The sequence below is a fragment of the Lepeophtheirus salmonis genome, chromosome 14 (genome assembly GCF_016086655.4).
Source record: "Lepeophtheirus salmonis chromosome 14, UVic_Lsal_1.4, whole genome shotgun sequence".
In the NCBI taxonomy this organism is placed as follows: Eukaryota; Metazoa; Arthropoda; class Copepoda; order Siphonostomatoida; family Caligidae; genus Lepeophtheirus; species Lepeophtheirus salmonis.
In genome coordinates this window covers 22,462,215-22,534,303 of record NC_052144.2, presented here as the reverse complement: position 1 = coordinate 22,534,303, position 72,089 = coordinate 22,462,215, and the positions used below count along the sequence as shown (strand labels likewise).

Genomic DNA, 72,089 nt, shown 5'->3' with positions numbered 1-72,089 from the left:
ATGAACAAATTTCCAACAAATATTGATGCAACTTTATCAAATGGCTTTAAGAATAATAAAAGAAATAAATCAATGTAATATTTATTAAAAATCAACATAATTATCTTTTTCTTATTGATTAGGGACGCATAAAGTAGAATAATTAGAGGAAAATATCTTATTATTTTCATTGTAATAAGTATATTATTGTCTACACTATGGATATACAAATGTATAATGAGATTGGAACATATTTTTAATACATTTTAGGTTCAGATAAATAATAAAACTAGACAAAAGTTTATATTTATGGTAGACTAAGTAGACTTTTAAATCCAACATCAACAATGTTGACGTCACTTCAAATTATATTCTATCTCGTAGCATTGTCGTACGTAGAAATATCATCATATTATACTATTGAAATGTTTATTTTTTAAAGAATTCCTTATTCCACCGGAAACTCAAATCTGTAGCTGATAACGTTTTTTTAACATGTACTATTACCATGTTTCTGTAGCATATAATACTGAAGATAAACTGAAAATAAACTTTTAATAAATTGTAGTAATTATTAGAAATAACTATAAATGTTTTACGTTTCTCTATATTATACTTGATGAAAGTGATACAACAATATTACAGAGTATAAGCAATTGCATAGTATTAATTATATTATTATAAACATAAAAAATGAGTCTCTAAACCTCAATTGCTTACTTTATCTTATTACGTCATTAATATTTAATCAAAGACTTTGATTTAATCATGCGGATGCAAATAAAGGAGACCTTGATGTAAATGCAATAAATGGATGGAAAATAAACATTTTGCTATGTTTATTCAATTACATTTATTTCATAGTATAATGTCTATGTGTTGATCAAAAACAAATATGCTAAATTATAATTAATAATTTAGATTAAAATGATAAGCCCTCACAATGATTTAAAAAAGAAGAGATAATATTTTTTGTATGTTCTCAATTTATTTCATTAGTATTTCTCAAATGCCATCACTTCGTCAGTGGTTTTATAAGCTTGAAGTCTTGCAATTGCTGATTTTTTTATTTTCAATGCCAAATCATAAAAGGATACTCCAAGAAGTATTCCAACGTATCCTCCAATCTCGGCAGCTGCATCCAAAAAAAGGTATAAGTAGTGCTCAGTATTCACTTGGACTCTTGAAGGGAGATAAACAGTGTACATTGATATATTTTTGAAAGAAATTTTTTGAGAAGTTATGGAGGCTACATTGACCATTTGGAAATTACACGGACTGTCACAATCTTTTTCCTATTTAACAGAAATTTATATTAGTTTATAACTAAATATATATTAAATGTATTTGATGATCTGGATATAAAAATCAGTCAAAGATAAAAATGAAAAATGCGTTGTATTTTTATTCTCCAAAATACCAAATTTTTAGTTGTTTTTGTAGATCCTTGGATTTTTAAAATGGTTTATACTTTATATACATATATTATTTAATTTATAGCACATGTTTATTAAATCTATCATTGAAGAATTTTTCTGTAATAAATAAATCACTCCTTAAAAATTTGATTAGAAAATAGATTATTAGTGTTATCGCCTTCAGTATAAATAAATGAATGATGTCATAGGAAAACCGACATCTTGTGAAAAAATATGAAAAATACTGACCATACTATTTCCTCAGGCTAACGGTCACGTTTCACTACTTGTTTTAAAGTTTTAGGTTTTTCCATTTGATTTTTAAGCATAAAAAATACACATCCCCTTACATGAGGTTAAATTATTGAGCTCAGTAGAACTCAATGATTGTATTTTATGACTGAATAAGAACGTGTTTCCCGTAGAATAGATGCGCCTTTCCGATTTACCACAATAAGAAAACTTTTTAAATTGAACGCGGTAACAATGAGTTCTAAATTCTAATACTATCTAGAGGAGCACAAACTCCAACAGGGAATTCTAGAGACATGAAAGACTCCACTCTTTTTGCACATTTTTCCTTCCGCCGGATCCTAAAACAGGATTTACCCACCGATGATACTTGAAAAAACTACTAACAGCCCCATACAACCTCAGCCCCAGTTGTACCTTGAATGATAGGTTTTTTTTTTGGGTACGGTTGTGTTCCAAAATCGGATGCAACCCACCGCGAATACTTGAAGAAACTACTAAGAGGCCCTTACATATGATATAAATTATTTTGGTAAGAAATTGTCATGTGCTAGATTAATGAAATTGTGGGTTTTGGTCCCAATCGGGGTATATGGGGGGGTAGGGGGCTCTAAGTAGTTTCTTCAAATATTAGTTGTTAGGCGAGTAGAAATTTCAAAATCCCTCCTACAAACTATTGCGAGGCATTATGAAAGTGGGAAATCTTTAGAAAATTTGATTTCCCGAGTATTATTCAAATATTTATTAAAATATATATTTCTTTCTGGAGAAAAAAGTAAAAATCACAAGGTAACAGAGGCATATTCAATGCATCTCTTCAGTTTTGTTCACAAGATAAACTCCATATCAACATAAATAACAAATTAAGATCTAGTTGTAAGTTGTTGTTTTTTTACATGAGCGTTTCATGTTTAGAAAAAATAATATCCACTTATTTTTAATATATAATTGATTTTCTTCGCTTTAATTATTGTTTTTTATTAAAAAAGGATAAAAAATATTAAGATAATGGAGTATATCCCCTATCTAAAGAAAATTGAAAAATATTCAAAGTTACTAATAGTAATAGTTGTTAACCGTTTTATATTCATAATCGTAGATAACTATTTTTTTATTTTTCATACCTACAAGGGTATAGGAAGAAAATAATATGTAATTCCCCATTTTTATAGTACGAGACCCAGTTTGCAAGCAGCAAATCTTACATTTTGTGTTAGATTCTTTGTAATCTTACAAAGACATCTTTTACTACGGGACATGCATGCTAAAAACAAGCGTTTGTATTTTACAAGAACTACGTACTATTCATTTTCTTATTACTCAGTAATAAGAAAATCAATGGTACGTAGTTATATTACTAACTACTAATAACTGAGTTATTAGTAGTTACTAAAACAATTTATATTTATAGTACTTAATGATAAATGTATACATATTCTATTAATTAATTATTGTTATTATCTAGGCACTATTTATATACCACAATTTTGTCCGGATTAATTTAATATTAATTTTATTGTTGTAAAATTCCTAGTTACTATATTTACAATATGCAAATACTATTTGTTTAGAATCAAGCAAACAATATTATATTGATTCTTGCACGAACACGTTATATTAAAGATAGCCAATGAAAAATAGTTTATTTATGTTAAAAATTTCAACTAAAACGATTTACTATAAACTATAATAGGTAAATTTCTATCATAAAACCTCCTTGTATATAATATTGTTTGTTACTTCTGTCCAATTGATGTAAATATAATCAAACCCGCATTTCTTTGGTCAATCTTAAAAATGCAACATATAATTGACCACGTGAAAATACTGATTTTGGTAAATATAAAGTAATTTTCAAAATTTTGACTCTGTGATTTATTTATTGTCATTGCCATTGCTAACTTGCAATGTTCCTTCTTCAACCATAAATATGATGATAAATACAAAGATTAACTCGTACATCGACTTCCTTATTCCCTTTTTTCATTCCTATTTAATATACGTTCTTCCTTTTTCTGTTACTAAGATATACATCACACACACATTTTCTGAGGATGGTTTTTGTGGACAAAGAAGGAGTAATAGATATAAAAGAGCAATTCCAAAAAATTAGGCACCATTTATAATTCTTGTAGTATCAGTTACATAAAAGCTCATCAATTAAATTAGTATAAATATGATTATTACTCAATAATATTTATTGAGTTACACATAATAAATCTATTAGTTTAACATTGTAATAGCATATGTTAGTTATTTTTTCCAATCTCTCTTTTTTCATATAGGACAAGTAAAGACTTTTAGAGTTTAGGTATCCGTTGTTATTGATAAAGCCTTCATTTATTTTGTGTGGATTTTTAATGTTATACCGTGATTTGATCATCTTCTAATCTCTGATAATGTAGTATAGACCGTATATCACAAACTCCAACTTATCAATGGAATTGACATAAATCTGATTTTGACGAGTGATTTTTGCATTATATACAATACATCAAGGGCACAGAACGACTCTTATTGATAAGATCGTTTTCTTGAGTGGGAGACCAAACAGAGTTTACTTTCAATAATTTCAAAAAAAGAGCTGTGGATCGAGGATTAGAACTCTGACTGGGTCTTTCTATCGTTTTATGGAACTCCATATTTCTTATATGTAGAAGTATACGATGATTCCGTAGAAGATTTGTAGAAATTTATGTATGGGGACAATGATTAACACAGATCTTAAATGAAGAAAAACTTAAACAAGCAACGATCCTGCCATTAAAGGAGATGAGATCCACCGAGTGAAGCACTTGTTCCAAGGATCTCGCCTTAAGATTCGGTATCCCTTGAAGAGAGTATCAAAAGGCGTTTGAATGGGATATTCGTAGGAACGGGAAGTAAAGATGGACCCCCCCCACTCCTCACCTCCCTCTTTCTGCTGACTGCTGTGTAATGGAATTCAGTGTCGTACCTACTAGGGTCTATAATTTTAATGAGTAAAAAAGAAGTTGTAACTTGTAATTCCCCCTTAATTTTGTCCCAGCATTCAAAACATAGAAGTATCAGTGGGGTGAAGAAAATATTATTCAGTTTATTCTTTATTTGCCTTGTCAAATTTGCCAAGAATTAATTATAATTATAACTCACTATTCAGAATTGGAGACTTGGACATGTGTTGTAGTTAACTCTTATTAAATTGGGAAATTTCAGATTTGACTAGGGCTCAATATGAAAGACTAGTAACTCGACTAGAATTCGTCGTCAGATCGACAAGGCTCAGATTTTAATAAGACTCAAGGCTTGAAACTCAATTCACGCACTTAAAAACTTGCGACTTGACTTGGAATTTGCTTTAGAGACTTCACTCGAGCTTATCTCTCAATAATTGAAATTCTACTAGTAATCGTAAAAATTACTTGTGAACAACTCCATTTACGATATACTCGTAACATTAAATTTCTTTTTGAAAAAAAATAATAGTGTCCATATTTCATCATAGTTAATAAATTTTATACAAAGTTTAACAGTGAAGACACAAGATAAATAAATTATATTAGAAGGTGAAATTAATCAACCTCTATTATTTATATTTTGTCAAATTTCTTTTAAATGGTTGAGCTTCATTTACTTTTGCACATCATTGGATAAATAAAAAAATGGTATTAGTTTATAACATTCTTGGCATTTTGTGACTTTTATCATGGATCTTGCTATATATATCCTGATATGTAAAATACGATTCCTTTACATCTTGCCATCTTTATCAATGCCATTCATGTCATTATTGGACAGCGCTTGATTCACTATTTGAACAAATTCAAATTCATGAGGATCTTTTTAAATGCAATTCTACATTATCCAAGATTAGAAGGTGACCAAATGACAGTATAACAATAAAAATCTACACAAAATAAATGAAAGCTTAATCAATAACAACGGATACCTAAACTCTAAAAATATTTACTTGTCCCAGATGAAGATATTACTCGTTGGAGAAAATAACTAACATATACTATTATAACATTATACTATTAGATTTATTATGTGTAACTCTATGAATATTATAAGTAATAATCATATTTATACTAATTTAATTGATGATTTTCGATTTAACTGATACTACAAGTATTATACCCGGTGTCTAATTTTTTGGAATTGCTTTATTCTTTTTATTAATCCTTTTTTGTCCGCAAAAACTTATACATAAAAACCATCCTCAGAAAGTTTGCAAACATAATTATAATATTGTTTAATTGATTTTAAGTGAATAATAATTGTATTAGCATATTTTAAAAATAATAACTAAGAATTATACGATAATAAAATTAATATTAAATTAATCCGAAGAAAAATGGGATTTATGAACAGTGAATGGATAATGGCGATAATTAATTAAAAGAATAGGTACACATTTAGCATTAAGTAACATAGATATAAATTATATTAGTAACTAATAATGGGAAAATGAATAGCACTTAGTTCTTGTAAAACTAGCACAAACACGCTATCTTAAAGATAGCCAATTAAAAAGATGTTATTTATATTTAGTTTGTTTATGTTAAAATTCTTAAATAAAAGGATCTACTAAGTATAAATTATAATTATATAAAAGGTAAATTTCCATTGTAAAACCTCCGAGTATACAATTTTTTTTGTTGTTTTTTGTCCATTGTTGTAAATATTGGGGGGGTATCCTATATATGTTTTCCGCAAGTCATACTGTCTCTTTCTATCTTGAAATTGGAGACAGCGAGAGAGGAAAGATGAAATTAAATTATTGCAACCTTTTAATAATAAGGAAATATCGAAGCGAAGGAACACGAAGTGAATAATATTGGACGGATGAAGAGAAGGATCTCGACTTTTTCGAGTTATTTGGATAATTAGCACTTCGAAATTAAATAGGAGGTATCATTGTGTCGAAGAAGTTGTGAATTTAGCTCTTATAGAGTATTTGAAGGAGGGTAGAGGGGAGTTCCCTCGGAGTCCATCCGTTGACTGAGGGATGAGACCGGAGGGAGCATATCTTACTATGTTGTGCATAAAGCGTTAAAATAAAGTAGAGTATCGAGGCAGTTAGCTTGTAAAAGTTTAGTGTACCCGCGTTGCCATTTTTTCTAATAAGATTTCGCTTTTGAATCAACGTTCTTACGCCACAATTCCATACGTCATGTATATAATTGTGACGTAAGAAACATGACGTATGATGTATTTTATTAATCTCATTCAAATATAATTCAAATTATCATCTATTCAATTCTACTTACTTCATTCTTTAATAATTACGTACATTTAATTTTATAATAGTTTTATTACTTATAAGGAAGGACTTCAGGTAAGAGGAAACAAATTGACTAAGTACAATTTTACGAAATTCTGTCAATTGATTTTACAAACTAAATATGAATCCTATTAAGAACTATTATTAGGGGCATATTAACTTTAATTATTTGAAACCCATTTTTAATATATTTTAAAAATCCAAATAGTTTGGCTTCCTTTTCTCTTTATAATTTTTTTTGTTGTTGTTCAATTTACACTAATTTCCACTAAAGGAACGTGTTGACTCTAATCTAGTATGAAGCTTAGTTTTGTTCGGTTTTACTCCATTTGATAAAATATTTTTGCATGTTATTTTTGATATATCTAAATTCTATAATTGTAGCTAATGTATAATATTCATGTTCAGATACCACCTAATATTTTACTTAATTATAATTACATATGTCATATCAAGTGAAATATATTATTAATAATTTGGTAATTAGGTATTACAACAATGAGAAGTTATGGCCATAAAACTAAAATATACTAGAATTTGAAATTTAAATACAATTTTAATTATACACTTTTTAAAGTCTATGATCATTCTTCCTTCCTGAATACCTGAGCAAGTGGACTTTTTTGTTCTCCAAGAATGAGAGGTTTAGAGGAAGGAAATATCTCTTTGGGTATACGGGAGCAGATGTCAGGAATGTCGACTAGAGGGATTTATTGAAACACTTGAATTCAGTATTGGCCAGTGGTAAGATGGGCAAGAGATTGTTAAAGGCTCACATTACATTTATCCCAAAAATTGATAATCCGAAGAGTGCGTCCGACTTCAGACCTATCTCCATCCTACCACATATTGTACGTGTATTACAGAGGATCATTGATTCTAGACTACAGACAATTAAGATCTCTGAAGAGCAGGTGGGGTTCCGAAAAATGGACGGATGCTCTTTCAATAACATGCTTCTAAAAGGTATCTTTGTGAATAGCAAGAAGAAGGGTAAACCCCTTTCTTTGGCGTGGCTTGATATGCGTAAAGCATTCGACTATGTTAGCCATCAATCACTAATTAGGGCTCTCATAATGTACTAGGTCCCTTTACAATTGGTTAATTATATTAGAATGATCTATCTAAATGCTAGCAGTTAGTTAGATGCTAAATTTCGCAGAGGAATACTGCAGGGAGACCCAATATCAGGGACTTTATTCACTTTAGTAAGGAGTAATATCGCCGGACATTACTACATAATTAGCTTTTGCTCTAAATCTTTACGATGTCATGTTAGGAAACTACAATAAGTCAAGAATGGTTGCCTGAATTGTCTTATCAGTTAAATTTGACTGCAAGGATTAACTTTTCTTTTTTTAGATAAATATGAAATAAATTAAAGTGGGATTCTAAAAGCTGTTCTTACTAAGATTGGAAGAAGATATGGATTTAAATCTAACATTATTTTATGATTTACTTTATTATTAATAATTATTAAAATCTCATCGGTAGAAATATATCTATCCTGTGCACAATTGTATAAGCAACTTGCACATAAGGAAAAAAGGTGATGATCTTTTTGATTAAACTCCACGTCTGGCTTGTATTTGCAACCTCAAGTTATGACATATTGAACTGAATTCCGATGTTAGAACAAGAAGATATTATTTGGATCAATCTATTATTTCAATATTCTGTATTTATAATTCATTGTTATTATTAGTTATATGATTCTAATTGTTTAATTTTGTATATTTAACTTAAATGTATGATGGTTTATTTTTTAGTATGTAGATTATATTTAATTTAAGCCTTCTATTTTAAATTTGGAACTTCAAATATATTCCGAAATACTCTTATTTTGTCGTTTTTTTAGTTATTTTTCTGAGAATATGGTTCACAATAAATTACTATTTCATGGAGTGTGACGTTTCCAAATCTACTGTAACGGATAAAAATCGTCTAAGATATGTATTATATCTTCATAAACATTTTGCTAATAAATACTTTCATTACACCCTCAAAAATCATAATAAAGCAGGCAACTGATAAATACTGATGTGATTATCACATGAGTATTTTAAACAATGATACCATGTGTCTTTCACCCCCCTGTCTCCTCGCACGCGTTTTTCTCTACAATATTATCAACTATAGTAATGACTTACGACTTCAAAAAATGACCCTTGCTTCTGCACTGAGCGTGGATATGAATTTTATTACAGTGGTATAGTGGTATGTTCTAGAAATTGGGAGCAGCTTTTTCTAGTTAGCAATCTAAACAGGCTTTTTTACCGTATTTTAATAAATATTAAGTATTAGAGTACACCTTATTTGACTATGGGAAAAATTGTGGAACCCTTAGTCCTCATTAAGGAGCTCGGTGGCACCAAAATATGAGGTAGGCTTCTACTACTACGAAAACTTCTTCACCGTTAAGGAACTTTTCCAAAAAATACCTGACGACAAGAGTAGGCCCATCTATGAGCCCAAGAAGCTTTTTGAGCAGCCTCTCTTGCCTATGACCTCGCCTTCATAAAGTCAAACTCAAGTCTTTAAAAGCGAGCATCACTCAGCTCTAGGAAAGATTGCATCTTGTCTATCACTAAAACGTTTCATGAGAGCCTGAACATCCCTTAGTTGCCCACAAGCTGGAAGAGATTCTTAATAAGAACCCAGTATTTGTGAATAAGAGTAAAATTGGTTTAGTGCTCTCTGGGAGAATGTGTATAGTGTGAAAGAGACTCCCAACATGATCCCAACATCATCGCGAGCTTCAACTGCGCTCCCATATCATCCGTGGACTGTGAAAGAGCTCTAAGTATTTTCAAGGACCTTCCCACTAATAAGAGGAACAGGCTAACGGAGGACCAATTGAGAGATCACATTATTATTGAGTGGAATAATGTCTTGGTGGAATAATAAAAAAAAATTGATAGAAATATTTAAGATCAAAATACTGGATTTATTTGCATTTTTGGCGTTTTTCTGCTTATTTATTTGCATTTCGATTTTTTTTCTGCATTTTTATCGCATATTTAGTTCCATTTTTAGTTCTATTTTTATGCATTATTTGGACATCTCTAGTTTTAAATCGTAATACAATCTTATTTTCATATTGTAGATATAAAATAGAAGGAATACTATATTTTTCTCAAATTATCTTACTTTTCACGTCCCAAATCTATAGTATATATTTTTTTTTTTCAAATCTATCGAATCATATGATTTTCAGTACATATTACTTTGATATAATTCAAATATCAATGTTAGTCTTTGTCATCAAGTAGTATTTTATACTTATAGTCTTTTTTATTCGTAAAGGCATTTGATGTAGTTTAATCAAGATTTATAAGTTTTATGTAGTAAAAATATCAACTTTGACTCCCCAAGATGACATTTCCTTAAATTAAGATGTAATTTATGACGTCAGTAAAAACGTTCTATATGAATAAAGTGCTTTCATTGAAGTTACGCATTGCATAATATTTATGAGTACACGCACTAGATATCACCTTATAATCAGATGTTCTGTCTTCAAGAATTAAATAATAACGATAACAGATATGAAAAACAAAAAATCCAATTAGAAAAGAAACAGCCTCTTTCTTTCTTGACGATATAACAAACTATAAGCATAAACTATAAAGTGTAACCCCGCATTTCTTTGCTCAAGAATACTGAGTACGCTAAGGAGTTATAAGTTAAAGTCCTTCTTGAACTCTTATAAGAATTGAGGATCGACATCAAAGTAATTTTTGTATATTGCATTGCTCGATACGAAGTAGGATTTGCGTTTATTTACTTTATCTCTTAGCTGTACACATCTAATTTAATGAAAAGTCATGATACCTAAGCTGTTCACCTCCAAAACACTTTTCAAAGTTAATTTTCAGTTTCTTTTTTTAACATAGCGGATGATATTATTATTTTCATCTACAGGATTTTGGGAATTTAAAAAAAAACATATACCGAAAATCAACATGTTAATAATAAAGCTAAACGTTAGATAGATGTGTTTTTGATAGAAGGTGAAGGTTTATATCTTTAATTTGTCTTTTCCATTTCGACATCATAATTACTTAACTTTACATAAAACTTAACTTTTATTTTAAGTTATAATTAAAACATGAACTTTATTCGATAAAATGTGATTTTTTAGGACTAAGATTGCAAACATCAACAATGCTGATGCCCCATGAAAAGGTTCAATTATTATGATTTATAGAGCTACCTGATTCGTCACTCGATTCCAGGCTATCCAAAAAGTAGTATTGATTTTATTGGCATCATTTGAACAAATATTATCGTTTGGAAAAATCCAAGGAACCGAGCAACCAGCTTCATCTTCCATTAATTTCCATAAAGCCTCATACATACATTTATCATAGCCATAGTTGGAGCAAATGAACATACTTGAATCAAATAAACTCCAATAGCGTGACTTTTCTTGTATAGAAACTTCATCATAAAATACATTGGTACTCAAATTTTTACCCAAGTTGACGAAATATCCCATTCTTCCACTGAGATCCAAGAAAGTTCCTTTTTTGTGGTAATAAATTTTGACATCCTTTTTACTAAAAAAAATATCAACAGTTTTTTACCAATTAATAACAGTAGGCTTAATTAATTATTATGACTAAGTAACCTACAAGACAAATTTTATATGACTGATGCCAATTTCTTTATATTCTCCTTTTGGATGAATAGTAAAACATTTTCCAAATTTACGATGCCGTTGCTCCATAACACTTTCTCCATATAAATCCATGTTAACAATATTCTCTCCATTTCTCGATGACTTAAATAACTTTAACGTTACTTTTTGGATCAAATCCTCTACCTATTGATTGAATATTTTTTATCAGATAACAGATAACTAGAGTTGACATTTTTGTAAGGAAAAAAAAAGAGTACGAGGAGAAGGCAGGAGCGAGATTATAGTACTACTGAATTAAACCCCTTGTTATTATCAGTTCTCATCATATGATTTGAGGGGGGGGGGAGAAAATGAATTACGGCTATAAAGAGGAGAACCTTCAACAATGATAATATCATTAGTGGAAGGAAAATATTATAGTTATATTTATATTCATATATATTCATTTTATTTGCACCAAATATAGGAGATAATACTTACTACCAGAGGGTGAAGTTAACACTACGACGACCTATTAAATAATGAGCAAAATACTCGAAAAAACCGTTTTTCCTTTTTTTAATTTTTATAAGTAGTTTTTCATTACAAAAATGTTGACATATTATGTACTTACCTTAAAAGTTACAAGTTCAAATAGCTCTTGAGGGGTGACTCCAGTTTGATTACTTGTCCACTTGAGATTATATTTGTTGTTATACCTAATGACATATAATATGAATGATAGTTATGATTTGAATAGTATTGATGATTTACTTTGAAGTAGTCGGAATTCCATGTTCTATGAGAACATCCTTCTTGTAACCCAAAGAATTACAAACCGTGATAGCAGGAAGATCTGTTTCATATTGCATTAGTAATTCTTGCGACATGTATGTCTGACGTAAAGTATAGCGCTTTACGACAATTACAGATTCAATAAGGAGTAGAATGACTAAAATTACTATAAAAACATTGTAAACGATCTTTGTTGTCTTGGAGGAATTATTCTGTTTTTCATCATTGTTTTCAAATTGATACATCTTTATAGTACTTGTAAATATACGATACTAGAGGGATTAAATTGTAATACTGAGCCCTAGTCTTTCAAATACCAAACTATCAATATTTAATTATCTAAATCCTAACATATTTTATTATTCATATCATTGATAAAATATAATTATTTTATTAATTATATATTTATGAATGTATCTCTTTATGGGATATACCTACAGGGCGAGGAAACAAAAGTCTCTCCATCTCCGTTATATTTTACTAGAGAGGTTGCGTTAAAATCATTTTAAAAATTCCGATATTCCGGTTTTTTTGTTTATGTTCAGTAAGTTCACTTAAACAGGAAAATGTCCGAACAAAAACAAAAAAGAAAACATTTTTCAGAATAATAAATTATAAAGAAAAATTAGCTAATTTATTATTTTTAATTAAATATATATCTTTTTTTAATAATTTATATCCCATAAATGTTAAATAAAGGTAGAAAAGTAGCCGCTATATGTAATTTTCTTTTAGAAGATACTCACACGGGGGTACTCGGCCTTGCTCTGGCCAGTGGCGTAGACAGCTTTGTACACCTTGGGGGATGATTGGGCTGTATAAATAGTTAATAATAAAAGAAAGATTTAGCTGTTGCAAGCTTAACAACAAACTAATGTATAACAGTTAGTCCTGATATCACTATTAGTGTAATAATAGTCATATATTGGGAGCATTAAGTAGAACATTAATGATTATACATATATGTTTGTTTGAATAATACTTGTTATATAGATAGTAGTATGGTACTCTCTGTAACGAATTATTATGTATACTGTTGTATCACGTTCATTTTCTATTCTGTTTTAGATTGCACTGATGCATTTTGCATACAAAATGTATAAATGCTCATAACACGAGTCGGCCAAACCACACATATATTTTAATAAAAACTGACTTGAGAAAATAATGTGTATAGAAATATATAAATGCATTTCGCTTGAGGTTACTGGACACACGAGAAGCAACTTCATGAGGTTAGCTACTTGGGGGGAAGAGGTTGCGTACTTCTAGTGTCATGGCTTTATACGCCTCTGTCGCCTCCTGCAAACTTTTTGCCTCCTTATTTGTCGGTACATAGACAGTTGTAACGCTAGCACGTGTTTGATGGCCTTCTCGTCTAGTACTCTGCCTGAGATCAACATATCTTCAAGAAACTTGTAGGCGGGAAGGTTGTACTGTGACGAGTCGTACCTATCGTCCCTTTGTACAATAATGGGTCAATAAATACCAAGTATTGCTGTCTGAGGTGTTGTTCCGGGCTGTTTGGGAGGAATGGCAAGGTGGGTCTTATGAGGTGTCTGGGTGGATTCCTTTTCCTTTGAACACTTAGTGGATCCAGTTCCAACTCATCAGCTTTTGACACTGCTTTCTCGAACAGATTTTGAAATTCCTCATCTGTTCTCCATGCCATTATCTGACTCCTTGTTACTTTGACTGCTTCCAGTATGCTTGTGTGTGTCAAAAGAACATTACATGGCATATAATTTTTTTTTGTTAACACACAATGAAATATGCATGCTGATATGCATAGTTTGATCGAACCAAGAGTATACATTTACAATATTTAGTTTTCAAGACTAAGTTACAAAATTTAAGAGTCTTTTTAAAATAGAGTACCTGAAACGACAGCGGAGCGGGATTGACTGGACCTATTGAGCTGTTAAGGGCAACGATAGGATTGGTCACCATCTCTAGGCTCAGGTACGCCACTCCTTTCTAAAGGAAATCAAGAAGTCCAATCGCCTTCACTGCTGATTCTGAGGTGCCTGATGACGTCATTTGCCTTAGGCTTTCCAGAACGCGCTCGTAGTTGTCTTTAACGGAAAGAATTACGGATCATCGGAGAGGTGATCTTGTGAAATGTCCTGGAAGATTCCCTATAAAGGTTCAGACGAACAATGTAGTATTTTATTTTGTTTTATCGTAAAAATTATTAATATTTCATATAATATGTGATAAAATAATGTATAAAATATTAGGTATATACGTTATACTCAGCATAACTTCATGAATCTGAATATGATTAATTGTGAATTTATGTACCATGAGATATGCACTCACCTTAAACTTCCTGGATCTGTTGAAGAGAACACCAAGCTCATTGCCCCTTTAGATGTCATCTCAAACTACGGGGTAATCGGAAACTGCATGCTGCATAATTAGATTAGCTAAGTGTGTTACATAGTGGAAGTTAAGTGCAAGGGGTTGGCACTCCTTCACTTTGGCTTGCCATCCTTTGTACAAGCCCAGTATGTTGGCTGCCCCATCATAAGTTTGGGCTCTCAAATTGTCAGTCAACAGTGACAGGCGGGTGATTACATCTAAAATCATTTTCGATATCATTTCCCCAGATGTGGACGGCAGCTCATAAAGTCCCACAAACTCTTCATGCACATCCAGATTTTCATCAACGTGGTGAAAGCAGATAGCTTCTTGTTCGACTCCAGTGATGTCGTAGGTTCCATCAACCATTACTCCGAACGGTCCATCTTTGGCAATCTGTGCCACAAGTGTTCTTACTATTTCTGCACTAAACATCTGGATCCTCTCTTCTTGGACCTGTGGAGATGTGAAGCTGATTGACCGCTTGACATATCTGTCAAGTCCTTCATCATCATAGAAGAAGACGTTCATCAACTGTTGGAAGTTTTCTCACCCAGCTGTGTTACCTATAAATGACAGACCTGTTGTAGAAGTAATCGCAAGCTCTTGAAGCTATTTCTTGCTGTTAACGGCGGTTGGCGTCCATTTTGATATCAATTTCAGCCTCAAGTTTTAAAGAATTCGCTACCATTGCGACTCTGTGATAATTTGAAGCCTGGTGGCTATTAAATCTGGGTGACGCCTTTTTCCAGTTACAAAAGCCGACTGAAACAAATGCTGTTTCTTTGTTCTGGGCCAATTTCAAGAGTCCGCATTTTTCTGCCTCCCTATAGTAGAAAGAAAATCCCCATTTCATGGAGGGCTCATAATAAACTCAGGGGTAGCTTTGGTACCATTTGGCTTGAAACATAATTTTTTGCGTTTTACTTTCTACTATGGGAATGGAAGAAGTAGGGGGGGGGATGATTGGGGCTAACCCAATCGTCAAAACCGGCATCAGCTTGATCCTCATCTTTTACCTCAGATCCCAACCCAACGTCTCCCTCCAACTATTTCCAACGGACGTGGAATTCAAAAAGTTTCGAGTTATACCAAGAGTAGATTTTGGTCCCTCAAAGCATTCTCGTGTCTGTAGCAGACAATTCCGCAAGTTATGCTTCCGTAAGGAGCGAAAGGACTCCAACTCTACAAGAGCTAAAAAAATCCACATCTTTAAAATTTCCAAGGCTTAAACTGGTTGCAGTGCTAACAATATTCCCTGAGGCACCGGCATACTTATCAAAGTTACCAGCTCCACAGAAATCAACCTCGTTAGACACTTTTCAAACAAGGTAGATGTTCAAAACATACATAGAATTTATTACTTACCACTCATAATTTCATTTAAATATGAGTATGATATTTTTTATTGTATTTCTAGAGCTGAGAAAGAAAGCAAGATGATAGATAAAAGGATGTCTGACTTTTTTGAGGAGAATATAATCCACAATTTCAGATCAATCAAAAGAGATCTCGATAAGTTATGCTTTATATATTCACGAGACGTTCAACAAGGATTGTGCATATTTTTTTGCGATTTCCACTGTCGGTGGGATACCTGAGCTCCTCTACGGTCTTCAAATTCGAAGTGATTTATCCTTTAATATGTTTTTCCATGCCCGTTTTCAAGAGTGAAATACGTCATATTTGAGGTTCAGAAACTATACAAAGATTCTCTGATGTCAGCAATATCCTTGCTTTCCTGAAGAACAAATCGGGCATATCTCACCAGTCAAACATATTAATGGCAAAGTAACTATTGGAGTCTACCACTGAAGAGGAAGGATCGGAGTATAACGACCACATAAGCTTCATTATTCAACAACTCCAGCTACACTTAAGTACGGTATAAAGACGCTTCTTTGTGGCAAAACACAAGCCCTGCGCTTTGCAATCAACTCTTTGAGTAAGAAGTGATAATTTTGCCTTCTATAAAATATTTAAAGAAACTTTCTATTGCCTTCAATATTGATGGTGGAATTAACGTTTCGACTAGTGAATACCTCTAAGGAACAATAACAACTTTGCTACCTAAAGGTAAGATCGTGTCTATTATCATAGATGAAGTTTATTCTACTCAGAGGGTAGAATTCGTTGGAGGGAAAATTTATGGTTGTCAAAATAGCGGATCATTTTCTGGAACATTATTATTCTTCATGATCAAAAGTGTTCTTGGTCGATAAAGTGATTAGTCGCCATGATCTCTATCACCAAAATCAGCTCCCCAATTATTAAGAACTATTTCATGGAAGTTTTAAGACTTGTTACAAAAATTGGATTTGAAACAACCACTGCCATTGTGGACACTCATTCAGCAAACAGAAAGTTTTACCTTAAGGAGCTTGGAAAAAACAATTCATGTTCTTTCATCTGGAATCCATGCTCAGCAGCTGAACCAAAAATATTTCTGCTCTTCCATCCAGTTCTCATTTTCAAAAACTTTTACAATAATTTTGTTAACAATAAAGTATTATCATGTCCATCCGATGACGACGAGGGGTTTTGTCATCCATGGAGACTTCAATTATGTCGAGAAAAGGTATGAGATAGAGACTGGCATGGGCTTAAAACATGCGCATAAACTATATCATAAAGTTATTACAACACAACCCATTGAAAAATGTCAAGTCAATTTGAGCGTCAGATGTTTCCACGAATCAACAATTAATGCCCTGGAATATTACGCAAAACAGGAAGAAGAATATCATCCCTTTAGAGAAACGCCAATAGTCTTGAAGATATTAAAAAGGTTTGGGATTGTGTCAATGTTTGTTCGACTTCTTTTCATGTATCCAAAAAGGATTATTCTTTAAAACCCATTTCAGTAAATGACAGAGAGTAAATAGGTGTTTTCTTTTCTTTTGCAGAATGAAATTTTGCTTAAGAAATGGGAAATCAATTGCAAGGCTACTGCTTTCAATTGAAATGATTGAAACCAAAAAACCTTTTATGTAGCTCATAAAACATCATTGGGCCTGGCTGAATACCTTTTGAATGTAGGAAAAACTGAATTTCTTCTACTTCGAAAATTCAATTCTGATCCTATACAGCGTCGATTTGGGTGGTATCGGGAACTTGGAGGTGGCAATTACTATGTCAGCTACCGACAGTTCCTGGAAGTTGAAAAAAAGATTTTGTCTGTCTCTGCTTCTTTGGGTGGTAATTACAACTATATCCCAAATCAAGAAAATTTTCTCGTCGGAAACTAATTAAAAAATTGAGGAAATTGATAATGATGTTAAAAATTTTTTAACTTCAATTCTGTCAGATTGTTTTTTGGTTCTAAATCTACCATCAAGCCACAATGGTATCATTTATTGCCTCAGTGGATATGCAACTAGTCCCATATTGAAGAAAAAATATCTCTGCTGTCAGAAATTTTTATCCTTGCTGGAAATATCGAGTTTGAAAAATCCGATTCCGATACAGAAGATGATTTTTTTTAAATAATATTGATAGAGGTGGCCTTAAAAAGTCAAGTCATATTATGTATTTATTATGTGCACATATTTATCAATTACTCGATTTCAGCTTTAATAATAAAGAAATATTTAGTTCTTTAATTGGTATGTCTCATCCGAGATCATTTTTTGTGAGGACTAATAAAGAGCTATTTCTTTCTTATGAGTTGACGTGGTTCTGAGATTCATGTAACCAAGGCTATTCTTTGAGTTCAAATTTTATTAATATATGTACCATTTTTTTCTATATGTTTTCCAAAAACTTTGCCTCTGATTCCAATAGTAAAATTCATTCAAACAGAAAAAAAAAAAAATTATCTAAAATATGTAGTACTTCAAAAAAGATTAAAAACTTAATTCTTAATATCAATTTAATTATTGATATTAAATAAATTATTTTGAAAATTTATGTGAGTAATTTCATTAAACAGAACGAAGAACCAAAAAATAATGGTGAGATTCTTCTTTTGTTTAATTCGAATTTCCTTAATTTTCTTCCTTTAGTATGTCAAAGAAAAAGGAAGGAAAAAAATAGCAGCTGATTCCATGTAATATAGTATTCCCAGCTGTATCTGAGAAAACCTTGGGTTCATATGATATATTTTTTTAACTTATTAACTAAAAATATAGCTGCTAAAGAAGACTTACAATGTGATACATGGAAGAAATTAAATAAAATTACCTGTATTAATTTACTATTTCACGAGTGACTTAGATATACATATAACATAATGCAGATAGATGTATAACTTCAAAGTGAAGTGAAATGTTATATTTATGAATAAATGATAAAATAGATATGTTAAATTGGTCAATGTCATACATTTCTTCAAGACACTACAATTAAAACAATATGTAGGAACAGAATATCAGTATGATACATAAGTTATAATTTTAAGTTTAAAAGTATTTTTTTATTTGCTTTGATGGATCTTCATTAATTAAAGACGGAAAGAGGTATATGCTCCCTAAGAATTAGGACATAAGAAGAGATCCGTGATACTTTATCCTCAACAAGAGACTACATAATTCTGATATCCACAGGGAGGATGAACGAATGAAAATTATACAAAGAAGAGAACCAAACCAAGCTAAGTCTCATACGAGAATAGAGTCAACTCTTTCCTTGTGTAGGGATCTATCCATCCATATATAATAAGAAATATATTCAAGTGTTGAACCTATGACGGGTTCAATTTACATTATTTAGTCGACGTCCTCCCAAATTTTCTCACAAAATATAGAATGTTTATAATTCAGTCCTAGAAAACATTCCAAAAACAAATAACAACGTTCAAGGATGGCATAGGGGTTCGAGGAAGAAATAGAAATATTGACTGAAGTAAAAATTGAATAATACGTCGGTGGGCATGAACTTAGTAAAGGAAAACAAACCTACATTGTTAGTTCAGAGAGGTTAAGAAGGATTTTAATACATTATAATAATGATTATATTCGAGATTATTTGAGAAGAATTGCGCATAATCTAAGTTATTGAATGGCTAGTAAAAAAATTGACCCCTTTTATGCGCTTTTTTGTTTTGTTAGAAGTATTGATTTTATTTTTATATTATTTTATTCTTGTTTAATAAAAATCATTTGTAATTTTATTACGTACTGATTAAATATGTATCTAATGTTATCAGTTTCACATGTGTATCATTTATTACTTAAAAGCTCAAATATATCAAAATAGTTCTGAAAAAGAAGTAATCCAAGGAGTAAAGGAGTAATCTTTTTTTCAATATGACAAAATCACAATTAATTAAAAAAAGTTCAAAAGACTGTTTAAAGTATAATTTTTAGCTAATTAATTGAATGCTATAGATAATTAAGTCTCTCAATTGATTTTAATATTAACTTTTGCCACTTTAACTTTAGATTCATTTGAATTGATATTTTCAAAGATTAATTTCAAAGATATTGCATGTAAAATCGAAAAAAGCGATACAAAATATCACTCAAACATAGCAAGCTTATCATAATGATTGTTTTTATAAGCTCACTTTTATAATAAATGTTAAGTGAGATTTTCATTTTACCTGCAGAACCTACATATTTATATTAATACTAATTAAACTGTAGATTCCTCTTTGTTGTTCTTATTAATGCATCTTTTATTCGATTTATGCATATTTGATATAATTATGTTTTAGCATAAAATATTACATAACTTAGTTAATATTCTTAAAGGGGATTGAATCACTCCTTGCCTAATAGGATCAGAGCAACAATAATTTATAAATCTTTGCCTTACCTTTTTTTTATGTATTTCATATTTATTTACATTGAACAGATCTAATTCTAATATTTGATAGTTTTATAAAAAAACAATTCCCAGTTATTAATTTAAATTCGTTAAAATATTTTTTTTTAAAGTACTAATGTACATAAATATCTTATACATTTTTATTTTTATTTTATTTATGTAAAAGGAAGAAGCCAGGAAAAAATAAAAGGATATATAGGAGGGGGCTTACAAATATGAGCCTTTTTAAATATTCCGTTTACATCATTTATTCTGATTCCAACACCATGGAGGAGACTTGTTACAACATACTATTAGTATATATAATCGTACTATATATATATATAAATATATTAATATATTTAATTATGTTTTGTTTTTTGTTTAATTTCATGTCATACTTAAATTACTAATCACAGTAAATAAAAAAATAAAAAATTATTTTTATAATCTATTTCAGTAAATGTTTTATTTATTTATCTTATATATGTAATTATAAGTATTTACTTTATGCTGACAAACTGTAATAAAAAGTAAAATAAATCCTTGAATATAAAAAGTAGCGGTTTTACCTGCTTCCTCCTGTTGTAACATATCTAATCCTACCTTGTTCACTGTCTCTTTCTACCCTGTATCATGTCACCTCTTGGTATATCAAGTATCCTTTGGGTTAGTTTCGAAAACACCAATAAATACTATCAACCCAAGACAAATAATTCCAAATTATTGACTATATCAAAAATACTTTGGAATGAATGTCTTAGCTAACGACCTATGTCATGTTGACCGGGCGTTGAATTATCTTTTAAATTGTAAAACTTATGACAGTTAAAAAAAATTGATTTTTTGTAACATATATCCTCACTCTCCCTATATCTATATTCAATTTAGGAAAATAAAAATATCATAAAGTTTTGTTGCAAATTTGTTGAAATCGGGGATTAAGGGTTAATTAAAGTTTATCGTTAAGCTTAAAAAATTAATTTTATTTCAATTAGGAACTTCTACACTAAGATTATGATTATATTAGTGAGTTATTAAAACTTAGTATTAAAAGTAGAATAAAGGACTACATCATAAATGATTTTTTTCATTAAGATATATTCAAAATATTTTATTGTTGTGGATGAATTTTTGTCGAGATGAACTTGTCTTGGGGTGAAACGAAGGAGGTGTACTTTCTTAGGATCAAAAGAGCGCGGTGAAATTTCTATACATAATATATGTATAAAAAAACATTTGTGTCGAATATTGCAAAATCGAACCTCGGGAAGGAAATTGCAAAAAAACTGTTTTGCACTAGTTTTGGAAACAAAAGTAGTTAATAGTATTTATTGGCATTGTAAAGCGAAACAAAAACCTACCAAGATTTTTTTCTTGCTTACAAAAAAAAAAAAAAAGGGACCCTTGATTACTGGTTCATTTTTGAAAATATTGCAAAAATTATGAAATAAAATGTTCTGTAAACTTAATATACTTTGTTGCATATAGGAAGTTTCACATTCAATGTCCAAAATTCATCTTTTTGTGGCATTTTTACTAAAAAATTGAAAATTGACGTTTGATAAAAAAATTTGAAATATTATTCAGAAAATGACACAAATTTCAGTTAATCATCCATTTTATTTGTCAAATTTATATGCAATGCAATTAATTACACCTTCAAACACCTTGATAGGTAAAAGGAAAAGATTGACTATCCTAAAATGGTTAAAAGTATTCAACTTTTAGGATCGATAGAGATGAAAATATTTTCTAAATTTAAGTGAGATAACAATCTCGCCTTAGAGAATGTCCTAAAATTATAGTAACTTTAAAAGACGACATATCTACTGACAGAGATCACTATAAAATATAACAATAGTGTTCCTTGCTCGCTGATACGTTAGAATATTCTAAATAGGGAGAAATAGTTATTTATAAGAACATTCATATTTTGCTCTTACCAGACCTGTTCAATGAACGGAAGAATATTTTTTTGAACGCTTAACGCTAAAAAAAGAGATTTTAGCATTCTGTTCCCACAGTACTTACAAAAATTTCAAGAAATCAAAGTTTATATTTATATTTTTAATTTTTTAAATATAATTTAAGAAGCTGATAAAGCAAAAACGAACGCTTGGGAGATCTATTTTGTGGCAGTGGTACAGGGGGGAGCTCAAGGGGTACTTTGAAAGTTTCTAGTACTCCACCTTAATTCGAATATATAAACTTGACAATTGAATAATTCTGAATCATGACTCCGAGGTTAATCATTTCGCGAATCAAATCGGCTATACTTTACGTTTTGCCTCCATCTCGACAATGAATGAACCGATTTTAGTCAATTGGAGCTCATTATAAAGCTAATATTAAACGAATTATTGTGTTAAAAAATCTTGAAAGCTAGTCCTCAAAGATGGCTTCCCTAACCCTATCAAATTGGAAATTGCGATTTGCTGTCGTACAGTGTATAATGTATATGGTACTACCTTATGATTGGAACGCAGAACGGAACGGAAATATGACTGAACGCGGAACGGGAAAAAAAATGACGAACGCCAAAATAACGGAAAACTTACATGCTCTTACCAACAAATACTTCTTTTAAAATTTACACTTACCGCAATTTAGACAATATTATCATGAGTTGTTATGAAAATCATATGTGCAATGGACATGTTAAAAAAGAAAAACCGAATATCAACATGTTAACCCTGACAATTTGAAGAGTGTTTTGGAGGAGAGAAATAATAATATTCATGACGTTTCATAAGATAAGTACAATCAGATGTGACAAGGGAGGAAAGAAAAAAGGATATAATCAAGAAAATTTGGTAGAATTACTTCTATGTCGATCCCAACTATACCCTGATTCTAAAAAAGGACTTACTATTATAACTCTGCAAGAAAGTAAAGGAACTTAAAGTCAATCATTGAATTTAATTTCAACTTTCAAAATGGATCAAACAAATTCATGAAACTTTGAGGACTTCCAATTTTTTCTTCGGACCGCAACTCCCCCACTTTAGCAATTCTTCTTTATTCTTATTTGATGGAAGGAAATGAATTTTTCTTCTTTAGATTGGATTGAATTGCAGCCATAGACGAGACGCATAGTAGGCATATCGTAGCTTATAAAAATAATTTCCAAGTAGTAAAAAAATCTACATGAAAATAAATTCATCAAATTTCGTATATTTTTATTGACAAAATTTTATAGAATAGAGAATCAACGAATTCAAATTCATCCTACCTGCAGCTGCTGGTCTAGAAATACAGGGGAGTAGCACTCTCGATTGGTCCATAGTTGTCAATGGCGTGTGCTTATAAATGACATCGAGTAACTCTTTGAATTTGTTGGGAGTTATATTTGTAAGTACTTGTTGGACACTGAGTAGAATTGAGGATCGACAGTAATTTTTACCAATGTCCTTGTTTATTTCCCTTTTTCCTCGTCTCAGCTGATAGTAGCTGATCTAATGAAACGTAATAAAACTTAGCTACTTTCCTCTATAACAATCTTCAAATTGACAGGGTTACCAAGTTGATTTTCGGTTTCTTTTATTTTATCATGGCCAAATTACTGCCGATTAGCATTCCTGATTGTTAGAGTTGAAATTTTCGTAAGGAAAAAAAAAAGATTGCAAGGAGAAGTCACTACATGGTACTACACCACATATACCATTCTTTTTTCCTTTCAAACTTTTAAACGTATTTATTTCCTTACAAAAATGTATATTCTACTTGTTACACTGTATCTCATTATTTTGTTCATTTTTCGTCACATATATTATTGTTATTTAAGCTGCAGTACATGAAAATAACAATTAAAACTCTCAACTTTATAGTATGGCCTATAAAAACATGCTTTTAAAGTATAGTTATGATTCAAAGACATTCTCCTATATCAATGTGAAATAATTACTTGTATAAATGAAAATTAAAAGTAATAAGAACTAATTAAAAATATTCCATCATTTGAAAAATAAATTATCAATTAAGTTATCTTGAATTATTTTCCTACCATATATGTTTTTAATAATATTTAAAAAAAAAAATCATTTAGTATAGCTAAAGCTAAAGAATAAATTATATATCGCAACTTCAAAAAATTTATATAAAAAGAACAGATTTTGATTGATTTTTTCAGTTTCACTTTTAATTTTCTGTACACGGAGAGATTCCCGAAAACAACTTTGCCGAAAAAAATGATAAATATAATTGGTGATGATTAATGCTGCAATGCTATGTAATTATTATTCCTATTCATGTTCCACTAATTTTAAAAGATAAAATGTTGAATTATTTGCCACAAATTGAAACGATTTAGTGTTGATTAATAAATAATTGATTTATTACATTATGAGGATGCTTCAACAGTTGGCTTGAACTTTTATTAGATCCACAAATGTGTTTGCTAGTCATAAACGACGGAGACTTGAGGTGGATTCACTGAAGTGCTTTCGCACAATTTAGCACGTATATCTACTTTATATTTATCATAACTATTATCCTTTTTTTGTAACTTTAAAATAAATATACATATGTATATGAAGTGAAGTGCAATATATTAATAAAAAGGGAGAAATTATGCTTGCTGAATGAGTGCATAAGCACTTCAGTGAACCCACCTTTTCACTGAGAAGTTATAAGTGTAAGTATGTTTGAGAGTAGAATCGAGGATCGGCATGAGAGTAATTCCTGCTAATATCATTGCTGGATACTGAGTGGATTTTGTGTTTCTTTCCTTTATTTGATAGATGCTCGCAACTGATATAAGAAATTGCCATAATATCAAAGCTGCTATCCTCCAAAATATTCTTCAAATTTTCAGGGGGACCTAACCTTTTGGTGATTTTTTTAACCTTTCAGTTACATTTTCTCATAATTGAATGATTCATTTTAACTTAAGTAAGTATTTATTAGTAATACAACATTTTTTAACCGTTAACCATTTCTTGAAGATTACTGATTTTTTTCATATTCAAAAGTTGGATCAAGTTTATAAAAATAGTAAAAAATAATTTTAAATCCAAATTAGTAATCCATGGCTACTGGAATGAATATGGAACTTAAAAGATTTTTATAAATTCTAATTTTGTTGACTTGTGTAAAATCTAAATTCAAATCCATTGGACAACGCACCAGAGGTATGCCAAAGTCACTAACTTGTCAAGTATCAAATCTTTGATCTTCAGTCTGAGTTCATTAATTTAAGTCCTTCCTCAAGTCAGTATTTACACGAGGCTTGGAGATTGGACGGAAAAATGAACGGCGTTCACACTTTCTATTCATTTTTGAACGAATGAACAATGAACAAAAAAAAGAAGAAGGATAAACGGGGGAAAAAATGAACAGCAGTCATTTTTATTCTTTCTAATTAATATTTTTTCCAAAGATTACACCTTTTTTTTTCTTGATTATTCGTATAATTATTTTTATCTTTGAGGTTACAAAAAAAATATTATTTTGAAAAATTATGGATCTAATTTTGCGTAAACAATTGTCAATTTCTTAGTAAATTGATTACTTTCTATGAAATGTACCATAGCACATTATTTACAAATCACTCAACTATGGAACTGTGGTGTATTCTAGGTTAGATTGGATTCCAATTTTCTACATACCCATTCATTTTTGTTTTTTAGTAAATACTTAAATAAAATTTGAATTTTCTTTCTTATTTATTCATTCTTTCTCGAATTATTATTGTGCTAATATCTCCTCAAGGAATCTATTGTTCGCCGAGTACCTTTGAGTTTGTACAATATAATTTTAGTGAAATGGCGAAAACATTTTCTCCCTACACTGGATTGAAATTAATGGAGACTATGAAATTTGGAACTACCTACTGGACGACAACAAAATATTTTGTCGAATATACCTTACACCCCCCTCCCCCATTCAGAGTCATACGACACTTAATATCCTCGTCCCACATCAAGAATATGAGTGCATAGGAACAACATTTACAATTTGATTCATGATGATTCTGACAACTTTAAATACCGGCCTCTTAAAGATGCTAGTTTCCTGAATATACCTTTTTTCACCCTGGAGATCCCCATTTTCTCAAAGTTTATGAAGAAATATGACGATAGCACTGTCCCTAGTAGAAGTACTCTTCATAGATTAATGGAGGTTATCAGCAAGGATACAATCTCCAAAATTAAAGGGAAAATTGGAGATAAGGATATTTTCATAGCTGTTGAAAGAAAAACCGGGAACGATCAATTACATTTATACTGATGGGTCTTTTGGATAGCTGTTTCTTGTGTTGTCCTTATCTAATCAACATGATAGAAATAAAAGTTGCTAATGCCGTTAATGTTGCAAATTTTGTCGTTCAGAGTATTCATCTAACTCTTGGTTTTGACTTTGATGAAAATAAGTTAAAAGTTTTCATCACGGATGGAGCGTCCTACTGTAAAAAAGTGGACGAAGACCTCGAAAGAAGCTAACCCCAAATGAAACATATTATTTGTTTGGCTCATGGACTCCATAACGTGGCTGAACTTGCACGTAAGAAATTCCCAAAGACAAACGACTTCATTTCACAAATAAAAAAAATGTTTTGAATACCGAGCTAAGAAAACGGAACTTTACTATTTCTTACTAAATTTCCTTACCTCCAGCACATGGTTGAAAGCAGTTGATTACTATTTCAATAACTTCGAAGTAATCAAGGAATATTGAAACAACCTTAGTGAAAAAACAATAACGGTCGTTAAAGCTAAGGATATTATAAAAGATGAGTTTATTTATGAAGAATTGCCAATAATAATTAATCATGATCTCAACCCAATTACGGAGGTCATTACTGTGTTAGAAGGAAGACTCCCTTTACTTGTTAGCTTGACTATTATCGAACATTTACGCGTCGATATCAAGCTAGAGTCATTCAATAAAAAATTAAATACATTTTTAGATAAAAATCTAGCGCGAGACCTAGCAAATTCTGAGGAAACAATTTACAGAAATACACCTATTGTAAATTGTGACTTAGAGAGGATTTTCAGCATATTGATAGCCATTCTTACAAAATAAGATGTTGCTTATCAGTAAGAATTGTCAGGAACTAGCTAGTTATAAAATGTAATATTGAAATATTAGATTCGTAAGAGTAAGTATTTATCAAATAACTTTTTTTAAGAATAAAAAACTATTGAAAAAAACAATGGAACATGTTCGGTAAGATAAAAAGTAATAACTGTAAGTTACTTTGTAGACACCATCTTTATTGTGTTTTGTAATTCCAATCATGCCCACAAAGGGTTGTGCTCCAAGGTGTAGAACGGCTATGACAACGAGCCACAACAGTCTGATGTTACGATCCATCTGTGGCCAAATAAAGAGAGAAACCCAGGACTTTATACCACCTGCCTGAGAGCAATTCCAAGAGAAACATATCTGAAGAAGACAGATTAGGCACCATCCAAAAGTACACAGCTGTGTTTCCTGCATTTCAACGACTCTGATTTCATATGTGCACTCTAGGAAGTGGGATTCACGGTAGTGGCACTCTCAGTAGATAACTATACTACCAACTGCAAGTTCTTTGCAATGGCCAACTGAAGAATTTCATTCCTCATCGTCAGGAAGAAAAAAGAAATTTTACCTGCTGTTTGACCCAGTGCACAACTTCAAAAACATCTACAACTGCTTCCTACGGGTGGAAGTGCTCGAGTGCCCATCAACACTTGGAAGATCGAAGACTGTCGTACCAAATTTTGCCCACCTCAAGGAGATTCACTTCAAGGAGTCTCACTTCAAAGTCAAACAGGCCCACAAATTGACCCTCTAAGCATTGAACCCTACAAACTTGGAGAAGATCAATGTGAAATTGGCTAATACTATGTTTCGCGAATCATCAATTGGAGCACTTAAGTGCTCCTCCAAAGAAGACAACAAATCGGAGTTTAAAGACAAAAACCGAATTTTCAGAGTTTGTCAGAACTATGGGGAATATCCTAAACGTCATCAGCTTGTAGACCTGAAAGAATTCATCGACATAATGAGAAGAGGGGGTTGTCGACTACATCCGACATTCTCTACCTCTCCAGTCTTTATGCTCACTTCATGTGCTCTTACATGGCAGCTACTTCGGAAGAGAAATACAGTTTACTTGGCACCCCAAATCCTCGAGCTCCATTTGTTGACAGTTTAAACTCTGAAATTACCGCCGTTGTGAGAGTAAAGTGCGAGGAAGGACACTCCTGGTCAGCTTTTCTTCAAAGAATTTCATTCACTTTGTTTAATGGCATGAGTAAAAATTTAAATGCTCAACTGAATGATGACATCCAATTTTTAACAAAAAAGAGAACGGCAGCTAAGAATTCAGAACCTAATAGAAAAAAATCTAAATTTTAGTCAAAATCTTCTGACTTGTAGACTTGGACCAACTTTGAACTTCTTGATAGTGCCTTTTCTTTTTTTATATGTTTTTAATGTTTATTTTGATTCAAGTACTAATAAACTACCACTTCTATAAGAAATATACGGTCTCATTCTAATTATTTTGATGATTTTCCCTAGCAAAATACTTTTAAAACATGTCTCTTAGCTATAAACTTCCTTGGTCCTTGTTTATATCTTCTTCTCCTTCCTCTCTTGTAACAGCTGATTGTAGTTGATCTAATGAAACGCTATGAACATTATTCTTTTCCCAAGCAACAATTTAACGTTGATATAAGGTAAGCCTTAACTAAACATCGTGTAAACGTTAAATTTGGTTGTTCTATGGTTAATACATAGTTGTGAAGGAAAGTTGTCTAAGCGTTGTATTAACGTTATCTAATGGTTAAAACCAACTTTCAAATAACATTGATTGAACGTTATCTCATAGTTGTTTGGTGGTTGAAAACAACTTTAAAATAATGTAGATCTAACGTTATCACGGTTGTTTAATGGTTGAGCTCAACTCCTTAATACCCTATTGTAATGAAAACGCTTTCTAATGCACAGAATATTACGTACCACAATATTATATTTTATTAAATTAAAAATATTAACATCATATACAAGTACATATAACACCTAGACTAAAATAATAACTTATGTATTCATAAAAGAATAACACATTTATATAATGTAAATAAGAAATAACAAGAAAATAATCAAGTGCCGAGTGCTTAATATGGCGTTTCATAGCCCAGTGTTGTAAAAAGTTCTTGAGTGAGTTTTGCACTTACCATCCTCAACGGCAGAGTCATTAGAGAACTCAATAGTATTTATATCTTTAATAATCTCAGGAAAAATACTTTTATTTAATGGCATTCCAATTGTCATTCTATTCTCAGGCTCAGTATCTGCCAATAACAATAAGGAATCCTCATGGTAAGAGTCCCGAATTCTGATGGATTCTTGTTGTTTTGGTTCAAGCTGTTCAACGTTGGGTACATTGTTTTCTGGTGGCATTTCTCCTCTCAATCCATTTTGCACATATTCCATCTCTTGGTAAACCCTCTTCCAGTTCTTGTTGTAGGCTTGTCTAGCTAACTGCTCCTGGGGCATTGCTGTAAAATTCGTAAAAAAGTAACTCAAAATAATAATTTAGCTTATAAATATAGTTGTAGAAAAAAAAATATTTTTTGAATAACAGCGACAATAACGAACCAAATACTAACGTAAATAGGGGTTTTATAAATAAAAAAAGCAAGGCGAAGAACCCTTAGATATCTTGTTGAAAAAAAAGCGTGCTCCATTTTACTTTTATTTCCAGATATCTCTAGTCTTTTATGAATTTTAAATTATGAATGACGCAGCTAAAGAATAGATTCAAAGCGACAAATAAAGTTATTTAACTTTTTTGTTTTATTTCATAACCGTGAAACAACGTAACGAAATAACGAATCTATTCGTTAAATTTATAACCATGAGTCAACGTAAATATAATATTTTATAGTTATAGTAATATATAGTTCCTGATAAAGTTCTAACACACATTTATTTAACAATATTCTTTCGTTAATATTACGTTCTGTGTTGGCTGGGTTTTCTCCTCCAAAATATTCACTAGATTTCATCATTGAATATAATAATTATATTTATTTTAAGGTAACTTGAAATACAAGGTATGTCACTAACTCTCTTTAGACAGATTTACATATCTTCCTCTCGATGTTACTAGAACAAGGCAAGGACTAATAAAAGACTTCTAGTAGTTGGGCAACAACAAAAAAGCTGGCAAGAACAGCAGATTTATTAAATAAATCTTGTCTTTATTTCTGGTGACGTCATTGGGATGAGTCTTGGTTATTAATACTATATAAATTAAAAAGTAAAAATTTGTGGTTACTTGATATTTCTTAAGCGATATTTTACTATATATATTGACAAAAGTTAAATAGTAAATTTCATGTCAATAAATTATATAGTATAATATTTTTGATTTTTAATGTATTCAATTTAATTCGGTAAACAAAACTATAAGAGTCTGTGCAGTGTCTATTTTTAAAAACCCAAGAGGTGTTTTATATCACTGATTCAACACTGATGAAGCCAGAGTTTTTGCTCATCATTTTGATCCTTAGTGTTTGATAATTTATTAAATTTAAAAACTTACTTTAGGCATTATATTTAGTAAAATATCTCTTAAGAATGATAGAATTCTGTGATAATTATTTATTTAAACTTTTACTTTTTAAATTTATGTAGTAAACATCGTCCCAATATGAGTTGTGGATGATGGATGAGAACTCTATCTCTCTGTTCCAGTCGATTATTCTGTCCTTTTATAAGAATCCTTATTTCATATTTAAGAAGTAAACAACGAATCCGTAGAAAATCTGGAGGAATGTATCTATTCTTTAACATAGAGACAATGATTGAAATGATCTCATACCTTGATGTGAAGGGGGATTTGCACAATTAAAAATCCTTCCATTAAAGAAGATGAGCTCCACAAAGAGAGAAGATCCCTTAAACATGAAGTCGAAGAGAGGACCAGAAGTTGCGTGGATTGGATACCCTCCAAACGACAAAAATATAAACTCCTAATATTTGAAAAAAAAACTTCCAAATAAGGATGGGTCTATCAGAATGCTTTGTGAATCGTAGTTAAGATTTAAAATTTTCATACCGGCTCTCACGTTACAAAAACCATCCTTCTTTTTATTATTGTTCGGTTCTTTTATATTTGTATATATAAACAAAAAAGCTAGTATAAATTTAATAATAATAGAGTCCAGTGCAATCAATTACTTACCGATAAATAAAAAAACGTAATATTTTAAATTTAGTGCTCCAGAATGGAACCACATCTACTATAACTATACATGCAGAACAAATTCGTCAATTAGTATTAAACTTTTAATGTTTTTGGGTCGTGACTCAAACACATAAGGAAGTCAGCTATCGTCAAAGCAGATAGCCTAGTGACGTAACTCCACTTATAGGGTTACGGTATGGACGTTTTTAAGTTTTTCAACTGCCTGTAATTGATGTATTATTTATTAATTTATAACTTGCAGACGCTTGAAAAAAGATGTTGTACCCACAGTAAAGCAATGCCATCCTTTGGCCACAGGACTACCTTTCCTTCTCATAACCACCATAAAGTCTAACTAGAGCTTCCTCCAGTAGTCAAAGACTCCAACTTGAACACCAACGTCAAGACGACATGGAGTCTGAAATGTTCAAGAAGGAAGAAATACACACGCCAACTGATATGTTTGAGAAGTTCTCACGGGAGACATTGCCATCAGGATTTCTTCTTATAAAAGCACCCAAATTATCACTCGTAAAACTTGATGCTACTGAGAACAAGAGCCTAGAAATCAAAGCAAGTTTGGAATTTGAGGATAACCTCACCTTCAAAGTTTTCCTAGAACATAAGAGAATCAGCAACACTTCAGTTTCTCACAGTCTTAGATTAAAATTGAATAAGATCAATTCCGTGACTGAAGCTATCAATATTGCTGTATATCTTAGATCAAAGGAGCAATTAACTTAATATGACACGTGTGAAGTCATTATGAGATTGAAAAAATCCCAAGACTTGGAGATACCCCAAACATCAAAGTTGGAATTTTTAATAGAGCAGTTGACACTAATTGTTATGTCTTGACGAGGGAGAGGAGACAAACTTATTTACAGTTGGAGAGATCCAAGATGACCGAGAGACATGAGGACAAGGAATGGCATGGAGGAAATAATACAATAATTATTTATAAGATCATCTGTACTCTCTATAATACAAAAACCTACTCTAATTTATTTACAAAATACATGACTATTTATACTACGTAAATTACAGTACTTTTAATACATATATATATAAAAGAAAATACAACAAGATAAGAAAAAGGGGGAAGGAAATATGAAATACATTACATCACCCCCCAAGCACGGTGCTTACACAGGTTCTGCTCCATGAATAGCAGCTTATAGATCCGCTCCATCCATGTCCAGGCACGGACACACCATTTTTTCTTGTACATAAATTTTTTATCTCCATAGACGTGCCGTGCTCTCAGCATGCGCACCGGAGAAAGGAGAACAATACTCCTCATAGAGGTTTTAGAGACACGAACACCCTGCTCGTCCCTGGGAGACATAACTTTCACCCTTTTTGAGGTTTTCGGGGCACGATCACCCTGCTCGTCCCTGGGAGAAATAACCTTCACCCTTAACGAGGTTTTAGGGACACGAGCACCCTACTCGTCCCTGGGAGACATGTCGATCTTGCTCGATGTACCCTCATCCAACTCGGGATGATCCAGAGGAGAGACCATTGCACATCCATTATCCAATGATGTGAATGGGAGAGTAGGAACAACAGAGAACCAAAACTTCGTAGGATTAAATCCACTTTTAATGATGTGGTCCCTGACACGGACACACACTTCACTTCTTGTAAGTGACCACGGTTCTCTTCCTTTCTCCACGAGGCCCAAACTGAGGCACAGTCCATATTGCTCCGCCTTCCGCAGACGAACGAGCGTTCTCCCTGTCGACGAAAAAGGGCTAGCTTCGCCGACGATCCCACAGCAGGGAGGTCACGTGATCCTGATCCCATCCTCGTCGCCAATGTTGTGTCTTGACGAGGGAGAGGAGACACAAACTTATTTGCAGTTGGAGAGATCCAGGATGACCGAGAGACATGAGGACAAGGAATGGCGTGGAGGAAATAATACAATAATTATTTATAAGATCATCTGTATTTTCTATAATATAAAAACCTACTCTAATTTATTTACAAAATACATGACTATTTATACTACGTAAAATACAGTACTTTCAATACATATAAATATAAAAGAAAATACAAGAAGATAAGAAAAAAAAGGGTGAAGGAAATATGAAATACATTACACTAATCTACCAGAATACTCTCACAATTCCATGTCCCAAGCATCTTAGTGCCCTTTCAAGTGCTGTAACCGTGGAGGCAAGTTTTCTAGTTTAACCTTCCAATATTTAAGTGCCAGAATAAAGGGTCTGAACAAAAGGGAACAAAATGTGACTCATATTTGATGAGGTCTACTCTGCTAAAAGAGTGAAGTTTGTGAGAGACAAGTTTCTAGGAACTGAGAACAATCAATCCACAAAACTCGTCCTCACCTTTATAAAGTATGCTGGGGGGAAAAATACATAGATGTTGGATCTCTTATCCCCCATGGCAAATTTGAATGCCGAATTCATCTGAGTCAATATATAGTCATGATACAAGCACTATACCAAATTGAATTTATTGTTGTATCCTTATTTGTCGATAACCACCCAGCTAACAGGAACTTTTACTCGCAGCTTCTTTGTGTTGGTCATCTGCGAACATCCATAATTCATCTTCACCAAGGTTAATAGAAATAAAAGGTTAGACCATCATGTAATCGGGCTTACTATAATATTTAATTTTATATATCGTACCAGACTTCTGGGCAAGACAGGCATATTTTGCCAGAACACGCAACCACATAGTCTATGACGTCACTATAGTTTTAATTTTCAATTTAATGTATCTTACCGACTGCTGGACAAGAAAAACAGACTTTTAAACGTGATTTTTAGAGGTCGATGAATACAAGATTGATCTGTTGCGTTGTCGAACTTTGAGGATTGAATAGGATAAGAAGATCTTTACATTTTGAGGTTTAAGGTTGAAATATCATTTACATTACTTTGATAATAATAAGTAATAACTATAATTTTTAATTCACAGTGAAATTCAAACTTCCTTCTTAAAGAGCGAATTGAAATAGATTATATTAATTCTTGTTTTTGTAAATAGAAATGATAAAAATATACTTTAAGTCAAGATTTTATACAAACTATAATTATGTTAACGTGTACACTATCTTATATTTTGGATGATCTATTGTGTATAGAGGTTTTTTTTTAAGTTTCAGTCTTCAAAAACCGTTTCTGTGACCTATCTAACTATTAAAATGAAATTTGTCAAATTGAATTTATTACTAGTTAAGGGATTTAGATGTTTTAATTTTAAAGTTATAATGCTGAATTTAAAAAGTTTCATTCAAGTTCCTTCCGTAAGTTGTACAGAAGAATAAAATTCTCAATTTCCAATTTGAGACAAACAAATTGTTGCACAAAGACTACATAAACAATCACAAAAACTGTACTGACCTCCAAATTGAATCAAATAAGCATTTGTGTAGATGCATTATATACATAAATAGGCTGTCAGAAACTCCCTTCTATTTTATAATAAAGTAAATTCTGATATATTTAAGTTCTACTTTTATTAAAAGAAGCTGTATTAAATCATTGGAAGTAAATAGATCAATATAAACAATTTTATAAAATATAAAACTTGGGGCATTGATTCCACTTAATTTTTTATTCAACTCTCGATATCCAGAAAAAAAGAATGATTCCACCTGATATTTAAAAAACCTTTATTGAATCAATATTACAAATTCTTAGAGATTAAATTTAAATTAAATAAGATATCAATTTATTTAATATATATAAAATATACATGTAAAAAATATCATCATTGATTACTGCATTACGGTACTCATTTGGATCAAATTGTATTTAATCCAATTTAGTATTAAAAAATACAAGATGACTTTAGTTGGGCTCAGTTCAACATTCCTAATATCCTAAAACTTCCATAGGATTCAGTTCTTTTGATGATTCAGTTTTTTTAAAGATTCAGTACTTTGCAGTTGTCTGTGTTTGCAAATTAGAGTGTGATCAAAGTAGCAAGCTAATAAGCTACCGTATAATACACAAATATATGCATGTTTACTAGAATATATTGATATTTCATAATCATTTAACAAAAAAGTCAAAGTGGATATAAATATTTGATTGAGGTTGAGTGATATATTCTATATATGGGAAACTTACAATATAAATGAACAAATCATTCATGCAACTGAGTCGGTTCAGTACGTTCACTAAAAAGAGTTGTTCAAAGAACGAATTGTTCGCGAATGACACAGTAATAGTCAAGGACTACTAGAAGAAATGCAGTATTACACAAACTCAAAGAGATTAAATGATTAACTTTTACTAGCACGAACACGCTATCTTAAAGATGAAAAATGGTTTTTTTATTTATTGTTTATTAATAAGTAGAGTTTCATTTCTGTTGAAATTCTAGAGCCAAACGATTTACTATTAACTATAATAGGTCAATTAGAGAGTATGACTTGGCGTCATATTATCGAAAACATACAACCTCTTCAAATATTCAATGCTACTATCTCCATCAATAAAATTGTAATTTGTCCAGCGATAGAATAGGATTGTAATCTCTACTAGAAAAGTTAATGATTCTCCTTGTAGAGATCATGATCTCTACTAGAAGAATCAACAATTCAACTGGATTTCAATCTCTACTGTGACATATATATATTTTCTCATTGAGGGGTGAACTAACCTTTGTGCCATATCAAAGCAATGGAAAGGACTCTAGAAGAATATCTTCTACCTTTAGATTGTTTGAAGAGACTATATATTTGCTCCATTAAGAACGAAATTTTGTAGAATTGAATCTGGTCAATTTCTGCCGAGTTGGAAAAATTAAGAAGCGGTTCAAAAATGTTGTCAAATGTCTCTTTCTCTGCCTGACCGTCCGTGAAGCCCAGAAAAGACGCAGTGTTGATAACTTCAGTGACGGAGCTAACTTTATTGCCTGAATTTATGCAATGTGATACTAAGATCTTTTTTAGCTCGATATTGTACAGAATATTCTGAAAGATAGGTCTTCTTACGCCCCAGGCAAGTTGCAATGTCTGACCCTTTTGTATCTGAACATATGATTCCAAATTTTGGGTTTTTAAGTAATGATTCCGAAGAGAGTTTAACATAGAGATCCTCTTTGATGGGATGGCATCATCTTTCAACTAACAAAATTAAATTCTCTAACAGTAATATAAAAAAAAGAACCTACCTGTCTGAAGAGGTTAATACAATAGACAAACTAAGACCACTGTGATATAGGAAATGAGGTCACAGAAAAAAATTACAGCTTTTTAAAAAAAAATCAGCAAAGCCATTAAAAACCAATTAGAGGCCTATCCAAAAAAAATCAGCTCAAAAATCAGCTGAAACCTGGCTATGCCCGTGTTAAGTCACCGTCCCGAAAAGGACAAAAATTTCCAAAACAGAAACCCCCCTTACAGGTGAGGGGTGGCCCATTCCCAGCATAACAGAAGGCCGTGTTTTTGCAAGTTTTAAGTCTCTGCCTTCCTTATTTATAAATATATACAGACTTTGACATTGAACGGAAAAACGAGCTGCATTCACTCTTTCCGCTCATTTTTTGAAGGAATGACCGACGAACGAAAAAAAAGAACAATGAAGAGGAAAAAAATATGAACAGCGTTCATTTTAAAGTTCATTTTCTTATTGTTTATAATAGGTAGCTTTTCCACTATTTTTTAAGAAGATTACTAAATGTTTTTTCTTGACTAAGGGTATAATTATAATTATTATATTTGATGGTGCCTTAAATATAGTTGCTGTTTTTTTTTGGGTTTTTTTCAATCCGTTGCTTTGTTTAATTGCACAATTCAATGAGTAAATAACACATTTCAAGATAGCTTTCAAAATCACAAATAGGATACAATGGATTCAATAAAAGGTATAATGGGCGTTAATGCATTTATTTATCTAATCTTTCGATGCAAAGTACATAAATTTTAACACTATATTAACACCTTCAATCTTTATTACTGTGCAATATGAAAGTACTTTGTCTTAATTTTTAACCTCTCCTTTTTTTTCAATATCCATAATTAATTGTCTGGAAAGTGTGGGACGATATTCATATACTCGAATTTCATTTAATATATTTTAATTACAGGTATTTAAAAATATCAGCTTTTGAACTATACTGTATTCTGTAATTCCTGAAAATTTCATTAAATTCTCTTGATGTTTAAGAAAATTTTGTTGTTTCATTGAAATATCATATTTTATTAGATCAAAGATTTTGGCGTAGGAAATTTCTTTCTGTAAATTGGCATTTTGTAACATATATAATTTATTTGCTCTATTTTTGTGGAAGGTATTATATATGATTTCCACTTACATATAGATTTTCATCGTGAACTCCAATCCAAGGTAATTAATTTACTGAAGCTTCAAAATACTATTAAATCAAACCTTCATTTTTATTTGGAAAGTTGTCCATCAATAATTATTTAATAAACTTAGAGAGAGACATATGTTTTAAAGGCCCATTAGCATACCAAACTTGATGAATGGGCTTAGTAAACAGTGGAGGATTTATTACTGCAATATTAAATTTAAATCATTTGTCTTAAGCTATAATTTGCTGTTGTAAGTGTTTTAGTTTATAATTATAGTCGATTGTATAGCTTTATCGTCGAGTTGGTTAGATTTCGTTACTCATTTGTGGGCCTCAGGCAAATATAGTTGATAAAATTTAAAAAAGGCAAATGGATGACGTTTGACGCTCCTCCCTCCTCTTGCTTTGTGTATTTCAATTTCAATTTTTATGGTATTGTGATCAATTATGGCACGGGTAAACCTTTCCAATAAATAAGGTAACTCGGAAAAAATATGTCGGTTCAGCTATTTTTTAAAGGAATGTAAAGGCTGTTGAAAATAAATGGGAGGATGTCATGAATAAAAGTACTGCCTCTATTTTGAGGTTATTAAAAAATTATTTTCATACTTTACCCTTGTAGGTATGAAAAAAAATAAAAAATAGGTGAACATCTATCTATATTTATGAATATAATACGATAGACAACTAATAATATTATTTGCCTTGTAGTTGAAGTTTGAACAACTGCATCTAATCATTTGTGATTTTTTTCAATTTTCTTTGGATAGGGATAGACACCATTATCTTATCATTATGATCATTATATCGAAGAAATCTATTATATATTAAAAATAAGTCGATATCATTTTTTCTTAACATGAAATTCTCATATGAAAAAAAATAAACTAACAACTAAATCTTAATTTGTTATTTATGGTCTTATAGAGTAAAAAAAAACTGAAAATGATGCATTGAATAAGTCTCTGTTGCCTTGTAATTTTTACTTATCTCTCCAGAAAGGGACATATATTATAGTAAAAATTTGAAAAATACTCGGGAAATCAAATTTTCTATAGATTTTCCACTTTTATATTGCTTGTAATAGTTCGTAATACTGACCAATAATAGTTGTACAACTTAGACTTAGACGGTTTTTATCCGTTACATTAGATTTGAAAACGTCACACTCTATAAAATTGTAATTCATTATGAACCATATTCTCAGAATAATAGCTAATGAAACGACAAAGTAGAGTATTTCGAAATATATTTGAAGTTTCAAGTTTAAAATAGAAGACTTAAATTAAATATAATCTATATACTAAAAAATAAACCATCATACATTTAAGTTAAATATACAAAATTAAACAATTAGAATCATATATCTAATAATAACAATAAATTATAAATACAGAATATTGAAATAATAGATTGATCCAAATAATATTTTCTTGTTCTAAATCGGAATTCAGTTCAATATGTCATAACTTTAAGTTGCTAAACACAAGCCAGACGTGGAGTGAATCAAAAAGATCATCACCCTTTTTTTCCTAATCTGGAAGTTGCTATATACAATTGAGCACAGGACAGATATATCTCTATCGGTGAGATCTAAATAATTATTAATAAAAAAATCATAAAATTAGACAATAAATATACTAATACAAAAAATGTTATAATTAAATCCATCGTAAATATTTAGTGCAAAAGCTAATTATATAGTAATGTCCGGCGATATTACTCCAGCATACTATTATCATGAAGGATACGCACAATTGTTAATTATAATGCTACACCCAATGTAACTACCCCCGTTGTTGTGACCATTTAAGCAGTTGTGTTTGCCTTTTATGAGTTTTCTGAACACCATTTCTTGGAGCTTATGAACCATAGGTGATAAAAAAGTAATATTTATTGACTATGTAATATTGGAAACCTAATTATCATACCAAAGTCTTTAAGTGAAGAAACTAGTGTCAGAATAACTACTTGCGAACCATTCAAAGCTGCTACCCCCATTGTTGTATCCATTTAAGCAGTTTTTTTGCCATTGAATGAGTTGTGTATCATAATTCTTGATAATTTTAGCTAAAATAAAATCATATTTTATGGTTAGATTTGTAAAAAAAATGAATACTTACTGTTAAATGGTACAAAATTCAGAGTTCCATTTCGTAATTTGGTGTGGATGGCTCTAAACATGCTGAAAATTATCTTAACTTCACAATTTACAATAGGTGTATTTCTATAAATGACATCATTACCATCATCCTCCATTAATTAAGGATGGTTCCTCGGGAAGGGAAGAATTTACCCGTGTATTTCTCCATAAATTTTTTGAATGTAGGATGATTAGCCTTCGATAAGGTTATATTACATGCAATAAGCATCTTTGTGAGATCAAAGTTAAAGTCTGACTCATCTGAATTCATCGTTAACTTGATTTTATAGATGAATATCCATACTCCTGATATGAGATGAGGATAATGAGTGGCGTTTAATTCTAAACAGGGGACTAAAGACACATTTATATCGACAAATCCGACAAGCCATCTGTTTCTCATCCGGTAAGTATTTTCCAAATTCCTGGGCCTCCATTTTCATAAATCCAGACAGAAGGCGACGTTATTTTAGGCATTTTATTCAGTTTTCTATTGACTATCAGTATCTAATATTATATTAATATTGAATAAAGGTGGGAATGATGACGTTCTTGATAGAAGAAGATGTATATTATTAAATCAACGATGCCATAAGTATTTCTTCTCTTCTCCTCGCACGCTTTTGTATTCTTACCAAAATTACCAACCTTAATCATCCAGTTTTAATTTTTGAGTGAATACAACATATGTGACGTCCCTTAGCTCAGCCAATCGGAATGCAGATGCTAACCATGACACCTATATTATCTACTACCTTGCAATTGATTGAGTTTCATCCAGATTTATTAGTGAATTTGTCCATTTTATTTAGCAAAAATATCCTCTTCGAATCCCCAAAATGGCGTCTCCTACAATTATGATGCAATTTATGATTTCAGTGAAAATACTCCAAATCAGCTAGATTTATGGGAAATGCATTACTCATTAGATATAATTAACCCAATTATGCTGAACAATCAATGGAAATCCTGTTGTCTCCTCTATGATGTTGATACTTGATATCATTTATAACTTCTGAATTATATGTCGTGAGTTTTTTTTTATATTTAAAATTAGAATTTACCTTTAAACTTATACATTACAAAAAAACTAATAGCCAGATCCTAAACGTTAAATTGGTATAAGACTACGTATTTTATGTATGTCTTATACCAGGAAATAACTGTTGTATGTATTTTCATGTTTTGAACTAATATCATACAGGTATATTATTCAAAAAAGACTATCGAAGGAAATAGTAGTTCCCTGAAAAATTCATGAACTACTTAGTCGTTAATCATTATATAAAAGTGTATGCCTTGTAGGGAGAGAGCGAGGTGAAAAAAAAACACAACAGTAATACTTTGAATTGCAATTACAAATTATTGATATTATGCTCAGAGATTAGATTTTGTAAATAATGATGGAATATCTTTATAATAATTTAACTTATAGATGGTGCACAATGATGAGTCCAACGGATTCTAGACTTTTTGCGTAAAAAACGTCTACCAATTCATCGTCCGATTTATATCAAACTAACCCTTTATAGCAGTGATTTCCAACTGGTACTCTATAGTGCATGGTCTAGGGGTCCGTGACATTATTAAGGTTACCAAAAATGATGATAAAAAAAAGGCCATTCAAAAATTTATTTTCTTTAATATGTCATCAGAAGTTCTCAAGAAATTGTCTTTTCTAAAAAAAAAATATGCTGACACACAAATGTTAGTGTCAAAATTATATGCTTCCTCAAAAAAAAAAAAATAACACAAATACAAATAGGGGCTCTGCAATTATGAAAAGGTTGGAAATCACTGCATTCCATGTTTGTGATGACTTATATGTGAAGTCATTAATGTAACTAAAGTAATTAATCTGGGGCATGTTTATGAAAAGTAACATCATGTTTTTTTTTATCGTGTAAATTGTATCTAAATATTGGTTCAAAAATATTAAATTATGTGTACATTCACTGCTTCACTGTGAATATTGACATTGGTAAGAATTGTCGTATATTTTGAGGACCAAAGACTGGCTAGGACATTCTATGACCTTATTGTGCTTATTCTTGAGCTAATCTTTTGTTGCTATGGCCGTATGTTTTGGGATATTGTCTTGCTGGAATATTCATTAAACGACCCTTTTCAGTGTTTCGCTCTGAGGGAAGGCGGTTGTTGCCCAAGATGTCCCAGAGAATATACCATCCTCTCTTCAATTTAATGAAGTCATCCTTCTCCCCTTAGTGGAGAAACACTCACATGTTTGACTATGGGGAGGCTGTTCTTGGGGTAGTACCAGATATTGCACGAAGTAAATAGGCGATGAGCAGACCAACTTTGTTATATTAATATAGAAGATAATTCCCTCGCAAATCCTACGTGTTACTCTACTTTTTTCATGAGCAAACTCACACGTGGTTTCAAATACTTAGGGGTTCTCTCCTCCAAAATGAAGAAAAATATGTACATTGTTCAGGTTACCAACAACACAAAAACTCCTACACTAAAGAATGCTTAGTATTTACAACTATACTGTACTCTGCTTTTTTCAATTTGCCGTGATGAGTTAAATTATCAGCAACATAAAAATTCTAGTTAATTATTCCTCAAATATTGTTTAGTCTAATTTCTAATTTTTTTTAATCTGTTACAACTATTTCCGGCTTCGAAAATAGTTGCAACATTTGACAGTTTGCATTCAAATGGAATTTGCGGAAAAACTACTGATTGATATAATCTTTAAATACATAGATTCAACAATAATAGAAAAATTGGCTTGAGTCAGTCTTACAAAAAAATAGGTTTCATTTAAATTTCGGTCTAGACCGATTCTATATATAAATTGTTGATGACATCAGTTGTATTTCAAAATTGTAAACGTTGACCAACAATAACGTCATTTAAAATTAAATGTGTTGCATAAGTTATATATATACAACTCAAAAATCAGGAGTGGTGAGAAAATCAGTCCCTCAATATGACCAAACATAAAAAAAAATCGTTCTAGACTAATTCTATAGATGAATTGTTGATGATGTCAGTTGTGTTTCAAAATTGTGAATATCGACCAACAATAAATCCCTTATATAGTTGTATAAGTACTAGAATATATAAAACAAAGTAGAGGGATGTCATCAAGGACCGAACTTTATAAGTTTTTAGGACTGAACTAAACTTTAATGTTATTGCTTCATTTAAGAACTTTAAAAAAATTATATCAAAGAAGACAGATGAAAAATAAAAACATAAAATAACCTATTTCATGCAAGCAGTGAATTCTACTTGGAAAGTGAAGTGTCATTGATTTAAAATTTAAAAAAATGATTGCGTCAATAATAAAAAAAAACATCAGTAATAAAACCCATCCATAATTGTTTCTATTTATACAATGGGCAGAGATCTGAAATTGAACGGTATCTTTCCTACCATCCGAAATATACATAAGGGAAGATAAAAAAAATTTCTCCTATTTTCTCGAAGTTCTAACAAATTTAAATAGTATTCACAAATAAGTTGAGCTTCGACTGCTTGTTTAATAAAAATTATTTAATGTTTAAAGCAATAAAATCTTTTGTCACTCTTTTTAAAGGGTATCAAAAACGACCATCGCAGAAGATTGTTTTCGCCTTTAGGTCATGAAAGGTTAAAATATTTTTTTTCAGGGCGTCTTCCTCTAATTTCTTTGGAGTACTAAGATTCTTAAAAAAGACAGGCTACTTAACCTTGGCTTGTCAGATTAATTCCACAATAGAATCCCCATTAGATAAAGTAACAGCTGACCAAATAATGAGTTGAGCTGCAGCCCATCCAGGGAGTGAGCAGCATTTTTTTCGTTGGTGAGGTCAGTAACGTTTATGAGTCTATGGTAGAACTCTATTTAGCGTCCAGTTCCCTGGACATATCGATAAAAATCATTATATATTTTTTCGGAATTATATTCCCTAGAAGTGCTATTCTACCTCCAATGAGTTATTGAAATAGCTTTTTAATTGTTCCTTTTTCATCACTTTCATATCAAATTGAGCCAAACCATTGGCTGTGTATATAACTAGGGAAATACTTGTTTGTTATATAGATCAATTCTTCTCTGAAAATTAAAATTTCTCCACCTAGATCATGTTTGGTAAATAGGACAACTTATAAAATGACAATTCAAAATATAAGCACCTTGACATTCCCAAATAATGTCCAAGATCTCATTTTTATTTTTGACTTGACAACTTGTTACTTTTTGATTCTCACTTGACTTCGAAGTACCCAGAGGAAGAATGGAGGTCTTTTTCTTGTTCAGTCTTAAGCCAGATTTTTTCTAATACTTTTCGGATAAGTCCAGCAGGATATTTATACTTTTAAGAAGCTTTGCCTCTGAATTAGATTCTTCTGGTAAAGTGACATCATCTGCATAAGCATCGATCAAATGCGGGTTGTCATTAAAATAACATCAAACCCGCCATACTTTTTTAAAGTATGTATAATTAATTATTTTATGGATACAATGAATAAAAGAGGCGCTGTCGGGCAGCCTTTTCTGCAGCTATTTCAGATAAATTGATTCAACTTCTACTCCATTAAACGAAATAGTAAATGAACCATTATGTAAAAGTGCACTCACAGGATTAAAAATCTTTTTGGGGACAATATTTATAAAAATATGACAATGATTTATCGAATCGAATGCTTCACTAAAGTCAACTCCATATATTTTTTTCTAGTACGGACTGATTCGTTAGCTCCTTAGATGTTTCGTGAAATATCAGAAATTTTGCTTTTCTTCAAGAAGCCTTTCTGAGCCATTCAAATATTTTTATTTAATATGGACTCCATTTGCACAGTCAAAACTCCCGATAGAGTTATTTAAGAGGCATTTAATATGGTGATAGGCCTCCAGTGATTGAATTCCGTCCCATCTTCTTTTTTAGGAATCAAAGCTATCCTTCCTTTCGGGAATGATCCAGACATTCTACCTGTCTTTTCCATTGTACACCCACATTCTATAAAGAAAGGACGTAATTTCATCTGGGCACATGGTAATAAGCTCTCCAGAAACTCCCTGTACATGTCAGCTTTAAACTTTTTCTTCATAAAATTTTTAATATTTTCAATTTAATAAATGTTATCATTCAAGCCATAACCATATTTTTTTATAACATAAGGTATGATATTCCCCATCACTATGTATTATGAATAAGTTTTAAGGGTCTAAAGAAAAGTGTCGTTTTTCAGCCTAAAAATGGAAATATCTTGAGTTCAGAAGAAGATACAGAATAATAAAAAACACTTTTTAATCATAAAAAAAACTTTTACATGGGCTTTATTTTCTTTTTTTAAATTTGGGTATAGTTTTAAGGGTAAAATATGACTGAATGATATCTCAGAATTCAGATGACTGTGAGAAAACCCAAGATCAGTTTTAGATTCTGTACTCAAAGATAAATTCCTTCTTTGGGTTGAAGTCATTTGTACAAAATGAGCGTTTCCATGTGCTATATTTGTACAACTCAAAAGTCAGGAGTGGGTAGAAAATCAGAACCTAGGTTGATACGAAAAAAAATCGGCCCAGAATTGGAAAACGATTAAATTTCTGTTTAGGGTATGAGATCGCGGTGTATCGGTCCGAATTGGTCTAGAAACAGAAAAAATAGTTCTGGAACAGTGTCAACACTAAGATATACGTTAAGAATTCAGTAATTCAAATCACTCAGTAATGGTCAGAGTTTGTAAACTTTTTCTACAGAGAATGAATAGTTTTCAATCTTGTTTATTATTTAACATTGCCTTATAGCTATTTAAGTCTATCGTACATAAATATATTATCAATAGGAGTATTACAGAAATGTAAATAGATTTGACTTCCTCAACGACTACCGTCGTAAGCAACTAACTTGCCTACTAAATATGTATTAGGAAGTATCTTTATACTACAACATAGAACAGTCAGGTAATTTTGACAGAGTAGGAAGGAAATAGCACAAGAAGATCATTTACGTGTTATGTACTATGTACAGCTACAAATCCATGATTGTCAAATGTACTTATATAAACCTCTTCATAATTCAAGAACTGATTTTATGACCTAAGGGATATTATTAAATAATATGTAGCTATTACAAAATAAAAAATGTTAAAAGATGTATCGTTCCTTTGACCAATAGAGAAGATCATTGAAAAATACGGAAATGTTTTTGCATTAACATAATACCTTAAAGTATAATATTAGGTTAGTAGTAATAGAAAAATAGAAAAACAAAAAAATTGCACAAGTTGCAACCAAGAAATGAGACGAGTAATTTCAATTGAAGGATATATGATATGAGGATAATACAATAATGGAATACCCAATGGATGTAATTATTAACTATTTTAATACAAATTACTAAAATATAAGTATTATGTGGCACATTATAAAGTTCAGAAGCCCACAGTCCTCATAAATACAAAATGACTATGTCGTTTTAATAGATCAAAAGGAAATGATAGTTTCAATATATGGTTGGTAATTAGATTAACCCATATTGTAATTAAATAATACATTTTAAGGCGGAAAAGTTGTAACTAATACAATTTCCTTATACAAGCACCAAGTTGTACACACATCGCAACTTCTACACAACATATATACATATTAATAAACAGTTAGTAACAAGAAAATAGAGAAGGCTTAGCTGTTATATGATTTTTTAAATGTGAGTAGTTAAAAAAACTCGACGTGAAAGAATGAATTGTAAAAATAAGGTTCAATTAGAACTGTATAAGTCAAAGATACCTAGTGACTAGTATTGGATCGATCTAAAAAAAACCTAATAAGACTAGTCCTATTATTCGGTCCTAATAAAATGTGTTAGTCCAGGGTTAGTCCTAGGATCTATCCTTATCGATTTTTTAAGGTAATTAGAAAAGCTGAAATGACGTTGTTACTAACTACATTAATTCAGTTGGGAAAGTTTCATCATAACATCTCTCAATGAGACAAATACCTGAAGTTTAAAGTAGGAGGTGTGCGGCTAGAACTTATTATTAAATGTCCTAGCTATTATTCATTATTTTTTTCATTTTTATATTCTTCAATCCTAGCTTGGAGTGAAGAAAATAAAAAGATAACTAGGACTGAAGGAACAACTAATCGATTTTTCGATCTGTTTAATTATTAAAAAGATCGTAGTAATTTAAAAAAAAAGACAGAAGGAGGGAGACGATTAATTAATCAGTCCTGGCACTAATCCACAATTGAATGACTCAATTGTAACAAAATAACGTCAGTTTTAAAATTATAACCATTCCTATTGTACGTCTTGTACATAGGCAATGAATGATATAGGTCAAGTTAAACGAAGTTATGATGTTACACGAAGAAAAAAAAAACTCGCAATATCACGGTACATTGAAGTATGTTGTACTATATTGTATCCACTTAATAATATTATTATCTTTATATTTGAAGGTCAAATCATCTTCTTCTTCCTTTCCGTAGATTGTAAAGAATATTTTTCAATGTTTCAAATCAAGTTTTATATCTAACATAATATGTAAAAAAACGGTATGTAAGAAACAACCTGTTGTTTCGGCTTCCATGTTTTTTTGTTGTCTACCACTTATGTATGTGTTCAATATTCATTATTGTACATAATACAAATGAAAACCTGTTCTGAAGAAATCTCAAAATGGATTTTGCAGGATATTAAAAGATACGTTTGGATTGGACTACGCCTTTATCTATGAAGACTATTCAGAATGAATACTATCATCCAAAATATTATTTTTCTTATCATTAGCCGTCTACATATTATATATCGTTGGATGATTAACTCAAAAAATTGCACTGTTTTTGTTGTCAGCTCTCGATGCTCGCCTCAATCTAATCAGAATTCTCTGTACGTTGATTGGTTGAATTTAAATTAGTTATTTTTAAAATGTGAACAATTACAAACAATGATTGAATAATAAATCCATAATTGGTTAACTACCAACAGAATTTTGGACTCTTTTCAATTTCATTTTTAAAATAATTTACACCAAGGTAACTTGAAACTGTGTAGAATGGATATAGGAGGATCTATTTATGAAATATCACCTACTTTATAGTAGCTATTCCAATGATAATAATAATTCTACTATGATGAATATGAACATTTTCCAACCATTATAAATAAATATAATTATAGTGCTTTAAATGAAAGATATTTTAAATTAAAGCCTAGCTGACATGTCATATGACTGCATGTAGTGTTCAAGTTTTTTTGAGACAATTTTTAAAACTTAACAATTCAGCGTAAAGTTTAATGTTAACATCGTAAGAACAATAAAGGCAAAAGATTGTGTTATGTACTAAGGTAGAACGTAATATAGTTCGTCGACAATTTAGTAATAAATAGGGAGTCGTGAAGGAGTAAGTAGAAGCAGGGGTTATTCTTGAGAAAAGCAATTCTGTACTAAAAGATAAAATGATTGGGTACGTATAAAAAGGATAATACTAAATACATTTATAAAAACAAAAAATTGTAAAATCGGGATAATCATCCCAATCGAATCAGGATAACATAGATAAAATATATGACAGATTGCAACCTTGTTTGGCACAGGAATGTCCCCAAAAGCAGTTATTATGGGCAAATATGGCTCAAAAAGAGTCTTTTACATTGTCACTGATCGCTTGGATAAGGATAAAGACTACAAAAAGCCCCAAGGAGTAAAGAAAATTCACTATTAAAGCTGTAGTAAAAAACTTTTAAAGAGCAGCCAGATATCTATGGGCATCAATGTCACAAGGTCCACCGTGTCAAGGTGCATCAAAGAGGATAGTGGTGACTCTACACGACCCCCAAAAAAGTGCCACTTCTGATAGCAAAGATGATGAAGTTCAGTTTAGTTCCAGTTTTAGGCGAAGTCTTGCCCTCCAAAATCACTAGATCTGGTGTCAAATAGAGTATCAGACCTATGTAATCCAACACCCAAATGTCGATCCCTTAAAGGACTTTGTCAATGAACAGTGGACTGGCATGTCAGAGGCCTACTTCTCAAACACCAGCAGCAAATTCTGCCGCCGTATGGAAGTCGTCATTGCTGCCTAGAGTGGTCATACTCAAGATTAATCATCCTTAATATCATTATTTTAAATTAAAGTTATGTTGTGTTTTTTTGGAAATTAAATGTATACAATATTATGAGTTTAATTCTTGTATTTTAGACATAAAACTTTTGCACGATCCGTTATATATCCTAATAGTTTTTTGGTATATGTTTTGTACAAATTGCGATTTTGTACAAGTTGCAACCCAAAAATGAGATGAATAGTTTTAAAGGAAAGATTTACAGTACTTGACATGTGGATGACGCAATAATTGAATATTCCATGGATGATCAATATATTAATGGTGTAATTTTTGACTATTTTAATACCATTTACTAATATATAAGTATTCTGTGACACGTTATAAAGTTCAAATGCTCAAAGTTATATACCTCATAAATACATTATGACCATGCAATTTTAATGGATCAAAATGAAATGAGAGTATCTATGTATAGTTAGTAATAAGAATGACCCATATTGTAATTAAATAATGGATAATGAGATGCAGAAATTGTAACTTGTGTGCATAGCATGTAATTTTATTCATAAAGGAACGAGGTTCATTATTATTCTCATTAGTCTCAAATAATCAAGAAAAGTGAATGTGAAAAAAAGAGCAATATGTCAAAAGAATTAAGGAAGTGAGTCAAATTGAGGCAATTCCAACCATTGGCCAATTACGAAAAAAGTTTTAACTACCTGAAAATGGGCAAGCTACTACCTTTTCATGCGCAAAAAACCATGATTTCATTCATGTTGAGTACTGTAAGTAAGTAAGGAACTCCTGATTATTCAATAAATAAACTCTGAAAGGATAAAAATCTTCAAAATAAATAAATAAATATATTTCGAGATATAAATAAGAAATAACATTGGAATAGGAAGCAAAACTCTTTATATTAAAAAAAGGTTAAAGCGCCTTTTTACGTGACGTTATAATAAGGAAAAAACCTCACTAAACAGGAGAAAATGTAGAAACCTTGATAGACAATTTTTTTGTGACTAAAATTACTCCCAAGACGAGTACATTTTCTCCAGTTTGGTGGTGCTCCCTGTTCATTGTGACGTCACATGAAGACGCTCTATATGGAAACATGAATTGTTAAAACATCCCAACAATGGTAAATAGGTATTGCAAAAACGAAACATTTGCATCATAGAAAGGAGGGGAGGGAGTGTTATGTATTACTGTACTCATCATTGAATATGTTATATGAGTAAATAAATAAACCCAAATTATAGCCTATATGCCAAAACCTGTTCTATGGGAGAGATATTTCTTGACGTCAAATGAAAAGGAAGAATGAGGAAATATTGTTTGGATTTCAATGATGACTATTGTGTTGGCGATTTTTAGCGTGGGTCTGTTTGCTTCTTCCCTTCTTCTTCTTAATGGTGTATAAATTAAATTAAAAAGAATCGTAATAATGATTAACGTCTTTTCGGCGTTAGCTCACAACGTAACTTTGAGCTGAGTCTGATGAATAAGTCGTTTTTGTTGAACTTGATGCGAGTCTTTCACATGATGCTGTAGCCCTGCAAGACTTTGGCTCCCTCTGAATGGGGCAAACCAAATTGCAAAGAATAACTTTGATTAATTGTGAAGTAATATCACCAGCTGTTGACATAATAGTAGCAAGAGCATCAACCAAAGCGGGTCCGATTGATAGTACCTTAAAAAAACAAAAAAACTCGGATTATATCAAAGATCAATAATTAATGAGATCGATTCTTACGGTTCGGGCTGCACCCAATTTTACATCAACGATGGTTTTAAGTATTTCAGAATTAGCAACGTTTTGTGACAGACTAAGGACGCTCACAATTGCAGGAAGGATCAAATCTCTCTTTATTTCAAGTACAGTCTTAACTCCATTTGATGCTGCTCCAATGGCACCTCCCACCAAATCAGGGATCCCTCCTCCATTACCACTACTTGCACCTCCATTTGAGCTCTTAGGCAGAAGAAGTGCAGTTAAACCTGCAATCGGATTGGATGTTGTCCCAGAAGATACTTTAGCTGTGTAGGATGGAGTAGAAGCTTTGGTTGACACTGCTACTGGAGATGAGGCAATTGAACTGGGTGACACAGAAACATAGGTAGCTTGAGGTAATTGAACATCATTCTGAGGTTGTTGAGAAACTCCAGGTGATATGTATCCTGAAGATTGTCTGACAATCCTGATTTCCTCAGGGTAGTCGGCAGGAGCCACTGCTGCACTGTCTAGCTCATTCGAAGAAGCATCTGCTTGGCGGTTTCTTATAGTTGGATCAACTAATGCCTCTCCTGTGGGTTCCTTGTAGCTTTCATAATTAATATTTGGTTCCTCTCTTTTTACAATCCCACAATTATAGGACTCAAAGGCAATGCAACTGAGAATTAGAACACAGAACTTAAACATTTTAATCGAAACAGGACTCAATATCTTCAAACAAGAGTAAACGGAAACTGTTTCATCGAAAGAAACGTTGCCTATTTTTATATTTTTTAATGTAGGGATTAAGACCATCTAGGAAGAATAATCCTTATGTCATTTAACCAATCGGGCCGAAAGGGTTGCTTTTCTTCAATAGGTTCTCAAATATACGTCTATATTTTTTTATGTTTGGTAAAATGTGTATTGTGTATGTATGAGTATTTTTGTACGCGTTCCTCCTAATGGTGGTAGCGAGAGAAAGAGTTATGCGGACAGAAGTAATTTTCGCCAATACGGAAGTTCGAATTATATTGAATAGACGTTACTGTTGGAACCTAATTCTAAACTTGCTTATAGGCACATAAAAACATGTGCTCAAATCTTAATGTCAAAGAGCAAAGAATGAAACCACCATAAAATGCGAAAATTATGGTCAGAAATATATATATTAAACGTAAATCCTATTTGTGTATTCAATTACCGTTATTTAACTTATTTTGGTCTATCACACCCATGTACAACAAAAAACCTTTGATACATTTTTTACAAGAGTTCAAATCAATCACTATTACAAATTGCAATACATTAACGAACAAGCTTAATCTTTATTTTATAATTCAAATGATGTCAAACAGCACACCTATTTTTCACATTACCATTTATAGAATTTGAATAATTTATCAATCTTGGAACGACGGAATCAGTACAAATTTTTCAAATGGAGTATAATATATTTTTAGGTCCATTTTAATTTTTATTATAACATAAATTTTTTGAATAATTTCTTTTGAGATGGATAATTTTCATCTCAATTAAACTCATATCCTGATTTAGAGAATAAAATAAATCATTTTTTCTTCGAAGGACTACTTGTAAATTATTTTTCTTATTTTTAAATTCATTAATTATATTTCTAAGACGATTCAAATTCAATGTAAATGCTCTTTCTTCATGAGGAGAAACGTAGTATTGAACTTGGTAATGAAGTTCTATTTGATTTTGAATCATTTTAATGACTGCTTCGCCTGAATTCAAATTCAAACGTAGTCGCATAATATATTTAATATTCTCATTATATGCCCATTTATAATAAAGATATAATTTTGATAATTTGATGTATTCGTAGTTAAAATAGAATTTCTCATGAAGATATGGTATATCTAGGTTTTTAGCATCTTCAAATTGTATAGATCGTCCAGTTGATTTAAAAAAGAACCTATTCAAGCTAATACTATGGTAAAATAGTGATTTATCCACACAAAGTCCAATCAATCCTCCATCGATTTCTAAATAATAACTTTTAGCTAGTCCAAAGATATTTCCTCCTACTTTAGAAACAACCGACTCATACTTTTTTTTCTTGTGTATTATTCTCAGACTTAATGTACCTCCTTTAGACCCTGCTACGTCTTTTCCATGTGAAACACCTTTAATACGTTTGATGCACTCCATTTGTTGTGGTACAAAGAATATACTTAGCATTTTTACAGATTTACCATAAATATGTTTGATTTTACTTATTTATTTAGTATATTAAATTTCACAATTTTTACTTTGCTTTTAATTGTTAAATGTAATTGAAAAATTAATACAAATCCCCGTCAAATACCAATGTTCATAACTTGTACTAGCAAATTGTACAAGCTTCAACCAAAACAAAATGAAATGAAAAATAAGTAATGAGTATATTGAAATTCTATTAGATATTCATTATATTTTTTCAGAAGAAAGTTACTCACAAACTAATAAAATATTCAAAGCCAAAAAGATAACGCAGAGAACTAAGAATCTAGTATGTATTACTAAATAACGCACATATCCAAGTGGTCATTGATAATTATTCTTCGGCACATTTGAGTATTCAAGTGCCCACAGGCTCATTTAGATGTAAGTATATAATGTATAACTGATATTTATGCTGTGTAAAAGTTGTTAGGTCTTGTGCAAAATGCAACCAAAAAATGAAATGAAGAAGTTACAGTATTTTTGATCAAAATGCACATGCCATGGATTGCATTTTTGACTTTTTTAATGAACATTAGTATTAAATAATAAGCTTGTTGAAGCATATTAAAAAATTAATCTAGGTGTCAAGTGTTCGATCACTTGTAAATACGTAATCAAAAATAAAAATGAGAGCATCAGTAGTTGGTAATTTTTAATAACCAATATTGTAATTAAATTATACGTTATAAGACGTACAAATTGTAACTTGTACAATTTGTCTATGATATGGTTGAAGATTTGACCCTCGTTTTACTGCCAAAAGTGTGAAAAAAATATTTAGGATGGAAAATAAACATTGAGAACTCTTTAATAAGTCTTTTCTAGAATAAAAATGTCTTTACATTTTGATTTTTTAAGTTTTTATCCTGTATTTTGTGTTGTTTAGCCAATAAATTTGAATTTGTGATCAATTTTCCCCAAAAATGACAATTTTTGTGTGACAAAAATTTTGAAATCACAATTTTGTAGACCTCTAGAATCTACAATGTACATTAAAAAACCATTATTTATCATCAAATGATAGATAGTAGCTAGTACTTTAAAATAAATTTGTTTTTCAATAACTTTTCTTCGATGGCCGTTTAAAAAACATGTCTCGAGTAACAAACGGAATAAAAAATTCACACTTTTAGATAAATTTATATCTTTAGGTAGCCATATCTACTAATAAATAAAGACTATAGGTTTGATTTACATATCATTTTATTAGAAATTTAATAAGCTTTAAATTGATACATAATTTATGGTGGCCGGCCTTTATGGAGACAGTAGACTATATGAAGACAACCAATCAAATCATTTTATTCTGATCCTAAAAATATTGATACTGAAACTTTAAAAAAAAAGGAAGAATTATGCTAATCTAGCTGCAGGAAGAAAGAAAGAGAAAATAACTAAAACAATAATACAATAATTTGAAATCGTATTATAATTGTTCAATTCAAATCAAAGATTCTGACTGATTCGTTTTTGTCGTCATATGGTAGGTGGATTACAGATAGAAGATAAGCCCAATTAATTTCCTCAGTCACTTTACCAATCCCTAAATTGAGATCAACTCGTCAAGAGTTCCCTAGATGGATGGATGAATGATCATGTTTACTGCCTACCTATGCGAGTAGCATGTATTGCCAACAGATGAGTTGTGAAAACGTTAGTAAGTTTCTGATCAAATAGAACAGTTCAAAGGCAAGTTTTCCTCGAGTGAATTTATATCCTGTGTTTAATATTCCATTAGGATTCGTCTCCATCTGAAGATGCATTGCTATGGATTACTGTCAAGCAGAGTTTCTTTTAATGAACACCAACTAGAGCGGATTTAATACTATGTAAATCATTTTGTTCATAACTTTTATAGGTCCTCATGTCAAACTGCATAGTAAACATAACAATCATAGCAATGAGAACTGTGGAACTGTATATTAAGGACCTTCACACTGCCTCAGGTGTGCACAAGGTTTCCCCAAATTTCCCCGTGAGATTAAATTGCCAAAGTTTCTCCGTCGAGGTGACTTCTGACTATGATATTTCTAATTAGTTGATTGTTGTTTTTTTGTTAAAATTGATTTATCTGACCCGGATTTTTAAATGGTATCTTTTTATTATTACGAATTATGCATATATGTTAAATCAAATAGTAACACAATACAAATTTTAAAGTATATATATATATATATATCATACGTTCATGGATCCCTTCTTCCCAGTCGTGAACTCTATAGGCGTAGTAGTATCATGAAGATCAAGAGCTGTAACACCTACAGGAGAGTAGATTCACGAAATTGTGGTGGAAGAAGAGGTACTAAATCAATTATATCGAGGGAATTGTTGTGGAAGGACATTATGAGTTTTATATATTATATACGAGTGTTTTTCATACTTATAATTAAACAATTATTTCAACAGCTAAACTAATTGTTGTTATTGTATCCATAAAATTATTCTGAGTAGGAGAATTTGCCATGGACATTTTTGTTACGATTTACTTTTAATGATAAATACACTTCTTTTAAAAGAAAAGTTAATTTTAAATATGCCATAATTTATTATACCATACCAAGGAATCTTAATGAATATTTTGAAATTCAGCACCATAACTTTAAAATTGAAAACATTTTTCGGTAATCTGATTTTCCATTATGTATTGATGAAAAATATATATTTGGAAAGATTTAGTCTTCCAATGCCATTTTTGTAACCTCTAGTTATTTGCAAATGAGATATTTTAATATAAATTTTATATTTGTAAAGGGATTAAGAAGTTTCAGTTTTAAAGTTATGGTGCTGAATTTCAAAATTTTCATTAAGATTCTAATTTTTTATGTTAACGTATGTACTAGAGAAACTCCTCAATTCCTTTACAAATATATAATTTCTACATACGTTAAGATAAAAAATTAGAAACTTAAGAATATTAAATGAAAATCAAAAAATAAGCATGAATGTGAAACTAAAAACTAAAAAGGACTGATCCAATTGTTCCAAATTCATATATTTATTTTCAGTTCTTCGAATTCTAATTTTACTATGGAAAAATAGAATCTCATCAAGCCAATCTATTGTTTTATATATCCCGATACATAGCCTGTTCTATCATTAAGTTTTTCAAAATTAAAGATCGCGAACCTTTTTGATTTCTGAGAAATCAATAACTCATGGTGTGTGAATTTTCTGGAGAAGATCAGGATCTCATCGAAACTTATCAAGATAGTGGTAATAGGGCTTCATATTTATTATTATATTTAAATACATTACATGCTAGTCAGGTTTACGATGTAGTAAACAAACTCGACAAATTTTATTGACGTTGACAAATACAAGACGATGCTTTACAAAACCTATTTGTCAATTTATTAGAAACGGGAGATTCCTATCATCCTATTGGGTTGAAGTGTAAAATACAACATCATTTTGCTAATTCTTTTGCTTATGTTGGATTTAAATATTTTAATATATCTAGCAAAAATCTCATAAATGAGTAGTAGTAGCGTACACTCTGGTAAAAAAAAGCTAGAATTCTCATGGCATGTTCCATAAAAATTATCTTCTAAATTTTGAGCTTCATTTTGTTTCGTTAAATAAAGGATTTAGTCTAAAAAAATTGTTTTATTCAGATCTTAAAATAATAATATAGGTACACATTGAAGAAAAGCAGGATGAAATATAAATAGTTAGCTTTTAATTTTGAACGTCTGTATTAATAATTATTATATTATCTGTATTAATGTCATTAATGAATATTTTTAAAATAAATAATAATTAAATAGAAGAACTGTTATGGGAAACATTGATCAAGAATTTTTATTAGTGTGGAGATCCTAAATCTTCATGGAGGTAATATTGCAATATGGTAATAAGCAATTAAGTTGTTTTTTGAAGATGATTAAGGCTAACTAAGTTTCAAAATTGCAAGTCTACAGAAGTTAAAAGGTAACTTATAATTTTTTATCACATTATCACTTAGGACTCAACAATTCACAAAATCTATTTATACAGATATTAGTAAAATATAGTATGTATTGCATACAAAAGTATCGAGAAGAAAGGGTATATATTCATTGAGAGTCTTAGATTGACTCTACTTTTTCCAAGGGATTTCTGCATTATCTACATCAAGGAAACTGAAGGATTCTAAACAATAAAATATTTTTCTCAGAATAAGCGACGAAAAAAAAAAGTCGACTTTGGAAGGAGCAGGTTTCAAGAGTTTCAACGAAGGAGCTATGGATAAGAAATGAAACTCTTTGTTCCTCACTGGGTAATTCATTCGGGAACTATTTCTTATTGTGGAACTTTCCAGTTCTAAATAACTATTTCTATGTAATATCAGAATAGAATATGCATTGTAGACCAAAATATCGAGAAAAGAGAAGCACATTATCTTTAAGAGTCTATAAATCTTGCACTTTTTTCCCCATGACAAAAGAGACTCTGTAGTAATAAAGAAGTATACGATGATTCCGTAGAGGATCTGGAGGAATTTATGTATAGGACAATGATTAACCAGAAACGAAGACTTGCACAATCAAAGATCCTTCCATTAAAGGATACATTATCCACCGACCGAGTGAAACACTTGTTCAAGGGATCTCATCTTAAGAGTCTAGATCCCTTGAATAGAGTATCAGTAGACGTGTGAATAGATATTCATACGAACAGTATGGATGGATACAGATCCATATATCCAATTACTCCGGAGGAGAGATCCAGCCAAATGACCATGAATGAAATGTCATTCCACGCAGATCCAACTCCTCACTTCTCTCACCTCCCTCCTTCTGATTTAAGCCCCCCTTCATCTAGTCTGAGGGCAAAAATGTTACATAAATTTATCTTGCAAGCTAATATAACGATGAGTTCGAACTAGTTGTTCTTTTTAAATAATATGCTGTCTCCATATAGTCCGAAAACGGACTATATGAGTCAGGAAAAATATACATACAAAACTTTCCCCATAAAGTCCGGGAACCCTAATTTATATTCTTTATTGTACAGAAACATTTAAAAATAAAAATATTACTCCTACTCCTTAATTTTACTGACATGTGAAAAAAATACCATCGGTCATTAAAATGGATGGTACATAAAAAAATTTCGAGCTAGATACTTGAAAATTTGATCATTTGTACCTGAAACAGTATATTTTAGTCTGATGTATTTAATTTTCTCCTACCAGCTGAAATATTTCCGATTTTTCTATTATAATTACGATTTACGCATTTAAAATTTTATGCAAAATTTCGCATTACAAGAGCCTCAACTAAAATACAGAATAAGCAATAGTCGTGAAAACGTAATTTATTATGCCAAGTATGTATTTCTTCATGAAAATGATACCCAATTTGAGTCAAACTACATTAATACTTCAGGAATTAATTTTTAAGAGGCAACAGAAACTCGATTTTTGAGCAAAATATCTATATTTCGGAACGCTTGATATTGTTCGGCAACCAAGTTTGATAACAAAGCTCTTTTTTGATTAATATTAAGGAAAATCGTGAACTATTGGAAGTCAAAATGAAACTAAGAAATAAAAAAACTTACACCTCACTATTTATAATAATTGTATCCCTATATTCCCTATAATCATCTGCCCTAAGATTTATTGAAAATGTGTTATTACATCCCTGTTGCAGATAAACATTAACTATTAGAATATAAATAATAAGATTTTTCCCTCAAATTATCTTAATTTTGGAATGTGGTTCAAGTCTACGTGGTTTTCAGTTGACTCATTGTATCCTAATGAGGATCAAGGGGATTTTAGTTCGAATACCTCCTTTTAATTCCTCCTAAAGTTGATTTCTTATATAGAGGACAGATTTTGTCAGTCCACTCAAGATTTGACTTAAGTGGGTTCTACCTTATATACAATACGCGTATAGATATGGTTGTAAATGATTTTAAAGAACATACGAGAAGAGTAATACTATTGTTTACGTTATCATTAATTACATATATACAATAACAATTACTTTTATATCAAGATTTACAACAATATCTTAGGTAAATGAAGAATAATACAGAACTATTTTTTGATTGATATGATCATTGATCAAATATATATTATTTTCTTATTTTAATGTGCACTTAAATCTACCATACAACTTTTTCACGCCGTTACTTTTTTGTATCACGCAACCTTTCTCCTGTAAATAAACATAAAAAGGAGAGAAGATCTGTTGGTAATTAACAAATTTTCCCATCTATGAAATTATTTTTCTGTAATTGTTTACCATAATTGTTCACGCCTTAAGAAAAGCTAGTTCTAATTCACCCAATCAAAGTTCAAACCACTGCTTAGGTAAAAAGCAAGTATAAAAAGATTTCAGGGAAGTTGTGTCACTTTCATAACAAGCAGAAGTAGATAGGCAAAGAAAAATGCAGAGACATGTAAAGAGTTGAAAATAATGATATCCACCAGTATGCTAAAAAAAGAAACCGAGAATGAACGTGGTAACCCTGACAATTTGAAGAATGTTTTGGAGAAGAGCAGCTCAACTGTCATGACGTTTGATTATATTAGCTCTGAGCAGCCCTAAGAGGGCTGGAAAGGAAGTAAATACAAATCCTACAGCGTGTATGGTGAAAGCGTTGACAGGAATTACTTCAAAGTCGATCTTAAACTTTTGTCTTACTTCAACAAAGACTTTTTATCATAACAATAATCATAATTTCCTAAACATTGTTGTATAGTTAAGGATGGTTACAATATTAATCCATGAATTCCTTCATTCATCTTAAAAAACATGTCAAAATAAACTATTGAAGTAAACTTTAAATTTCTTTTTTAATTCGATAACAGTTACTTTTATTTGAAAATCCTATCATGGATTACTTAAAGTCAGCGTTGAATAATCCATGATAATATATATTATAAATATTGACAACCAATGTTATCTGTTCATAGTCTTCCACTTAATTATTAGATAGAAAAAAAAAACATTTCTCTTATTTTTTTCATTTTCTGTTACTAAAAAGTTTTTCATCATAACTTTACAAAATTTATTAGATATTACTTAAGGACAAAGAAAATTAAAAGGAATAGACTGACTGACAAAATATAGGGCAAAACATAATAATCGAGTCTAGAGATTTACAAAAAAAAAGGTGTTGAAGACATGGATAACTTAGTATTATTTTGAATGTATGAGATTGTTCCACAAATATCTCATTCCATGGCATCCTCATAATTTCCAGCAATGCAGTTGATCATAAAATATAAAAGAGTCCTTGTTGCTCCATTTTCTTGTAATAAATGGGATTATAGTTGTTCAAAATATGTCATAGTTTGCAGTCATAACATTATTAAACCTTTTTTATAAAAAGGAGGTACAATATCTTCTCTGGCTATATAGAAGGGTTGAGTTGCCAGTTTTTCATCTTAATTTATTGAGCTTATTCGGAAATGAATTGAAAGGAGCTGTATATTATAATGATTTCATCTTGTTTGGTAACGTTCTCATACTAAGTCTTTTAAAAAAAACTAAATTTCAAACTTCGCTACATCTATTCATCCACTTTCTAACTACAAAATGAATAATTTCATTGATTAAAATCTTAATTGTAGTATTACACGTCTCAAAATTTCAAGTTTCTTTGAATTATTACACTAAATTGGACAACCTAACATGAATTTATAATAGTTTTCAATGTTTAATTAAGTAAAAAATTCACTTACTTTTTGTGCTGTACAAAATACCTAGAGCCGATTTTGTTATGTAAAGATTTTGAACTTTATATTCGGTTCAATTTACTCTTATTTTTGTACGTACCACAAAAATTTATGGTATATTTCATGTCTAAAGAGAATAATCACTTTTTATGCAATATATATTTATATCTAATTGGCAATAAAGTAAAGTACATATATTTCCCCCTCAAAATAGTAATGGCTATAATAGAGAGGTTGTGTGATTTTAAAAGTATATCCAGATGTTAAGTAATCCATGCCTTGCGTTAGTCTTCCTGTTACTTCGAAAACAGTTCCTAGAGGAGCTTAGACGGATTTTCATCCTCATTTAGATGTTAATGTGAAATAAGTTCAGTCCTCGGAATCTGTCTCTTTTGTGACTAAGGATTGATTCACGAAGATAATGAAGAGCTCAAATCGTTTTAGCCCAGGATTTTTCCAAATAATATGACAGAATATAGTCCATTAATGAATTACTCCTTGACACGTAGCAATGGATGATTAACTCAAATAGAGTTCTTTGTATAACAGTAATTTCGAGGAGCTTTGAGGAAAGTGGCCAACATTTTTTCTCATGAAAGTCAAGATAATTTTGATTAAGGAATGATTACTTTTTATCTCCTAAATAAAAATAACGATAACAGACGTATATCTATCAAGACTTTCTCTTTATACAGTTTATAGAAATCTAAATACTATGTTTATCGAAGCCCTCTGAACCCTTGTGCAATGTTAAGAAATGTTGATGTTTTAATAATTTATTTTTAATTTTAAAGCACTTTAAAACAAGGATGTGCCCTTATCGGTCTGTCAGTCCCGGTTCTTGAACCGCTAAAACCGGAACCGACAAAGTCGAAACGAGACTGCATATATTGCTTATTGGTCTCAATTCTTGTGCTTTTGTTCCTATATGGAATATATAAACAAAATAAAATATAGGCATATAATAAAAAATACATTACCTTTAATCAAGTAGTCAATTTCTGAGGGTTTTTTTTGTGCAATTGCATCGTTCTCCAATGATTTTTTTACCTTGCCAGGGTGATACAATTGTATCTGAGTTCCAAATAGCTAAGGAATTCTTATGGATCTGTAAAAGTGGTTTTAGGGAACGAATAGTGTAAATAAAAGAGGCAAGGGGTGGGGTAGATTATTTATCCAGGTCCCTGCATATGGATCAAAAAACAAAATATATCAACAGGATAATTGTCTAACTATAGGCCATGATGATGTTGGATCTACCTTAACAAATTATTACCAAGGTAACAACTTTTCAATATGAAGTTCAAATTAGGAATTGATCATTAATAGATACTAATAAAATTAAAAAATAAAGCTAATAATTATGTCGGTAAAATGACCTTCAACTCACACTTAATGAAATAAAACATATGTGGTGTTTTAAAACAAAAATAATTTTAAATCGAAATCAAGTAAAAGATTGTATATGTCCAATTTATTCTTTTTTACATCATATACTGCCCAATATTTCATAGACATATTATGGTCCGTTATAGGTTTTGTACTGAAATTTCTGGGATAAGTTGAGATACTTTAGAATGTTAAGTAAGGGTTACAACTTTCATTTGATTTATCAAACTTAATTTCCCCCTTACAATCTATAACTATCTAATTATTTCATTGAAATATGTAGCCACGGCTCAATATCGAGAAAAATAATTCTAGCTTACTTTGAATTGATAGAACAAAAAATGATTTCACTGTGGATTTTAATACAATTAAAAAGTTCATTTTATATAGTGAATTTCTTTTTTTCTTCAAATAATATAAGCGTATATGTATAGCTATACTTTTATGACATTGTTACTGTAGACTTGGTTTATGTCTACTATTCTTCACGAAAAAAGTAGTGATAGAAAGTAAGATACAGGTTGAGTGATAATTTAAACGCGCATGTTCATGTTATATATCAACATTTTTTTGAAGAAAGTCGTAATATGATAATCGTCACACACAAGTATTTCATTACTCATTAGTTATTTAAATGCAATATGATGAAGTATATATATACTAGTGCCATTAATTATTCCAAAGTTATTTAACGAATAGGTAGATTGTATACCTTATTTCATTACTATTATTTCACAACTGGTTTGGAGACACGTGGTGTGGTTCAAATGCCAAGAGACTAGCTGTATATATATTTTTTTACAAATTAATGAATGTGTAGTTAAAGTGAAAAATACCCCTTACAATTTACGAAAATGAATTAACTTTATTAGAAAAAAGATAAAAATGTCATCATTATATTACAGGAGCTAGATTTCTAAAACCGAAGAATGATATTAAGTGTTGAGTATTAATTTAGTTGTCATTTGTTGTCGAATTATTGATAATTTAACATGATGAAGAATGCAAATTTAAAGAAAATATTATGGGGAGCTGCTGGTGTAGTAACTTTGGCTGGTGGAACATTTATATGTGCTCAAATTTTGGCTGAAGATCGATATGCAAAGGTATATTAAATTTAATATGAGGATTATGATTGTGTTATGTGACACAAATTTAATATTTTTTGTTATGAATCATATAGAAATCCTTAAATCATATTTTAAAAGTCAATCAAAGCAAAAATAGAAGGCCAAAACAGAAACTACCTACAAGAAATGAAAACATTGCTTCACTTAAGAATAAGGAGTACGATGTTCTAATTATTGGAGGAGGTGCAACAGGAAGCGGTTGTGCTCTTGACTCCATCACAAGAGGATTAAGTACAGCTCTTGTAGAATTGGATGACTTTGGATCTGGAACATCTTCGAGGTAGGCATATTTTATTTTATTTTTTAACATTCTGTAATTACATATTTTTATTTATAATTAATATAAATTAATCAAAGTCTAAACTACCTTTTTTTTCATTGTTGATATAGGAGTACAAAGCTCATTCATGGTGGGGTTCGATATTTACAAAAAGCAATTATGAATTTTGACTATGAGCAATACAAAATGGTTGAAGAGGCTCTACATGAAAGGGATAATTTGTTACAGATAGCTCCTCATCTATCATTTCCATTACCCATTATGCTTCCTGTCTATAAATATTGGCAGATTCCATATTTTTGGGCAGGAATAAAAATGTATGACTTTGTATCTGGTGATAAATGTCTAAAAGCCTCATATTATCTTAATAAAGAGGGGGCACTTGAGCAGTTTCCTATGCTAAAAAATGATTCATTGAAAGGAGCGATCGTATATTACGATGGAACCCATAATGATGCGAGAATGAATTTGTCAATTGCTTTAACTGCTGCCAGACTGGGAGCGACTTTGGGCAATCATATCAAAGTGACTGATCTTGTGAAGGTAATCCGAATTTAATTGTTTAGTACAAGTATTTTTCCCCCTAAACAAAATATAAGAACATTGTTTTATTAAAATAAATGTCTCAACTATTTTCAATGTATTTTTTCAATTATGGAATGAAAATGGGAAAGTAGTTGGAGCAAATGTGACTGATCAAATTACAAAAGATTCTTGGACCATCAAGGCCAAATGCGTAATTAATGCCACGGGACCATTTACTGACTCTATCCGTAAAATGGATAATAATGCAGTTATAGATATTGTAAAACCTTCTTCTGGAGTTCATATAGTTTTACCAGAATATTATTCCCCTAAAAACATGGGACTCTTGGATCCTCAAACTTCTGATGGTAGAGTTATTTTTTTTCTACCTTGGCAAGGATTAACGATTGCTGGTACAACTGACTCCCCTTGTGAAATCACCCATTCCCCTGCCCCAACCGAAAGAGAAATACAATTTATATTGAATGAAGTAAAAAACTATCTAACTCCTGACATTGAAGTAAGAAGAGGAGATGTTCTATCTGCTTGGTCAGGTATACGTCCTCTTGTTCTGGACCCAAATAAAAAAGACACTCAGAGTCTCGTTCGTAATCATGTTATTCACGTATCTGAAAGTGGGTTAATTACAATAGCTGGAGGTAAATGGACTACTTATCGTTCAATGGCGTTAGAAACATTGGACAAAGCAGTTGAGGCTTGTCATCTTTCCCCAAAAAGAGATTCGCAAACAGATGGGTTACTCTTAGAGGGGGGTCATACATGGACTCCGACTTCATTTATAGCATTAGTTCAGGATTTGGGCGTCGATACAGAGGTAGCCAAACATCTTTCTAATACGTATGGTGACAGAGCATTCAGCGTGGGTAAAATGGCTCAGCTAACTGGACATAAGTGGCCGATTGTAGGGAAAAAATTGCATCCGGAATTTCCATATATTGAAGCCGAAGTTCGATACGCTATTAGAGAATATGCATTAACACCAATAGATGTTATTGCACGAAGGTTACGCCTATCCTTTTTAAATGTTCAAGCAGCTGAGGAAGTTTTGCCAAGAGTCGTTGAAATTATGGCTGAAGAACTTATGTGGTCGGAAAGTGAAAGGATCAAACAAATGGAAGATTCTTTAAATTTTCTGAGAGTTGAAATGGGTAAAGATGTTAACAAGCATGCAAGACAAAAAATTCGTATTGATTTATCTGAAAATGATATCAACCATGCAACGAAAAGTTTCAATCTCCTTGACAGAGGCTCCAAGGGATATGTGTCAATCAACGATATAAGAGCATCTTTGAAAAAACAAGGTGCTAATTTAACGGGTGAACAAGTTCATTCAATTTTATCAGAGCTTGATACAAATGAAAATGGAAAGGTGGAGCTCGATGAATACTTACTAGTAAGTTCCAAATAAATAATCTGAAAAAATACATATATATAAACGACAATTCATTTCAATAATTCTTAACAAAAATATACCTTTCATTTCTTTTCAGATGATTACTGCAATTAAAGAGGGGTTGATTTCACATTCAAGACTTGCACGTGTAGCTCAGAAAGAAGTTTATACAAGTGACCACAAATATGGAGAAAAAATGGAAAGAAGTGGTGGTGGTGTTTGAGTAGTTCAATAACTAATCACATCTTAACTTTATCTTCTATAATTTGAACCCAAAACCGTTTCAGGGAAAAAATGATAGTATTTTATACAATATGATTCTTTTAATATGATATTGTTGCCAAACAAAAATTTTATCAACTGAATGATGTTCAAAACAACACATAAATTACATGTATTCATTAACAAAATAATAAAGTAATTAGTTAATTGATGTAAATTTTAACTTAGTGTAAAACCAAAATAAAAACTTGATTTGATATAACGATATCTATCTTCTAGCAAAATTAGTATTCATGATATCTGATCCTTTTTGAATGTGATGCTTATTAGCATTAAGACGTTTTTCGACAGTGCCCGACTCTGCTGCTTTTGATAATTGCTTACGAATAAAATCAGGATCGTAATATTCTTCATATTCTTTAGTAGATTTTTTATTTTCTTCAATAGATCTCTTAACGTTTTCCTTTCGTTTTTCATCTCTCCAATTCGCATTCTCCATCATTTCCTTCAACTTCTTTTCTCTTTCCGATTTTGAGCTTGAGTACGATGAACTACTTTTCTTCTTATCTTGAGATGGTTTAATAAAGTTTTGTTCGTTATATTTTCGTTTAGGGGGAACGAGATCTTGACTCGCGTTTTTTTCGGTTTTTTCCTTGATTTTTCTTTAGAACTTGACCTTCTCCTTTATAAATCAATTGTTATAATATATTATCAAAATGCATAGACGAAAAAAAAAAAAAAAAAAAATTACCTTTCCCTTCGACGATATGAATCTTTTGATCTAGAAATTTTCCTAAGATACGAAAAAACATACATAATAAATAATCCATTATATTTTTATATCAATATTTATTAACCTTTGCCGATCACGCGATGAAGATCTCCTTTGATACGAATAGTTTCTTGCTCTATATTTTCCTCTAAAGTAAAATAAAATAAAATAAATTTCAAGTATAAATTTTAGGATTTTCTCTACTTCGTTCTCTCTCGAGGTGAATGAGATCTCCTTCTATTTGGAGGATGATTGTCTTTTGAGGAGTAAGAACTTTTTTTATAGAGTGAGTCACTATCGTCATTGTCTGAGGAATCTTTATATTTTCTACGTCTTTCAGGAGTAGGTGAACGAGATGACTCAGGGGATTCACCGGATTTCATTCCACCTAATTTTTTAAGGAGCTTCTTATTGATGTCTTCCTCATCATCACTCTCATTTCTTCTATTTTTCTTTTTCTTTTTTCTCATTTTTTCAATCTAAAAATTAATTAATTATCCATCAATCCAAAAACAAAATAAGAACTATTTAATCTTCATGAATTAACGGTAAGGATATTTGATACATAAATCAAATATCTGGGCCGGCCTTAGCTATTTTGTGATCCTAAACTAAACGAATTTTGTGGTGCCCAAATCCCAATATGGCTAGGGAGAATAATTAATGACTTAGACCAAAATCGGTTTTAGCGTTGAGCGGGCCAATTTTATTTCTTTTTTTTTTGAAAGAAATATAAATTATTTATAAGATATTTTTAGTATGACCTTTTTTAGGAAAGACTAAGCCGTTTTATGACCTTTTTTAAATAAATTATGTCAATATTTATTTCAGCTTTCATATTTAATTTCTATTTTCTTGTCTTAGTCTGTGTATGGCTTCATTTTCCTTACATGAGCAATATTTATAAATTATATTTTATGACAAATCTGTTGAATAATTATAATTTAGGATTTATATTGTTCAAAAAATTTGACATCAATATGATAAAATAAATTGTTTATAATAATGAAGATTAGTCATTTGGTTTTAGTAGCTTTCTGAAATTAATCCTCAGTGATTAATAATAAAATGTAGTATTTTTGAATATTAGTGTCCAAATGTTGTTCCCTGTAATGTTTTTTGGCAAAATGTCCATATATACTTACATATTTATTGATCTCTTTCATTTTGACAGGATTATCTAAAAGCTTTTTCCTTGTTTCCAACTCTTTCTTTTTAAGAGCAACCAAAGGATCTTCCACAATCTTTCTTTCGATATCTACCTGATGCTCGGCCGAGGAGGCGAAAATAGATGCTGGGGTGCAATCATACTCAACAGCATTAATTTGCCCTAGTGTACCTTCAAATCCCTTATCCAAGGGCTTCCCTAAAAGATACTCTTCTTTATTTACTTCGGACTTGGCCCCATCGTACATCCACTCCATATTTGCCATTTCATTTGATATTAAATAATTTAATATAAATATTAATGTTTATATTCTAATATTTAGATTATTTACTCATTGAATATGACGTCAATATATACTAGCTTTCTGACGTCATCATTAGTATGGGAAGAATTGTATCAATCTGGAAGTGTACAAGCTCCAATCACGCAACCCGTTGTGGTAGAAAACATCATTTATGATGAAAAATTCAACTAAGTGGTGAATTCATATAAACTTTGTACAATTATAAGGATACAATATTTGTCGTCGACCAAGTTTTATATAAACCTCACGTGGTATTTTAAGCAACTTTTCCATTTTGCCATAATATTTGAAATCCAAAAAAAAAAAATCTTGCCCAAAAAAATGTTAGCTTGTCTGAATGTATAGAATTCAAAATCAAAGTAGATTTGTATTAAAGAGTTTTCTAACGTAAATATTCGAAATATTATTAAACTAATTATTTAGACAGATGAATTTGTCATTCAAAAATAAAGTATCAACTTCAATTCGTTTTTGTACAAGGTCATTATGTAGTTAGTTTCATTCAAGTAATTAATTCTTCGACTGATCTTTGGATACTAATGTGATCATAAAATCATAAAATCGGTAGAGTCAACTGTATTTGCGCAATGAGTCAAATGGATTGGGAGTCGCATAATTCAAATGGTTTGATTTAGAGCCAAGATCACAAAATTTTATTATAAACTATAAATTAAGGATGATTTATTTTCAGATGTGTGTAGTTTTAATAAACTGTTTATGTTTAGTTATTATTTCAGGGACTGATAATTTAAATTTAATTTCTAGAGTATGATTCGAATAGTTTCTTGAGGTTGGATTTATAAAATGTAGATATTCTGGCTCCCGAATCTGCTGATATTTTAAAAATTTGCAACTCTGTGTTCAAAACTGACTCCGTGAGTAAATACATGTGACTCTTCTGACTCTCGGCTAACTCATCAGCCATAATTATTATTTTATGGGAATTAAATGTGAAGTGTAAGATTGTACCACCAATCCAATCGTCAATTTTATTAGATCTTCCTCCGGTCCGGTCCGTTATTGCTAAAAACTACTTTATTTCATGGATTCTGTTAAGCCCATGAATAAGGATAAAGAAAATCGATACAGGTTGACTGATGTTTCTAATTGTCTCTATTTCGGCAACAAATATAAGAGTCTTGTTCATCCCAATGAATTAAATACATTATTAATGCAACATTAATGGAGTAATATTTCATATTATTTGAATAAAATTAATTCTAATTCAAAATCCATTCAATTCCATGCGTAAATACATGCAAATTTACTTTCTCCCGGCTCAATTAAATGTAACTACTTAAAACTAAATTATTTTGATCTATCATAACTCATGAATTGGGATATGACGAGTGATCGATACAGTGTGTATGAATTTTTCTATCCCTTTCTGTTCGGTAAATAGCATATAAATACATAATCATCGTTATGAATTAATTAAATTAGTATTCAAAGATCAATGGAGGGCAAATTCATAATTTTATACGATTAGTTTAATAATGTTTTTAAAACTTACTTTAGAAAACCCTTAAACATAGATATACTTTGATTTTGAGTAGTATAGAATAATTGAATCCATCATTTTTTGCTCAAAAACAATTTTTTAAGATTTCAAATATTATCTCAAAATGGAAAAGTGGCTTAAAAAACCACGTGATGTTGATAAAATATTATTGCCTTATAATTGTACAAAGTTCATATGAGTAAACCGAGTGGAATTTCTCATCAATCACACTTTTCTCTATAACAGGTTGCGTGATTGGAGCTTGTGCTCCTCCAAATAGTATTAGAACTCATTAATAAATATTGTTGGATCTAGTTCTGGGAATTATGATTCTTTTTAGTGAACTGAATCACTTTACTAAAAAGATTTGTTCACTGAGTCAGTTCTAAGATATCCCCCCTCTAATAATTTTTTACCATTTTTGGGAATGATTCAAACTGATATTTAAAAAAGCTGTATTGAATCAATATAGCAAAATTTTTAAAGATTAAATTGAACTGCATTTAATCCAAATTAATATTAAGTAATACAAGCTGGCTTAAATTAGTTGAAATTAAACAATTTCTGCCGTTTAGAGATTATTTGTCCTATCTCGCTGAAGACTCGTTTGTATAGGATGTTTGATGTAGTAATAATGCACTTTTTTCATTAATTTATAAAGTCGAGGATAAATAATCCGTCGACTTTGCCATCAGACTTGAATTTGGATTTGAAGTTCTTGATAATAAAGATTCTGTTACAAAAGTACGAATGTCTAAAATTGCATCTGAGGAAGAATTAAATGATAAATTGTTTGTGACTTTGAGGAGGAATTGTCATCCCTTTGCAACTCAGACACCCAGTAGATGGTTAAGAAATCTTACAAATGACAGGTATTCATATTGAAGCTTTTAAAGTTCATAGCTAAAGAGGGGCTGCTGTAGCTTTAAAAAAAGCTAATGGCAGTTCAGTTCAGGAAGTAATTAAACAAGGTTTTTGGTTTGAGGAATCCAGACTTTAGAATATTGTTATGCTAGCCCATGGAATTCTAGTGACTCTAGAATTCCATGGCTAGCCTTATTTACATATTCAATGATATATCTAAACTGTATCCAGTTTCTCGTGTCTCTCGTCAGAGAAAACTTGCTAAATTGATTCCACTTCTAATATTGTCTAAACTTGAATTTTTCTAGACCCAAAAAGGGGAGAAAAATAGAAAAACGCTATTTATTCTATAGCTCGAACTTAATAAAGTTAAAGAACTAACTCTAGCTAATAGCCAAAGCTATTAACATAAGGGTCTTTTTTGCCAGCATTCCATAAGATAAAACTATCCAGACACGCTGAGTCTTTACATTTATTAGGAAACATTTTAATATTCCACCTATCTTGATTGAATGAAACTTACAAGAATCTGACTTATCTGATGATAATATCTCCGGCCTTAATTGATTCTTCACTAAAGCCGCTTTTTTTGTTGCAAGGGCGCTATAGGAAGACGTGGGATGTGATAATATGTAATTAATTACCACATTCCCTGACACATTAAAACGAGATAAACCCTCTCCTAAATAAAACTTATAAAAATGTTTAAACCACGATGAGTAAGTCCTCTTACTTGAGGAACTGTGCGTGACAAACATCTACACTGATTAGGATAGGGAGTGAGTCGCAAATGCAGCATGTATTGAAGTACGATGGCTTGTTCTGGATCGTTCTAAAAAAATAATGAATGATAGCTACAAAACTACGACAGTCCTAAATGAAGAGAGTGCACTTATTTGAGTGCAATGATAATAAACAAACTCTGTCCGTCATATTTTATGATGAAACAAACAACTTGTTTTGCTCACTGTTTAAACAGGATAGCTACGCTCTGCCTAGATCAATGCCCAAATACCAACACTCTAATCTCTGAAGTTAAGAAATATTTTAAGAATGTTGGTGATTGTAAACGGAGATTCACTAATTTATGCCAAATTCCCTGCCCCCTGCATCCATCCTCAAGTGATAGGGAACTTGGCTTAAAGCAGTTGCAACCCATCCCCTATTGTACAATATTAGCAATTGGGTCAGACCCCCTGCTCTGTTGAAATAAGTACGTTTCCTTTTTGGACTTCTTCATGGTCTTGGTAATCTATGATACCACATTTTTTTCAACACCATCGTATTCAGCCGCAGGTAACCGGTATCCGACAAGAAATCAAATTATTAATGCTACAACCCCCAACATTAACACAGAGGTCAGATGTTTGGTCTTGGTGACTGTCCTGATGCTGTTGTCAGCCTTGCCAAGGCATACCTCCCGATCCTTTTCCTTGTTGTAGACGGGGTCACACCGTAAAGGTCCTTATAGTTTTTTAAATACGTCTTGGTGATCTATGAGACCACATTTCCCTCGCCATCTAGTAGTCGGCTGTGGGTAACATGTATCCATTAGGAAACCAAATTGGAAGCATTTTTTCTCCAGTTGATGACTCAACCCCCAACATCAGCCCGGATGTTTGGTCTTCGTAACTGTCCTGATGATGTTGTCATTTTGCTTTTGATCAGAGAAAAAAAATTCTTGGTTGCAGTTGTACTTCATATCATTCAAGAGTTGTTGATATTGCTGCAGACAGAGTTCTTTTTGATGTTGGGTAAGGAGTGGCCTCTCAGTTCTTCCAAGCGACCTTTCT

The 72,089-nt window shown here is 31.0% G+C and overlaps 5 protein-coding genes and 1 long non-coding RNA gene across 6 annotated transcripts; 1 reads left to right on the top strand and 5 right to left on the bottom strand.

Annotated features, from left to right (window-relative positions):
• Positions 1-566: 566 nt before the first annotated feature.
• On the bottom strand, positions 567-13,221 carry LOC121129057 (uncharacterized). Its single transcript, XM_040724722.2, has 6 exons — positions 13,081-13,221; positions 12,314-12,606; positions 12,174-12,258; positions 11,553-11,743; positions 11,132-11,477; positions 567-1,274 (listed from the first exon to the last, which is right to left on the bottom strand). The coding sequence occupies exons 2-6, from the start codon at positions 12,577-12,579 to the stop codon at positions 975-977; spliced, it is 1,188 nt and encodes a 395-aa protein (XP_040580656.1). The 5' UTR covers positions 12,580-12,606; positions 13,081-13,221; the 3' UTR covers positions 567-974.
• A 1,495-nt stretch (positions 13,222-14,716) lies between these two features.
• On the bottom strand, positions 14,717-15,229 carry LOC121128826 (zinc finger MYM-type protein 1-like). Its single transcript, XM_040724430.1, has one exon. The coding sequence runs from the start codon at positions 15,227-15,229 to the stop codon at positions 14,717-14,719; it is 513 nt and encodes a 170-aa protein (XP_040580364.1).
• A 24,028-nt stretch (positions 15,230-39,257) lies between these two features.
• On the bottom strand, positions 39,258-41,069 carry LOC121128900 (uncharacterized). The gene is made up of 3 exons (XR_005868295.2): positions 40,061-41,069; positions 39,869-40,007; positions 39,258-39,798 (listed from the first exon to the last, which is right to left on the bottom strand). It is a non-coding gene; the product is annotated as an uncharacterized lncRNA (long non-coding RNA).
• An 8,883-nt stretch (positions 41,070-49,952) lies between these two features.
• Positions 49,953-51,621, bottom strand: LOC121129286 (uncharacterized). Its single transcript, XM_040724992.2, has 2 exons — positions 50,866-51,621; positions 49,953-50,802 (listed from the first exon to the last, which is right to left on the bottom strand). Exons 1-2 carry the CDS (start codon positions 51,529-51,531, stop codon positions 50,578-50,580), a joined length of 891 nt encoding a protein of 296 aa, XP_040580926.1. The 5' UTR covers positions 51,532-51,621; the 3' UTR covers positions 49,953-50,577.
• Positions 51,622-62,670: 11,049 nt separating this feature from the next.
• LOC121128912 (glycerol-3-phosphate dehydrogenase, mitochondrial) lies at positions 62,671-65,971 on the top strand. The gene is made up of 5 exons (XM_071893226.1): positions 62,671-63,222; positions 63,300-63,526; positions 63,637-64,070; positions 64,177-65,465; positions 65,563-65,971. Exons 1-5 carry the CDS (start codon positions 63,109-63,111, stop codon positions 65,686-65,688), a joined length of 2,190 nt encoding a protein of 729 aa, XP_071749327.1. The 5' UTR covers positions 62,671-63,108; the 3' UTR covers positions 65,689-65,971.
• LOC121128913 (uncharacterized) lies at positions 65,769-67,967 on the bottom strand. The gene is given in 6 exon segments (XM_040724515.2): positions 65,769-66,213; positions 66,216-66,369; positions 66,439-66,480; positions 66,545-66,607; positions 66,664-66,938; positions 67,605-67,967. Coding segments are annotated over 6 exon segments (1,080 nt in total). The 5' UTR covers positions 67,893-67,967; the 3' UTR covers positions 65,769-65,955.
• Between the last annotated feature and the right edge of the window lie 4,122 nt (positions 67,968-72,089).

Bases quoted from the DNA above. Each gene is read 5' to 3' on its own strand.
- LOC121129057 (XM_040724722.2), bottom strand. From the start codon at position 12,579: ATGTATCAATTTGAAAACAATGATGAAAAACAGAATAATTCCTCCAAG. The intron at 11,744-12,173 runs GTAAGTACATAA...TTCAATCAATAG, and splicing joins TTGAACTTGTAACTTTTAAG to GTAGAGGATTTGATCCAAAA. The intron at 1,275-11,131 runs GTAGCTCTATAA...TCTGTTAAATAG, and splicing joins GGAATCGAGTGACGAATCAG to GAAAAAGATTGTGACAGTCC.
- LOC121128826 (XM_040724430.1), bottom strand. From the start codon at position 15,229: ATGAACGTCTTCTTCTATGATGATGAAGGACTTGACAGATATGTCAAG.
- LOC121129286 (XM_040724992.2), bottom strand. From the start codon at position 51,531: ATGTTTAAGTTCTGTGTTCTAATTCTCAGTTGCATTGCCTTTGAGTCC. The intron at 50,803-50,865 runs GTAAGAATCGAT...TGTTTTTTTAAG, and splicing joins AATTGGGTGCAGCCCGAACC to GTACTATCAATCGGACCCGC.
- LOC121128912 (XM_071893226.1), top strand. From the start codon at position 63,109: ATGATGAAGAATGCAAATTTAAAGAAAATATTATGGGGAGCTGCTGGT. The intron at 63,223-63,299 runs GTATATTAAATT...TGAATCATATAG, and splicing joins CTGAAGATCGATATGCAAAG to AAATCCTTAAATCATATTTT. The intron at 64,071-64,176 runs TAATCCGAATTT...ATGTATTTTTTC, and splicing joins AGTGACTGATCTTGTGAAGG to AATTATGGAATGAAAATGGG.